Source organism: Syngnathus acus, chromosome 24 (assembly GCF_901709675.1).
Source record: "Syngnathus acus chromosome 24, fSynAcu1.2, whole genome shotgun sequence".
NCBI lineage: Eukaryota > Metazoa > Chordata > Actinopteri > Syngnathiformes > Syngnathidae > Syngnathus > Syngnathus acus.
The window spans coordinates 2,435,592-2,489,058 of record NC_051108.1 but is presented as its reverse complement, the minus strand read 5'-3'; the positions used below and the strand labels follow the sequence as shown (position 1 = coordinate 2,489,058).

At 44.0% G+C, this 53,467-nt stretch overlaps 1 protein-coding gene and 1 long non-coding RNA gene across 3 annotated transcripts; one reads left to right on the top strand and one right to left on the bottom strand.

Moving 5' to 3' along the window:
* Positions 1-11,274: 11,274 nt before the first annotated feature.
* On the bottom strand, positions 11,275-12,880 carry LOC119117870. The gene is made up of 3 exons (XR_005096618.1): positions 12,792-12,880; positions 12,260-12,453; positions 11,275-11,874 (listed from the first exon to the last, which is right to left on the bottom strand). It is a non-coding gene; the product is annotated as an uncharacterized LOC119117870 (long non-coding RNA).
* On the top strand, positions 12,452-53,017 carry LOC119117869 (glutamate receptor ionotropic, kainate 2-like). Of its 2 annotated transcripts, none has more exons than XM_037244473.1 (16): positions 12,452-12,904; positions 27,119-27,286; positions 27,377-27,634; positions 30,135-30,316; positions 31,625-31,678; positions 32,857-33,030; positions 40,763-40,906; positions 41,512-41,619; positions 41,699-41,812; positions 41,891-42,097; positions 42,170-42,393; positions 46,370-46,488; positions 47,154-47,371; positions 47,441-47,666; positions 51,306-51,556; positions 52,242-53,017. In XM_037244473.1, exons 1-16 carry the CDS (start codon positions 12,781-12,783, stop codon positions 52,404-52,406), a joined length of 2,736 nt encoding a protein of 911 aa, XP_037100368.1. In that variant the 5' UTR covers positions 12,452-12,780; the 3' UTR covers positions 52,407-53,017. The 2 variants fall into 2 exon arrangements, with proteins under 2 accessions (XP_037100368.1, XP_037100367.1); XM_037244472.1 differs by having other exon boundaries at positions 27,377-27,640.
* The last annotated feature ends 450 nt before the right edge of the window (positions 53,018-53,467 follow it).

The window sequence follows — 53,467 nt, the reverse complement described above, 5'->3', positions numbered from 1 at the left end:
AAAAGTTGTTCCTAATATTTTGGTAACCTCACATGGCCCAAAAAAAAATAGAAATAGTTTAGCATGGTGGAAATCAGGTTTAAAACACTGAAAATTACCTGAACTAATTTAATAAACAGTTCACCAGCAAAATAATTTACAGTGCACTATAGATTGATGTAATTAAGCACTTTAACCACTAGGTGTCAGTACAGGTGTACAAAATAGCTACTGCTGAAAAAACAGCTTGAAGGCTTGATACGCAAGTAATTATTTATTGCCGTGGCATCCATCATTTGTTTGCTTATGCAAATTGATATTAATGATAAATATTTGATGGAATGTACTATCATAGGTTTTGGGGACAGAATTTCAACCTTGTGCCATTGCAGAACATTAGAAAGAAAAAAAAAAAAACACACACACTTAAAAATGATTTTCATGGTGTTTATGAACAAGCATTTGGCAGCCCAGACCATCAAGTACTCTAGAATACAATAAAGCAGCAGATTGGGGCGGGCAGGGGGAAACTGCCTCATCAAAGTTATTTACAAGGATCCCAGTGCTGAATTTCATTTGGAAAACCTCATCCGTCATGATAGACAGCAAGTGGAGACAATAGTTGCGCGTTGAATGAGCAAAGCAGAGGACGAGTTGACATGAATATCAAGGAGACGCGGGAAATGATGAGGAGCGGCTTGCAAGATTACAAAATCATAGCTGATGGCGAGACAAAAGGAGTGGAGAGGATTTCAATCAGGATTCGCTGCGAACAGAAGTATCGGGACACCGCACGAATGCACCGATGCGAGTAGACCAAAACATTTGGTGTAATTCTATCGACGGACTTCTCTCGGCGTAGACTCGCGATAGTGTCCGTGCTTTTAAGCAGACGGTCAAAGGCCTAGATTGATATTAACATAACGATATTCATCAGTCTATTCTCATCTCATTTAATTAACTCTCATATATCCCTGTCGTCATTAGGTGTGCAGTCATGATCCGCATAATGAGATGTACTCTATCATGTGATTATTATTTATCCATCTCACCATCTGTCATCGCTCTTTCTATCCATCTAGATGCATTTGTAGTTTTCAGTCAGGCCTGAAGAGTGTGTGAGAGCCCATGATACCGATACCAAGTACCGATACCATTAGTAGTTTTGATGCATAAAATTTACTGCGTTGTATGAAAAAAATATTCAAAAATAATATTTTAGATCTGATGCAATTATTTTAGTTAATGATACCGATACCAAGTACCGATACCATTGATATTCCTAATGTCAACACCTTCAGTTTTGAAAAATTTTGCACAATAAAGGTAGCGGTACTTTCTGTGTTCCAATCAAGTGTACAAGAGCTCCTCCCTGACCACCCCGCTGCACCTCCCAGGGTGTCAGTACCCACTGGAGCATTTTTCGGCAAAGCGGCCGTTAAGGGAAAAGGGCTGTCAGCGTCTTCGGATGCTTCCAGAGCTCATTAAAGTGCTGTCGGAGTCCCGCCGAGCCGTGAGAGACGGAGCCGGAGATAGAACGCAGCATCGCGCCGAAATTCCATCCATCACGCTCTTCCATGACATTAATATCTATCACGCAGCTCTGACAATGCAATCCTGCATCCGTGGAGTGAGACATTCGTCCCGTCGCGATCCGGGGAAAGGTACTAAAATGTAAGCAAGCACATATGTGCTCAAACGCCCGATAAAATATCGAAGTGTGTTTGCTTTTCTGGCGTCAGCACACGAACTTGTGTGAAATTGGAGCACGACCGCGGGATGTTTAGAGTGAAGCGCCATTTGTTAGTGTGCAGTGTGAGAGCGCTGCGGCGTTATTTAGGTGAATGCGTAATACTCGGGAGTCCTTGCTGCGGGATGCACCCAAAAAAAGAACTGTCTCTAAAAATTATTGGTGAAATTAGGTTCTCCTGACACTTGATTCTCGGAGGGAGAGGTTAACTTTGGGTGACTTTGGGAAGCGAGGATGATGTTTTTTTTGCTTATTATTATTCGAGCGTAACCTCTTGTGCTGCTGCACACTTTGTATCTTGGGTCAGGCCTTCCTTCGGGGGTGGAAGTTGAACTTTTTCGTTATTATTGTTGTCTTATTGTTAAACTTGGTCGGATCACTTCCAACCTACTGCGTCATGACATCACAATTTGGCTATCCTGTGATGTCACAAACCGAACGGCTGGCTCGCACGCATTTTCACAAATCGGCGGCAAACAAAAGGATTTACTCGCTTGTTCAATTTCACACTTGATTGCCGGGCTGGCACTCTGGGGACTTTTTTTTTTTTTTTGTCAACAAATAATTTAAAAAGTCAGTTTTTCAAGATTCGCTTCCCTTTAAAGCCGAGAGCGGACACGTCCTTCCTCGTGTGATCATCGCAAAATGTATGCTCCCTGCGTGCATCCCATTTTGACTTTTTGAGTTGATTCCACCAAGTATCAAACATCAAGGTTATGTTTGATCCTTTGCACTCTCGCGCATCCTTTGAATCCCAACCGTTTTGACTTGAATAATTAACCAGCCAAGTTTAAAATCAATCTTAGCGCCAATTGCTTACGGGTCAAAACCTCGAGCGGAGCAATTTGCATGACGGCTTACTCGAGAGGTCAAAACGGACAGTTGTCACTTCTGTCTTGATTTGGGCTGCCCTCACTATTGTTTCTGAGCTGTTTCACCACAAGGCTGTCTGCCTAAAGTCCCTCTAAAGAGTCTCCTCGGATTGGTAGCGGGGAGGCGGCGTCGTTCAAGGCGAGCGAGCATCGACGCCGTCGGGGCCGCGGATGAGAAATAACAAGCCGAGCTGAGCCGCGTAAACAGCATCCTCCGGCGTAATGAATCAGTTCGTGGCACTTCCTTGACAACACAAGCCTGTTGGGTATAAATGAAAACGCATGCATAATTTTTCCTCCCCGGTTAATATTTCATCGCCTTCCTCACGTCTCGCTCAAGCGCTGCGATATGATGAACCAGCATCCGGCGGAGCGCTGACCATATGCTAGTTTGTTGCCGACGTGACGCTTAGCTTGTTTTCTCTCCTCGCCGCTAATTCATCATCATTTTGGAAAAAAAAAAAAACACCAAAGTGTTAAAAAAAAATTAATTCTCCTGAGTGATGTCTTGTTTGCAAGCTAGCGGCGGAACTCTTGCGGCGAGCCCGGTAAAGACAAATCCCGCAGCAGGATACTTAAATCGCAGCTGGTGTAAAAAGCACCATAGTGACTAATGTTTCCATAGAAAAGAATGGCGATACGCGCCGCTAATTAGACCACCGGCTATCTCAGTGGACCTCCTGTCATTGCCCATGCCCAAACGCTCCCTTTAATTACTCGCCGAGAAAAAGAGGATGTCAAAGTAAAAATAGCAAGTAGGCTCCTTCCGAGCAAGAAGCGCTGGATGATTGCTGCTGCGGGCGGGCGGGAGGGCTAGCCGACTTTCTGGAAATAATTCTACGTGCATGCAATCCATCACACAAGGCAACTTTGAGAGTATAATTACAGTATAGGCCATAGTTAAAAAAACACACACACCATTTTTTGGGGAAAACAGGCACGCCGGCATGTTTTGATATATTTGCCTCTATTTATCATCGCAGCTTAGGCTAACCTTCCACGCGGCCATGTAGGAAAACCGCCAGAAAGATTTTCCAAGCCAAACAGTGATGGCATACGAATTATAGTGTGACAAACTAACAACAAAATAACCCACAATCTTGGCGATTATATGTGTGTCCTCCAAGTTTAAAAACAAAAACAACACGGCTATCTCGGGCTTATTAGTGGGTTTTCATACCTCGCGCAGTTGCTATGGTAACAAGTGTCCCAATGGAAGGAGGGTTCCAGTTGAATCCCACGAGGCTTGGCGTTTGATTGAACTGTTGTCACCATGCGAGACAAATGATGACGTATAGCGGGACGCGCTGACAGACACACTTCACACACACAAGGTATTAAAAACAAGCTTTTAGAGCAGAGGTGTCAAACTCAAGACCCGGGGGCCATATACGGCCCTCACATCATTTTATGTGGCCCGCAAAGACGACTTGTGGATCGACTTCATATGTCAATCATAAAATTGCAATTTTCACTTTTAAAAACGACAGATATTGCTAGCAACTTCTATCACCATTCATCAAAATATAGATATTGCGAAATATAGCTCTGTCACGGTATTGTATCAACAGACCAACTTTAAATACCCGCTAATTTTACGATATTTTTACAATGTGTGTGTATCCTCCCCGTTGCATGATCAACACACACGCACATTACTACCTGTTGACAAAAAGACGCAAATACCACCGGGGAAAAGATTGCCGTCACTCCCGCAAGATGGCTTCAATTATCCCGCGGTTTCCTTCCCAACGTTTCGCTCGCTCACGCGCTCATTAATAATGCATATAAAATATATACGCAAGCGCCGTGCTCAAAAGATTTGACGCAACCTTAAGAAAAGCCAGACAGAGAGCGACTCATTTAAATGTCAGATTATGCCAAATCTGTCTCCTAAATGCTCTTTGTCCTCGCCGCCAGTTCATTTTCTTGTGATAATTAAGCCCTCACTGCATTTTCTTATACTTCTACTTTACATAATTAGCCTCAGGCCAACTCCCCACTGTATAGGGGAAGTCACACAGCAAGGTCCAGAAGACAAACCCATACTCAAAGGGAGAATAAAAGTGCACAGCGTTGGGCGATATGAATAATAATCATAAAAAAAGACTACATACATTTTGGATTTAATAACAATTTAGTCCAGTGAAAATATCAAATTAAGTCTTGATGACTTCCATGAGAATCTGCTCACGAGAGTAGAGAATAATCACAACAGTCCAATAATCATCTCAAATCAAATGTAATATCAGTAAGTGAGTGGGAGCGACACTTTGTGGAGTGATTCGCTAATGTTATTGCTTCCTTTATGAGTCCCAATGCGGAGGGCTTCATCACGCCGCGTAGAGAGTATTGCAAGGTCACCCGTGTGTTCACTATTATATTTTTTTTCTAAGGTAAGAGATTGAAAGAAAGAAAAAAAAGGGAGAATATAATGTGAAGTCACGTGCCCGTGTCCCGTCGACATGTAAATACGACAAAAAGGTCGACGGAATGACAAGAGTAAGCCCCCCCGTCCCCCGGCCCCCCCACAAGGGGATGGAGACAACACCGAGCATGTTTCTCGCTGATGATAAATGAGTCGATTGGTCTGTCGCTTGTACTTTGGCATCCAGTCAAAAGCACAATTGAGTGTAAAATATTACACCAGCCATGCTAGGTGACAAAAGTGTAATGCAGATGTATGAAGACACAAGAGGGAGCGAGCAATTTTTCTCAAAGGGCAACTAATCCTTTCAAATGAAGAATTTGCACTATTGAATAATGTATATTTTTAAAAAAAACAGTTGGTAGTAAATTGGAGGATGGATTTTTTTTCCCCCCTCAGGTGAGTATTGGAAAAAAAAACTGTTTACTTTGTGACGGTTGCCTTTGCCATCAGACAGGAAAACGTCCAGTGACTCAACCTCGCCCCCTCCCTCATCTACATGTTCCCAGCGTTATCGAACCGAACACCGAATAAAGTGCGAGCAAAGAAAAACTTTCTCGACACGCCGCTCTGGGAAGAGCTCGCGGGCTTACATCGACGTCTCGCTTTATGTGGGTGTCATATAGCCTCGACCTAAGCATGCTAACCGGGAGGCTAGTCCTTTTTAACAACTTTAAAACAAAACAATCACTACTAAGTGAAGCGACTTCATATAAAATCTTCTCCACTAAAGTCGAGCAGCTTGAGTGCATGATGGTGTTCCTCTCTCATCCATTAATCTCCCCAATATTCTACAGCAGCGACGGCCTATTTATAGGCCAGGGGATGATTAAGTAGCGACGCACAAGTGCCACAATGGGACCCAAGCTCATTTGATTCTTCCTCTCTCTTTCTTTACATACATTATGTACCACCTTTTGTTTATTTTGCCATTTTCCGCTGGAGCCTACTTAGAAACCGCCATGCAAATGCTAATTGCCCCCCCCCAGCGCCACGGCATCGACGTTAGCTTGAAGGGCACCTATTAGCGGACAAAGAGGAAGAAAATATGAGGCGCGATCCTAGTTACACTTGCGCCGCGAGTCGTCCTTGAGTGGATGTGGAGCAGGAAAAAGGGACTAAGCTCATTTCCATGCGTACGCTGATGATTAATGGCACAGGAGAGGAGTCCAATAAATGAAGCCCTCAGATATTTCTGGGTTGTTTTAAAGGACGCTTCAGTGGCTCCGTTTTCCTGGAGGACCGAGAATGCAGGATGCCGTAGAAACTAATTAAGAAGACAATAAATGTGCTTCAACGGCCGGGTTTGTCGCAAAGTGTTTATGTGGCTGATTCTTTATCGCTAATGAATGCAGGCAATAGTTTCTTCAGCTTCCAATAGGTGTATTTATTTATTTATTTTGGCGGAAACTTGTTTTTAGTAGTGGCGCTACGATGAATCAGCAGATTTCTGCGGAAAAGTATCTGATCGGCATATGATGATCATTTTCTTTGCAGTCGGCAGCCAATTAAAATGATTTAATTGACATAAATCATGATTATTATTCCACTCCTTTGAATTTAGCATTTGCTTACTGATGGGCTAAGTCCTCCACAGCAGTAGGTGGCGCTATACTGTGGCTAATATTTCATCTAATGCGCTTCTAAATTCTTCCGAAGATGAATATCACATTTAAATCAATACACACAAACGTATTGCGTCTATTTAAAACAAATGCAACGGAATATTTTCCATCCAAATGATCCCACACGCGCTCGTCTCTCCTCTTAAAGTAAGAAAATGTAAGGCCGAGGAGCTTAAAGAGCAGAACCCCTGAGATATTTCTCCTGCACCATTAAAGCGAGTGAGAACAATAGAAGACTCTTTTTCACATTGGCCTGCCTCTCCAGCTGTCTTGAATATAAGAAGTGCAGTCACAATAGCTGACCTCCTCCGTGGAAACACGCCGGCTGTAATCGCGACGGCTTGAATGTCTGGCTGGGCCCTGGCAACCATTAGAGTAACAACGGCTCTGTGAGTTGGAGCGCTGAGGTTCGAGATGAACACAAAACTTGTGTTAACCACCCTTTTGCGCTATTTTTAGGATCATGCAGGAAGAAGACTTGGCTGTCTTTTAAACTACTGGAGTAGAATTTTAGATTTTTGTGATTCGGTTTATCGTATGGGCAGTTTCATCCATCGGCGGCACATCTGTTTGGGAATGCTCTTTTGTTACTCGCAATCCTTTTAGCCGGAGTGTGATGAGCTTGGTGTTTTGTTTTAGTCGCCCGGCCCTCCCTCCTCGCCCCCCCCCCCCCCCACCCCTTGCTCGCTGTCACAATCAGCACCATTGTCAATAATCGAGCGCTCGCTAGGACTTTTGGTCTGTTGACAATTTCTGCTAGACTGTCGGCGAGTCAGACGGACGGAAAAGGCGAATTTAGCAATTAGCCACATCAGCACGATATCCAGCAACGCCATGTTTACTGCCTGTTGTCTTGCTTCCATGTGGTTATTATTCACTGTGGCTTCCCACTGTCATCAGGCTGGGGATTACTGACTATATACTTGGAGTACATGTGTGGGGTGTATGTAAAAAAAAATATATATATATAATATTTTAAAATTACATATATATTTATATATAATTTTTAATTATATTATATATATATAATATATTTTAAAATATCTAAAAAAGTATATATTTATATATATATTTTGTTATTATATTATATATATATTTTTTTATTTCAAGTAGAAAATTGCTAAATTGACAGCACTAGTTCCGCCACCAATCGTCATGGCAACAAAAGTGTGACTCGCGGATATTAAGTGATCCTTCCCCCATTGTGTACTTTGACCTTTTAATGAAACACTTTAAAAGCCTTTTTGAAGTTTGTCACCTGCATAATATTTACTTTTACGCGAATAATTGACGTGTGGTCTCGAGTTGAAGTGGCGCTTTTTTTCGAAGGACACTTTTTACAGTTAATTGAGAGCCGCGCTAAACGCATGAAGACTCTCTCAAAGTCCGACTCTCGATGAAGTGAGGTTATCTTCGGGCGTGGTAAACTCATCATCAATAGACATTGGAGCAGCGCATGTGATGTTGGATTTATGCACATCACTTGTGGTATAGGATGCATTAATATGCAAAGCCATCTGCTTGGCAAATCCTTTCTGCTCTCCCGTGCAGATTGCGCGACTTGTGGAAAGTTGAGAAAGGGTTCCCTACACAACCACCATGTGAGGACCAAAATTTATTAGCAGCTGGATGGATGTGTCTATATTCTTTGCACTTTTACGTCTGGCTCAATTTCAGACTTTTTCTATCGCCATTGCCCTTCCGCACACACATACACACACACAGATTTCCTCATTATTCACACCGAGACTTGCCTTGTAAGGACATCCTTATCCCGTCGACCAGACGGCTCCGGATGCTCTGCAATCGTCCGACACCAGCCGTCCTCCGACGAATCCAGCTAGTTTTCTGCTGAGTGTTTGTGTGTGCATGTTTACTGAAGATCACAAACCACAAGGCTGAGAAGAGATTAGTCGACAAGAACAGAGGCAAAATTTTAATATTCCGACTTCTTTTTGCAAATTAAGCCATCAAACCGATTTTTTTTTCTCCCCCTGGACTATTTGATATATTTTCACCGTAATATTTGCATCAACAGTACAGTGTCACACTTATGAAGTTCTCCTTTTTATTATCTCGGGTCTGTTTCCGTTGAAAAGGAGGGGGGGGGGGTCTGCCGATGGGTTCCAGGCATTTGTCAGCATTAACAGGAAGTGACAGTTTGCAGAAAGGTCCTAATAACTGTCTCATTTGACTAATTGTCGTTTCTGAGGAATGTATTTCCACGGAGGTCTTTGAGAGAAGGAATAGTTTGATGACCTCACCATCCGCCCCGCCCCCTCCAAAGTGCAAAGTCCTGTCGGTGTGTGTGCAACAGGCCACTGACATCTTTGTGTAAAGCTGGTCACAAAGCCGGGTTGTCTTTATTCTGAGCCCTCCCGACATGACAGGCAGGTGAGGAGGACGGTTGTTAGCTTTTTTTTTGCGGAGCTCGCCATGTTAAAATGCAATTGTGACTTCCTGAATAATGCAGCGGCCGTTAGCGCGGGGGGGGGGGGGGCAATTGAAGTGAATGAAAGTCCTCTCTGTCGGGGCTTACCATTCAAAGTGCGTCAGCTTCTCGTTTCCATGGCACCCTCCTCTCTGTCGACGTTTCGCGCCCGGGCAAGTGAGCGAGCGAGGATGGATGGATGGAGGGATCAGGGTGTGGGGGGGGGGGACGCTCGACTGAAGGCTTTTAGCAGCGGTTATCTCGCTTTTGCATAAAGTCCCCCCTTTTTGTATTCTGCAGCCCGAGAACGCTTTACGAAGACTCGTATACGGCGAGCGGTTGAGCGGCCGTGTATACGACTCGTGTGGTGGTGCGTATAAACACAACTCATTTGCAGTCTCCTTCAAAAAAACGACACGGTTTGATCAGGGATGCAAATGGGATACGGCCTCTCCAATGGCGCGGGAGAGCTTCCCTCCGAGTCACGAGAATCACAGAGCGCTAATCAATGCAACTTAGTCAATCAGCCGGACAACATCTCCGCATGAACTGCTAGCACATCAACATTTTTGGGTTATTTATTTATTTATTATAAAGTGCATATAGTGTGTTCCATATACATTTACAGCAGTGGTCTTAAACCCACGGCTCGGGGGCCGTTTGATATTTTGCGGATTTAACATCAACATTTTTTTTTTTTTAAATCACTTATGAGCTACAATAGCTTGTTGTTTTGAGTGTTAGTTCATACTGTAAATTATTGATTGCGTCCTGGTTACATAATCATTTGGTGACTATAATTGTATATCTAGATCTAGTATATTGTTTTCTGCAGCAAAATAGGCCAGGGCACTTTTCACAGTGAGCATTGTCCTATATAGCTTGAATTACTGCTACTCTGACCAACCCTGCAAACTCTGAGCATCCATATACCGACTGCGGAATAATGAGCTGAGAAATTTGGGCGCATTATGCCGTCCCCACCTGAGTACACAACACTTTGGCTCTCATCTATCATCCTTAGACTGGCGCTAGCTGAGCGGAAAGATGCGAGCCTCCATCCAGTACGCGAGGTGCTTTTGTGAAATATGCGAGTGGTCGGCGCTAAGTTTCACGGCGACGCTGGCTTCAAGCGTCCTATTTGGGATAAGTGGATCCACTCTGGTGCCAGCCGACTCCGGAAGATGCAAAGTCGCTGGAATCTGTGTATTCATAAAGCATCTCCCCTGCCATCTGTTTACTCGACAAGACAATCTGAAAGCCCGGTGTTGAGATTCACTCGAGGATATCCAAGTATTTGCTCCGGCTGTTAACGAATGTAGCTGCGCCGGTCACAACATTAGGTACCCCTGCACGATATAATCAGATCCAGAGATGCCTTTAATTAATTAATTTTTAAATTAGAGATGCAAGTAAAGTTTTCTAGTTTTTTGTAGAACATTAGGTTTCATAATAATAATAATAATATTAATGTGAAATTCAGGTTTGTAAACCACTGTAATGACAAACACATCCCTGTAGATGGCAGTGTTGCATTGCTTCAGCACAGCTTATGAGTAGAAGAAAACGATTTTTGCCTTGTCGTTAATTTGGAAGAGTGAGCGTGTTCGACTAAATATTAAAAGTAATTTGAGCAAATTTGTGTCGCCTTTGAATTAGGACTCGGGAAGCGGCTCTCAGATTCAAAACGGACGGTGACCCCTGTACTAGATGCTGCTGTGACTTTAAGAGGACAAGTTCTTCTGACGGCACGCAATGAGCATTCCTTTCATGCTTTGTGAGGCTCCGCCGACTTGTGCCTAAATCCTCAACTTCTCCGTAATTATGCAAATGGCCCAGATGGCGACACGATGGCTTCCATTCTCTTTTGATTTTTCTGACGCTGCAGATGGCCGGCGTGTAGACCCACGCATAGTGACACTCACTCAAAGTCAATGTTCACGCCGCGTTTACGATACCATTGCGAGGGAATCTCATTTCCATATGTGCCACCAGCATTACTACGACTACAATTTTATTTTTTCTTCCTGTGATTCTGCAGCCTTTCTTGTAAAAAATAGGAGTGGGCGTCAGCATGATGTCCTTATTGACACGTTTTGTCATCTCCGTGTGTTTATGATGACAGCTCAGCATTCATAACGGCTACATTTGCATTTTTCCATCTTTTATTTTGCATTGTTATTATAAAATGAGAGAAAAAAAAAATCTCATGGTGCTGATAGTTCTTAGTTTCAAAAATGTTGGTGATTCCATGATGTAGTGTGTTAAAATACATTTACAGCACTGGTCTCAAACCTGCGGCTCGGGGGCCATTTGCGGCCCACGGGATGATATTTTGCGGTCTTGACAGCAACAATATTTTTTTAAATCACTTATGGGCTACAGTAGCTTGTTGTTTTTAGTGTTAATTCATACATTGATTGAGTCCATAATGATTATTCTTACCATAATACTGAAATATCACAAGAACCCATCAACGATTGAAACGTCAGATCCAAGAGTCCAAGAGCTCCTATCATGTATTTATCGGACTGAAATACAATCCCGCTCTTTGGTAGCGGGACTGCTGCACATATCCCTGGTGGAGGTCCATCGACCCACTTGGGAGATGTTCATTGGGGGTGGAAGCTGATAAGGTGCGGGGAGTGTTAAATCAATAACATGTAGGCCCATGCTAGGACTGCAGATAGGCATCTTTAAGCGACATATCCGCTGGATACGGCCTGTTTGAAGTCGTTAATCAGAGCGATAAGCCTCCTCGCCACCTCCGCGGATCCTGCTTTTGTTTCCTGAAACGTAAACAATCATGCCTCGGATGTTAAAACAGTCCCCTTCGGCAAGGCTTTTATTTGCTTTGGTCAAATATTTTTCCTCCCTCCCTGTGGAGTGACGGAGTGGATATTTTTAACATACAGCGTCGTGGTTTGAAAAGTCAGAGAAATATTCTGTACAATTTAACTTGAGTGAATCTTTGGCGTACTTTGATTTGTTTTGGGGATGTGGGGGAGAAAATGCGAACTCCAGGAAGGAATCTGGGAACTTTGTGGCGGTCAAGGTTGCTCCAAATCGGAATTTTCCTGCTCAGCGCTGTCTATCACTCGTCATCCATCTACTGCTCTCTCTCGCTCTCTCATCTCTATCTCTCTCTCGCTCGCTCGCTCTCTCTCGACTAACCTTGGCACCACGTCACTGGCTGTGCAGCAGTGCAGTAGAACGGGAGTGCATGCAAAGCCACAGTGCCTCATAGGAGGAGAGTGGGGGCTGCTGCACATCGCTGCTGTGTCCTCTGCTTGGCGCTCGTCCTCCCCGCTCCCGCATCCTCACCTCTACAAGCCGGTGCTCGGGCTCCTTCTCCCCCGCCGCCAGCGCTACCAAAAAGCAACGCGCACCTCAGTCACACACCTCCTCTCCCCACTCGGACCCCCACCCCCCTCCCTCGACATGGATGTCCCGTCGTTCCTCGACCCGAAGGATTGTTGCGCGTTGGTGCAGTGAGCAAGACGGAGGACCATGCCGGGACTGCTAATGGATTTGGGGAGAGCGCGAGTGACCATGCCGTGATCTTCACGCGGCCATCTCCAAAATAAGAAAGCAACAGCGACCGTGACTCGGAAGGGAAATCGGGGGCTCGAACCCACGCGCCGGCGGGATTAAAAAACCACGGTGCATTTGTTTTATTACCCCCCGCAAACAACATGAAGATTACCTCCCGTCCGCTGATGATAAGCAGTGTCGTTTTCAGGTCCAAGCTCAGCGTCATTCTTCTTCTGCTGCTCTTTCTCGGTCACTCTCGCGGGATGCCGCACGTCCTAAGATTCGGTAAGATCGCACTTATTTACACGCTTTGTAAACAATGCGTGCGCCCGAGCCAGTGTGGTGGTGGTGGTCCACATTGAAATGACATTGGGAGGGGGGTGGGGGGCGATTTGTTCAGACTCTTTTTCCATCTCAGCCAGAGTTGGCAAAGCCCTGTTGCTGCTGCTTTACTTTCTATTGCAATGCTACTGTGTGTGTGTGTGTGTGTGTGTGTGTGTGTGTGTGTGTGTGTGTGTGTGTGTGTGTGTGTGTGTGTGTGTGTGTGTGTGTGTGTGTGTGTGTGTGTGTGTGTGTGTGTATTATTTTATATTTATTATTTTATATTTATATTTTATATTTATTTATATATATATATATATATATATATATATATATATATATATATGGTATGAGGAGAAGTGCTATAGCAACCAGACAAATAGACCTTTTTTTTTTTATTATAAATTAATGTCTTGCTGTTTAAACTATTAAGTCGAATCCCCACACGAAGCAACAAAGGCATCAGGGGCATATTTTGTCAAACCCTAATTGGTCATTTCCTTACTCTGAAATGCCAACACGTCTTCTGCAGTGAATGTTTGTGCGAAAACAAAGAGCCCAGGTGCGCATCTACACAATCAATTGACTTGGCACACTCTGCCCCCCCCCCCCCCCCCCCCATACACTCTACTACTTAATGTTATTGGCATCGACATCCCTTTGAAGCTAATTGGCTAAATTGGAAGGTGTTGTAAAAGTGCTACACTCAAAAGTAATCACATGGTGCATGTATATGGAAGACTTTTATAATTAATGCAGAGCAGCAGTTGTGTTGTTTGGTCTCCCGGCATCTTTGCTGTGTCTTTTCCTTGGTGGTACACACCGTTGAGTGGACAGGGCGCTTTTCAAGAGTGACAGCCTTGACAGTCGGTGTCGGCGAGTGTTGACAGCACGTCCTTGCAGGCCCCTTCACCCCGGGGGCCTTATTTGAAAGTCAGGCGACGTCTGCACGACCCGCCTCTATGACAACGAACTGGGTTTGTCTCCCTTGGCCTGTCCAGCCACTTCCGAGTTGAGGTCTGTCCAGTTGCAATTTCCTACGGCTACAGCAACTTTGACATTACAAACTTTCTAAACTTCAGATTTTTTTGTTGAAAACTTATTTGACAACTATATAGATCACATAGGTATGATGTTGACTATTTTATTTATAGCAGCAGTTCCTGCACTAAAATAAATTTATCAGGGCGTGCGGGTGTTGGTAACGCTGTGGCCGATGTGTGTAATTACAGAAGATAAGATCTAGCCTGGCTTTTGTTGTCCGGTGCATTTTGATGAGAAGCATGTGGGCCGCGCGCAGGCTACATCAGACAGGCATCACAGTCAATATTCACGGCAGATAAGGGCTGATTCGTGTCACCGGCAACATTTTGCTGCAGGATAAATCTGATAATCGTTTTCCTCCACGGCCTTCTTCTGGTGCCAGACCATAAAACCCGCTAAAAAATGTCAGTCTGACACTTGTGAGACACTTTTGTGTTTTCAGCACCATGGACAGCGACGGGCTGCTTTTTGGCCAGCAGGGCAGTAAGCTGATGTAGAACATTTGTATTTTTCCGTGAGCAATTGAAATGAACTGTCAAACTAGCCCTAAGATAAAGAGAATTACAAGATGTGTGTTTCAAGCTTTTAAGTCAGCTAGCTTAATGCTAACACATAATGTAAAACAACATCGATGGGTTAAGGAATAGCATCTGTGAGTCCGTGTGATAACACTTTCAGCAACATATATTTGAACACTAATGGTGGAGCAACATATGTAGACAGACAATGTAACAACACTTACAGGCATATATTCTTTATCCTCTGCTTGGCATCATTACACTGGATGATAACTGATCTCCAAAATGTTTTACACTTCCTAATGGAAAACAAATATTAACTGTCGTACAAGTATAAAAATAAGTTAACCATTCTTAATACTGAACCCGAGATAATGGTAAAGTAATTTCCGTGGCAGTCCCCTTTTAATTTACTAATCGTCACCCAAGTGTCAAAAGAAAATAACAGCTGTTAAATATGAGGAAAACATGGAGACAAACAAAGCAATTTCCCTTTGCCAACAAGTCCGCCTGCAGATTTCTATTGTATATTGTTCATCTCTTCTCACATTCTTCTCAACCGCCCTCATTGAGGCTGCTTCTTATTTTGGATTAAGTGTCACCTAAAGGCTGAAGCAGATTTAGGAGTAGATCCACATGGGCAGAGATGAAATTAGTTGTGACCAACTCCTACGACCTTGAACACAATAAGCACTTTAGAAAAAACGAGTAATCAAGACCCGATACGGATTCGAGGATATCCAATTACACGCATGTTCCCCTAGCTTCCATTGCCATGACCCATGTCTGAACAACATATTTTCAACCAAGATGCGACGTTTCCAAAGGCCTAGTTTCCATGTTGTTTTCATTTCATGAGAACTGACATGAAGGACAAAAACAATGTGTGTACTATTTTGCATACAGTGCTGTCTCCCGCTCAGCCAAAAATAGATGACAGCTACAGGGTGGGGCCATCACATAAGGAAAAATGTACCAAGAGCCTCTAGAGTATCGTTGGTCCTTTTCCAGTGCATGTCCTGTCCAGCGAGATGTGCTGAGTCAGCATATAATCCCAGCCGCTTCTGCAGAAAAGCCGTCCGAAACGAGGAGGTCAGCTCCCCTGGGCCTGTCTGTTTTCTTCCGGTGCCCGCTCGTGTTCTGCCAAGACAGGCGGGCCCCGCACGGCGCCCGTAGTATTGTTCCGCTGTCAGTCGTTCGTCCTCGCAAACGCGCACGGGCCCTGTTGAAACATGAAACCAAACAGTGGCCTTTTGTCTCGCTTCTTGTAGCGGCGGCCTAACCTTGTCGCGCAAAATGCTTGACGAGCTTTTATAGTCATCAGCTGAAGATACATGCATTTTTATAGGAGCTGCTGCAGCTTTTTACACGCCGTAATAAAACACACTTGTACCTTTATATCTTGCTCGCTCGTGCCTACGGAGGGCACTAAACGGGATGTTGTAGTCATGGATACGGCCAGGACGTCTCTCTGAGTCGCTCAAGTAAATATTTAGCCACTTCTTTTACGCTCGCTGCCCAAAAGGAAGAAACTGGAAAATGTCCACTTTGGATATGGTGGAAATCATTCAGATTCAAAGTTGCAGTCACGGCCGTTCGCTTATTTTGGACTCGTATGAGTCAAATGAGGCGGAATGCAGCGAGGGGTGGCAGCTACTGGTAGGCCAAAAAAAAAAACCAGCTCATTTATTCATTCACATAAGCAAATGAGTCACATAGTGGAAGATGTGATCTAATTTCTCTTTAGGGTCATGCCGACTTGTTATTCATCAAACGCCTCTGGAAGATGAGGAAAAAGACGCCAAGTCAACATTAAGACGAGATGTTTCTTTTTATTGCAATGACCAAAGAAGGTGCGGCGCTGGGAGGTAGACAGATAGCATCATCCTCAAACACTGCTCCAAGCATATTTTCCTTGCTTATTCCCTGCCTATGTTTATGTTTTCCGTCTCGTGTGCGCTATCAAAGCACAAATTGGTTATAAAATAAATGTATACAACAAACGCGGCCTTTCCACTGCTAAGTAGTGAATTTTATACTTTGAAATGCAGCAAAGGTTGCCCCAGTCTCTTTCCATATAGGCTTTAAACATATTTAAATGTATTAAAACGCGTTTGTTAACCACTTATTTGTGGTTATAGTTGGTAATAGTGGAAAAACACTGAGGCGTCCAAAGCTAACTTAGCAAAGAGGCTAATGTTAGCATCCAAGGCGGCCATAGTCTGACCAAAAGTGAGGTCCAGAGGCATAATGTGTTCCAATTGTGTCAGTGTTAACTAATAACTTAATAGTGGCTGAATGCACATCAACGAGGATTTTATGTAAAGTGCTTTTTTTATTTTTAGCATTTTGATGTGCAGTGGACTTTAGGGTGCTCATAGCTTGCTAGCTAGCTAGCTAGCATCTAGGGCTGCAATCAAAAATCTGTTTGTTGAAATCACATGTCAGAAAAATCGCAATTCAGTCGTTTTCATAAATGTTTCTCCCCGAGTCAGTAACATGTCGTGGGAAAGCGTGGCCCTCCCGTGGCCTCTGCGTGAAATTGAGGGTGTTCCGAGGACACTCAAAGGGAAAAAGAAGCAATACGAAGGGAGTAGTTGGAGTTAATTAACTCAGCTTTTTTTTTTTGCTGTGTGCCTTGCTGAATTATCACCATGGCGGAGTTTAGTTTAGGATTGCAAGAATTAGAGATAACACCCGGCGCCCCGGCCCCGGCCCGGGCCCACTGCCAGCACATTCAGCGCAAATACATTTAAAGAGGCACAAAGCTGCTTAGAATATTCATGTGTCACTTGGCCCTGCGTGGCGTAGCTTATAGAAATATGAAACCATCTCCTCTCTGCTGGCAAATGATTTCCACGGTTTAAAAATATCTACTGTGGGTTTCAAGAACAAAGAGGAGATTGCGCTGACATTAGCATGCAGCAGCACACTTGGACCTGGAGCGGCGGATATTATCTGGATGGATTTCCAAAACGTGTTTACCGTCTTTGAAGGTCTTGCCTCAAACGGCGCATTGATGACAGATTCATGCTACAGACATCCGAAGCGAAGACATTTTTATGCATTTATATTCACCATTGGCACCAAGGTTTATTTTTAAGCGTCTAATCCAATCAAACCGACCCCTAAAGACGTTTTTTTTCTTGACCTTTCACTCGAGGTGATCGCGACTCAAGTGTTTCCCCCGCAGGGTGAGGGGTTATGTATGCGATCGTCCTAAGCGAGCGCCCCCCCCCTCGAGAGAAGCCCCTGCTTGCATATCTCGCTTCCTCGCCCGTCCTGCTCAAGCGCTGACTGAAGGTCAAAAGCCCAGATCGCTCACATGGAAGGAAACGCGAGACACGTGGATCTGTCCAGCTCCGCTGTCCTAGGAAGATGAGCGTGAGGAGGGAAATTTTATGTCACGCTGGGCTGGAAGGAAAAAAGGAAGCCATAGGAGAGCGTGTTCAGTGGGAGCAGATACCAAAAAAAAAAAAAAAAAGTGAAGGTCAGTTTGCTGTTCTGCAGTCTCACAGAGTCAGAAAAATACAAAAAAAATTCAATATTAAGAATGGGTCGACTGCAATTTAAAGAAATAGCAGTAAAAACAAGCAAGGGACTCGAAACCCTCGAAATCCCACATTTATATTTTATCATCCTCCCACATGCTTCTCTATATTGAATCGTGGCACATTTGGCTGTGAGACATTAGGAATCGGAAGAAGAGAAGAAAAAAAATCAATGTTTGTATTGCTAAGCGGAATTAATAAAAAAATAAATAAAAAACTGGCAGCCGCGGCGAGTTAACGGCGCCAAGTCCCGGATGGCGCCGCTTGTGTGCTTCTATCGCAGGTTACCATCTGTGAGAACGCAAACGCGTTGAAGAAGGCACAAGCGTGAGAGATTGGATTAAAAACACTGCGCATGTTGTGGCTCGCCATGAGCCGCCGAAACTTTGGTTGCTGATCAAGACGTCACTGCTCTACATAAGACCCCCAAAACACATTTGGACCAGCTAATAACTTGTAGCTGTGACAGACTTTCTTTCTTCATGTGCCATTTTGTACGTGGGCTCGGTAAATTTCCGTAAAGTTTCTGGTAAATCATCATCGTACCTTTCTTTGGCAGTTTAGCGTCACTGTAGTTAAGCTAGGTTTGAATGTGGACTAGCTTGTAGCTTAGCTCACATAAATTTGTCATATAACATCATCGGAAGCTGTTCTGAATCAAGATTTAATATAACAAAAATATAAAACCTTGGGCAGAATACATTGACATGACACATTGTAAAGAAAAGCTAATATTTATGCAGCCGAGAGAAACGCTAGCAAATGAAGACTGGAGTGAATAAATACAATTTCATGAAGCCAATATAAAAATTCAGTGGGTAGAATATTATAAGTCAAGTTTCTGTTCCCGCCACTATTAGCATTCCGTGACTGCGATTTACAAAGAGGACACAAGGGACCCGTTGTTCCGCCGTGGTAATTAAACTTATATGACGACTGCTTGAAGAAAGCAAAACAAACACGGCTTGACAACGGTTCACCGCAAACGCAGCCAATAGCGCTAATTGGCCGCCACGCTAAAATGTTTGCCCTGCACTTCCGTTGTGATTATTACACCTAAAAAGTGACATTGATTGCCTCTCTTCCGGAGACGTCAGAGCTCGGAGGGTCGGCCCCCGCACACCGGGGCAATTATGTGACATCCAAGAAGCCAAGGAAACAAGAAACGGCAGAGTACAGTAAATGAAAGCATCGAAGGTCAACTGATTAGCACTCATGGGCGCTGTTGCTATGACGCTTGCCACAAGCAAGTTTCACCTTCCTCTTTTCCCGGCATAAGAATGAAACGCAAAGTTGACTGCGCTAGCTGGTTGAATAGCGAAGCAAGGGCGCAGGAGCAGCAACCATTCAGGCCGATTCACTTCCGTCATCTTCATTCAATCAATATCCAATGTCAAGTAGGATGTCCGCTGTTCTTCCACCGAGCATTTTAATAGGCATAATACTTACGGCATTACTCGTGAAGAAAAATTTGGGCTTCCTTTTTTGTGTGCGTGGAATTGATTGATAATTAATAATGGTATATAACAACAAAATGCGAGCAGAGGAGCTGTGATGTTAGCATTGGAAGCTAAATGCTAAATCCTACAGGCAGTGTTATTCTGCTTCTGACAAACAGCAGTTCAGAACAATAATAATAATAAAAAATAATCATCATTTTCCCACACTCAGGCACACACTCCTCCTAAAATATTTGTATTTAACAAGCGCTAACTGTTTTACCTTTACTGAGTGTGATGCTAGTCTGGCAAACTTTTTCCTTCAATCTGTTTTTGAATTCCAAGAAAACTTGAAGTGTTTAATCTACCAAACGGCTTCACCGTCTATATGCCCCCTTTTTATTTTTTTTCCTCTTTCAGACAAAAAGCTCTCCATTTCCCACTCAGCAGGGTGGTAACCAATGTGAGACACACGAGCTTAGAAAATCTTTAATTTTCCACCAATTTCACTGTTTTCGTTTATCTTCCTTTTCCTTTCCGGATCTGTTCGCCTCTGGCTTATTTCCCTCCATTAAATCAGCGCCTGTGACTCTTTCATTTCTATCAGGGCCGCCCTAGCGCAGATTGCCGCAATTGGCCTTTTGTTGTTGCAAAGAATGAGAAACGGACACACCTTTGCAGCAAAGTGCAGCTTATCGACTTGCACCCGGAGTCGCGTTTGTCAACGCAACTCACATTTTCCTGCTCTCGGGCTGAAAGAAGTGAGAAGATGTTTTTTTGTGTTTGTGTGTCCATATCTGGTCAGCTCAATCTTCCGTCTTTAATCCGCCTTTTGTGACCTCTTTGTACCTTTTTTTTGTTCTTGTCCATTTTTCTTCCTACCCCCCTCCCCTCTTCATTGAACCGTTCAATATTTATTTTCGGGGGGTAGTGGTTATTTCTTCTGACAGCTTACTTGGAGTTTAGCCATCATTCTTTGTGTGTCTTGGCATGTGAAGAAATTGACAATAAAGCAGACTTTGACTTTGACCTGCTGACACGGTGCGAAGGCGAGCTTTTTCAGACAGCGTAAATAAATACCCCAAATCACACGTCTTTGGACAGCCGTGTTGAAACCCGGGCGGTATAGAAACCTTTTTTTTTTTAAACAGGCTATTTAGACAGGAGGTTAGAGAGGTCATGGTGAACTGGGAAAGTATTTGGAAAAAGGCAAACGAGACTTTGAAAGCAATTGGATTTAAAATAGATCACCTCAGAGATTCTAAAGTTGAACACGATTTATCCTGGGAATTTGGTCGACTTTTGATTGGTTCAGGTTTTGAAACGTGAATTTGGATAGGGTTCTGATTTTTTTTCTCTATTTTTTTTTTGTCCTTCACTGTCCTTTGTTTGAGTGCCTTGTTTGTCTCGGTTCCTCGGCAGGTCCCCTCGCTTCTTTGTACTCGCTGCCATTACCTTGTTTTCTGTTCCACTGTGAGAGCTGCTTCTAATACATTCCTTCGCTTCAATATCAACCACAAAATATTTCACCTGATACTTTACCGACAGTCTATCAAGGGTGTTCCTTGAAAAGCGAATGAATAAGTCGTAGCGTCTCAATTTGAATAACAAGGTGATTTCAGAGTAAGGATGAATGCGTGTAAAATATACATGACTTCCAGCCTCCCTTTTGCCCAAACCAGCTGTGAGCATTAAAGAGCTTCCTCCTGAATTAATTTGTGACCTCTTGGCTCTGCTGCTAGATAACATCTGCCTCTCGACAAGAATGAAAGTGTAATTTTACAGCCATTTTGTTCGTTTTACAATGCGTAGGAGAGCGGAACATGGATGGCTTGATGAGCAGGGGAACAGTGAGAATTAGAATAAAGGAAAAGGAGCAACGCATTTAATTGCAGCGTGAATGGATTATTTTATTTTTTTACTTTATAGTGGAACAAGATTAAAATGATAGACATGTAGACACGCAGAGAGATGATTAAGATGTAAAATAAAATGATGTGATGATGAGCTGTAGAATAAAAAAAATATATCACCATATATTAAAATTGAACAGTGGTAATAAGTAATGTAAAGGAAATAAACTAAAAAAGTTAATCGGTCATTGTTAAATATTAAAATATTTTTTAATAATTAAATAACAATTAAATGCTAAAATATTTGCATGGGTTTATTTTTCTTTATGTATAAAATTCTGAGTTTTCTTGGTTACAGTATTTTCTAAAATTGAATAAAGTGGTATCTCATTGAAGTGAGAAATTAAATACATTTTCAGAAATGAATCCATTTACAAGTATCTCATTCACAACAAACCAAAACAGAAATTTTCACCAATTCAATAGAAAAACTTTCATGTTTACCTCAAACATTATGAGAAAAAAAAAATCTGTCTGCAAAAAAAGTCCAATTACAGCAAGTTAAAACTTTTCCCCACACATCACAAAAAGATGCTGGTCACTCACTGACTGCACAAGGTCGCAATCCCCGCAGAATCCCGCCGCCTCCCTTTTGGTTTGTTTTCAAGCTTAACAGCAAGTCACCTATGCTCTTGTTTGAGCTTTCTATCCAGGGCTCATCTCGCATGGCCGTAAATACTTCACAGTACCCCGACGGCGTCATAACGGCCGAGACCCTGACCGTTAAAATCCCGCGAAAACATCATTAAAAAGGAAATAAAAACAATGTTGTCGAGGATGGACTGACTCGCCGCTTCTCGGCATGCAGCGGATAATTAGCATATCGCTCTTGATTAAAAGCGAGTTAAACGCGAGCCGTGCTGTGAAGTCGCCATCTGTCACCTGCGGAGGCCGTCGGGGAACATACGTATGCGGCGGCCATTGGATAAGAATTACACGGGGACATGAAAAGAAATGTTCAAGTATTAGCGTCATGCTAACACCGCTTTCCATTCTGCTAACATTGGTTTCGGTTCTTCTCCGGCTTGTGTCGTGTCCTGCTTTGACATCTCACCGCTTCGAGCGTAGCATTTCTATGCGGAAACGCACTTGAACTTTGCAACCCGGAGGCTACCATATTGGCAATTCTCATTTTTATACATGGAATGTTGCACTCCACAATATCATCTCTCCCAGGTCCTTCTCTTTCTCATGCCGACTTTTCCAAAACCCACTCGCCTGCTCCATATTCAATCATTCCACTCGTCTTCTTTCATCGGCGGACGGGGTCCTGCCCGTGATCCGGGATTTCTTTTAACTTTTTTTTTTCTTATATTCTGTGCTTGCACCTGCATGAAATAAGTCAAATTTACAATTTAGGAAAAGATTCCGAACAGGCTTTCATAGCCCCCCCAATAGTCTAAACAAGGCATTCTGATTAATATTACCCTTTATGGAATATGAATGGAGTCACAAAATCCACCTTTTATGTTCATCTTGGGGAGGGCCGGCCATTTTGTTATTTATACCCCTGAAATGAAATACACCGACTTACCAGCCATAACTCCCCAAAAAAATAATAAAAAAATATTTTGGACCATCAAAGACTGTCAAATGGGTTCTCATCTGTGTCTTTGATAGCTCAGCCGCCAAGTGGTATCGATACCCTAGTATCGGGTCATTTTTGAAGTACAGATGGAGTACAAACATAACGTATTTGTACTGATATCATGTTTTTTCTGTTTCAGCGACATTCATAACCTCAGTGCAGACAAGAGCTTACATGCGGACACAAAGTCATTTGAGAGTCTGGCACGCGGGGGCCTGTAGAAGTGTACTCACAATTTGGCACAATTAGCACCAAAAGGGCTGCCTCCTTGACAAATTAGCACAGAAAACGTCAGCTGGTAGTTTAGCGCAGCCACTGCGAGGCCTTGCAAATTAGCACGTATTTAGCGGAGTTAGCTGGCACATTATTGAGAGCGGCGCCAACGCGGGCAAATGAGCACATCTGTTGCCGGCGCGCCCCATGAATACACGTTATACGATCGCCGCTGCCTCTTGTTGGAATCGCCTCAGCTTGGCAGCGCCTTTTCTAATTGAAGTGTGCACACAGTCCTAATAGGAAATTGATGAGATGGGTCGTTTGGCAAAAAAAAAAAAAGGCCAGCTCGTTAAGGACCCCCCGAGTGAGAACCTCAAAATAGGCCCTAAATATTTCTCATAAATTGCATTGTAACTACCTGAGAGTTTCAGCGAGCACCACAGGTCCGGTCTTGAAAGTCTCCCCTTTTTTCTCCCGGCCGGACTTGTGTTGTGACCGACAGCTCGGTTTAGGCTCAATGCTGCCAGTGCGTGATTGTGTGCGCTCGCATGCCTCCTCACTTCAAGTGTGTGAGTCAGCCGGAGCCTTAGCGGCCCCCCGAGTGTCAGGGGACAGTTGAGCTCGCTGTCAAAATGCTCGCGACTGACAGGAGGGATTGTGTTATTCTGCTCACTTATCATAATGCCGGACTGAGCCATGAAGGGAAAATTTGAGCACTGGTGAGTCAAGTGGAATACTATTGATCTGCGGTGCACACATTAGATTTATATAGAAGTTGTGAGATTGACTTGTGTGTTTTTTTCGACCGTTTTTCAGCAATGATCAATAAAAGACAGAAAGTAGAAGCTGCTGTCAGCCACAGCTCACACTCACGCGCCACTTAGCGGCCCCGCCTCTTAAAGAGACACGCACAGACCGACACTACTGTTTTCTAACCGATTTGTTATATGTTTGGAGTGTGTTTAAAAAAATATTTTAATACATTTAAATATGTTGGGAGTGGCTCCTCTCTCCTTTCTTCCAAGCATCGCCTCACATTTGCAGGCTAATATTCGTGTAGCGTTCCTGCTGGGAATTTACAGGGGGGGTTCCATCACTTATTGTGACCCCACTAGAAATGGGTGGCGGCGAAGGGGCTTTTACGGCGTGCTCTCACCTGGGCCATTTAGCCTAACGACGCTTTTTGCTCACCGGTTGCCATGGCAGCGCGGGCCCCGTCGCCATCCTGCAGCTACAACCGCCGGTCATTAGTCACACAGGCAAGCGGAGACAGGCCGTCCGCACTATCTTAACGTCCTTCCTCTACCAATCAGCCGCTCGCGCTCGCAAAGTGCCGCTGCCTCTCAGCCGTGGTGTACGTGCGGCAGTCGCCATGGCAACATATCTGACTCAATCTCCGTCAGCATCCTTGAGTAAAGAAAACTAATTGTACTTTCATGCATTGTGTACCGGCTAACCTTCCTCTGGCTGTCCACGCATCAAGTCAACTTCCACTTTACGAAGTAATGAATGTGACTTCGGCGTAACGATTGTGTCTTAACTATTATCACCCCCCCCCTATCTTAAAAAAAAGATAATAAGCCAATTTTCTCTGCAACACATCAAGGCGCTCAGTTTGCCATGCGCATATTAGAGGGAGTAAAGCACACATATGAAAACGCCCTCCCACGCAGCACTTTCATTTCCACTCGCCTCTCACTCTTTGCACTCACACACACACTTCCTCTCGAGAACAGGAGAGCCCATACACACATAGTGAGACACTCAAATGGGCAGGCCTGTTTTCTCGCAAGGGTGATTATCTCGCATATAACTCACGCCGAGCTTTCATTTGCACCATAATTCACACCCGTCCCTCTGATGGTGGCTCTATCGTTTATACACACACACACACGGCACTCTCCGCTGTTATTCACACACCTGCAGTCATTTGGACCAAATGTTGTGAAAGGATGGGTTGATCACGGCACACAGGCTATTTTGCCTCAATTATGAAAGTGCACTTTGTGGAAAAAAACAAACAAAAAAACAGCTCCTCGGCATAAATTAAGCACATCAAAATAATTCTGCATCTGGTTCTTTGGAAGGTGCCGCACCAACACGAAGACGTTTTTTCCGAATTGAATTAGCAAGTTATTATGTGATCATTTTGCCAAGTAATTTCATTTTCAATTCTCAGGACAGGCCTAAATGAAATTTTCCCCGTACTGGTGTGAATAACCTTAAATGATTTTGGATGAGCTAAGAATGTCTTTTTTCTTTTTTTTTCTTAAATAGTAGTGGTTCAATTTTACAAACAAAATTGCTATTCCTAATTAGAGCTTAATAGTGCTGTTGCTGAATAGGTTTCTCCAACTGTGTTACTCTGCTTATAGATAGTAGAGCATAGTTTGAAATCACAAAATAGTTGTGCCACATAAAATCTGCCTAGCAACATGTATGCGCAACTTGTGTAACTTGTCGAGAAAAATCCTCACGAGTTACAATTCAGCCTGTATGATTTTTTTTTTGTCCCTCAATATTGCCATTGATTATGATTTTTTTTTTTCAAGATCCTCATCCCACTTTTATTAAGCAAATACAAGCAATTAAGAAGGAATAATGTAAGAAAATTAAAAACAACAAACAGATTCAGTTAAAACCATTTATTACAATAAATCCAAAAATTTAAAAAAAATAAAATAAATACTTTTTCATAGCAACTTAACTGGCGACCAGTGTTTTCCACTTTTGGCCTCAAGTCAGTTGAAATAGTCGCAAACTCCCCACAACCTTAAACAGGATAAGCGGTCTACTGTCAAAATGTATTTTTATTTCTAAAATTGTCCAACTTAACCCATGAAAAAAAAAGATTTGCTGTTAATTTTCCAGCCATTTTCAATCCGACTTTCATGTCCGGGGCCGTGCAGGATGTGTCAGCCCTAATGCTCATTTGAAGTCTGCTGGAATCCACCGAGCGAGCTCTGCCGTCTCCCGAGAGGCCACGAGGCAAGAGCGTAATCATTGTCTATTAGCTGCCACTGACGTGGATCCAATCATCTCCCATTGCAACTTTCAAGTTTTTTTTTCTTTTCTATTTATTAGTTTTTTTTCTTAAATGAATGTGAGACGAGACAGGCAAAAAAAAAAAAAATCCATTACAGCAGTAATGACAGCATAACAAAAAGGCCGTACATTAGTGACTTGATGAGTTCAAATTCATCCGCTGTCACGTTTCATCTATTTAACCTCGTTGGGCTCTCTCGTCGGCCTTGAGGGGGAAATAAAAATGTACAGGTAATGTAAATCATTATTAAACGCAGCCCTGAAATGTTGGTTTGGTGCTTCTTTGTAAAAAAAAAAACTCATTGAGAAAAATCAATGCAAGCATTTGGTTTATTTAACATTGCGAACGGCACTGAGGGGACCATTTGATGCTTTAATGGCTTCGCTTCAGCTCAAAATAATAAACAAGTCCGAGGGGAGCTGTTTCGAAATTAACTACACCTCCGTGGTGATAATTTAGTCCAAAACACTCTGGATTGGTTGTTTATTGTTGCTGGATGCTCATTAACATTATAAGGAAAAATGACAAATCTCAAAATGTATGCTAAGTTTACCTCTTTTTTTTTTTTTCCTTTTCTGGTTTGATGATTGATTGAAATCAATAGCGGGAAATGGAAAAGTGAGCCCTTCTTGTCAAGGCCGAGTGAGGCTGTTAAGGAAGGTCGCCCGCCGCTGAACTCAACCTTTCATCCGCATGCTATTAATTATACTCGAAAAGCGCTCGCTGGTAACCAAATGCGCTTATGTCGCCTGTCAACGTCCCGCTCGGCACCTTCACGCGCTATTTCAAGTATCCGTCTCAATTTGTTCTCGTAGGAAATGATGGGAATTGAATTCAGCAAATGTCCGTTTGTCCGCCTGCAGGGGGAATATTCGAATCCATCGAGAGCGGCCCCTCGGGAGCCGAGGAACTCGCCTTCAAATTTGCCTTGAACACAATCAACAGGAACCGCACGTTGCTCCCCAACACCACGCTGACCTACGACATCCAGAGAATAAACATCTTTGACAGCTTCGAGGCCTCCCGTAAAGGTCAGTTGCGCAGGTGGACTCTCAGACAAAAAAAAAACATTATTGGCTCTCATTTTTTTGTTTTTCTGGCTTTCTCTCGTCCTCACCCAGCATGTGACCAGCTGTCCCTCGGGGTGGCGGCCATATTCGGGCCATCGCACAGCTCGTCGGCCAACGCGGTCCAGTCCATCTGCAATGCTCTGGGAGTCCCCCACGTCCAGACCAAATGGAAACACCAGGTGTCGGACAACAGGGATTCCTACTATGTCAGCCTCTACCCGGACTTCTCGTCCCTCAGCCGAGCCATTCTGGACCTGGTTCACTTCTTCAAATGGAGAACCGTCACCGTGGTCTACGACGACAGCACAGGTACAGGTAAACGGCCGCTGCTCCGTTTCTCCTTTTCTTTAAACCCCCAAAAAGCCATTTCCCGGTAAAAGTCACAAGAGGTAGTTGTTGTTGTTGATAATGCTTAAAAGTGCTAATCTTTTTGCCGTTAGTCGCGAGAGAGGGACCAGATGGAATCTACAAAAGAGACACTCGGTGTTGGGCGAGTGCTTTGCAACCTGTCAGGCTAATTCAAAAATCAATAGTTTACTGTTCTGGTTCGCTCCTCCGGGTGCAGCTCGTGTCAGTCTTTCCTTGCAAAGACGGCGGTAGCAGCACAGAATTTAAAAAAAAAAAAAGAACAGAGGGAGGACCACATTACCCAGAATGACCCAGTGTCTCTTTGGATTAATGCAATGGCGCACTGTGCTATGTGTGCTCTGACAGCCGCCATTAATAACACACAGACACTTGATCTCCGTGAGGGGGGTGTGTGCTATGAGCCATTTTGTTTTTCTCCGTCCGCTTTGTGAAGGGTCTCATAATGTTCCTTTTAAGCGAGCAGTTGTATTTTAGCCTCTTGATATCTTTATGGGCGAAAAGGTAATTGCCCCAGCGAAGGCATTCAAATAGTACACAATTTACGAGCTTTTGGGCCCAGATGGCAGCTTAATGCAAGAAAAATAGAGCGAGTTATGAGGAGCTTTGACGAGTGACACGGTGGAGAAATTATCACCCCCCCCCCTCACAAAAAAAATAGCTTTCTTAATATCTAAAAGCCCGTGTCGCTAAATAAAGTGAACGAAAAATACGATTATAGTCACACGTTTAATTTCGCCAGTTGGCTTGGATGAGTCACATGACCACGTTGACAGCGGTCGGTCGTCTAACGAGGGCTGCTCCAGATCCTCCTGCCGTGGCGGCACGTACGCTTTTGATCAGTGTTTCTCTGCAGAACTGCACCACAAAAAAAAAAAGAAAAAAAAAGCAATTTCCTAAATGATGGGCTGTCGTGCAAGAAGGCCTATTTTCTGTCCTTGCTATTTGGGGATGGAACCATTCCTTCCATCTCTTCTCTCCATTCCAAAACATTGAACTTGCTAAGACTTTTAAAAAAAAAAATCTTGGTCGCCAACCAGGAAGTATTTGAATACACAATTGTATTGTTGGATGACATAAGCTAACTCCTGCTGCTTGTATGTCATATCGCAGCATGCTAGCCCTTTGCGCGTTAACCTGGGATGATATGGCCGCATTCATCTGCGCCGTCCTCTTGACCTCCGCACACACTCTACCCGGGAGCTCAGCATGTTGTCCAGCAAATCGCCACAGTGTGAAAGGTGACATTTTGCCGTCCCGCTCGGAGACTCCCTCTAAAGGAGGATTTAGGCCCTGCGTTGAATACACCTGACGCTTTGAAAAGTGTGACAGCTGTGTTGCCCCGCCCCTCCCCTTTTTCCATCGCCACCACCACCTCCACCTGGCCCCGGGCTCACAAATCACACAACTTCATGCTTCAGAGCCTTTAGCTAGTGATTTGGAGCCTATCTGACGGCTGGCGGGAAAGACTATCGGAGGGGATAAAATATTCACACACAGCCGTTAGAAGATCCAGGGGGAATGTCTGAAGGCATTAGCTCCAACCCACAAATATCTACACTGACAGTGTTTCGCAAACGTTCAGCTCCCTTGACAGACTTTTTTATTTTTTTTAAGCTTAACACCTCCCAGAGTGACAGTATGAACAATACAGCAGACTTTTGTCTCGACCATCCGGGTCCAGGTAATCCAGAAAAACGGAATGGAAGGCAACCGGCCCGCATCTCGGACGATGACGCAAGAGTCGTGGATTCCCCTCGGAGAGCTTTCGGGAGCTTCGCCACCATGGTTTTATTTTTTACGACAAGACATCCATGTTGCTATTTCACACCCCCATCCAGAAATCCAGACTCACTCCCGGGGACCCCATTAAAGTGCTCACACAGCAGTTCATTTCAACATAAGAAATAGGCTCAGCTATCTTAAAGTGGTTCTATAAAGAAAAAAAAAAAGAAAAAGAAGAAAATCCTATCTCTCGCCACTTCTCAAAATACCCTGGGCCCTCCATCCATTTTTATAACCATGACAAGTAATCATCTCTCCCATCAGTCCGAGCGCTTTCATCACTGAACTCTGGAGTTCTTCTCACCGGGGGGAAACTCATTGTCATCTCATCTCAGAAAGCTTTCGACCCGAGCGTGTGGTCCGGACTGGAAAAGGTGAGGATGACAAAGGTGCCAGCTAGACAAACACGACCCGACTAATCAAACTTGCAATTTTCTTTTCTGACTCTGTGTGGAATTTTCTTGATAGGCCCATACTGGTGTTTTTGCTCTTCAAGTATGAGGAGGAGGATCAATAGTGTGGATTAAGGAATCGCGCAATCGAGCGAGGAGTATATTACGATTCTTCGCTATCGCTTCAAAATGGCGGCATATCAAACAATGCGCACACAATGGCGTCTTTTTCAACGCTCCGGCATTGTTGCGTCTCCTTTGTCCAGGACTCATTCGACTGCAGGAGCTGATCAAGGCGCCGTCACGATACAACATACGTTTGAAGATCCGACAGCTGCCCACGGAGACCAAGGACGCCAAGCCTCTTCTCAAAGAGATGAAGAAAGCAAAAGAATTCCACGTCATCTTCGATTGCGGCCACGAGATGGCTGCCTGGATATTAAAACAGGTACGAGTGCTTCATTAGGATTCAGCAGCCAGAGGGAAGAAGCGGACATTTTATCCAGCTGATTTTTGAATCCAATTAAATGTGAAATTTACATAATGGAAGAGGGGGGGGGGGGCAGTTGTCATCATGTTTTCTTTTGTAAAAAAAACTCTTCCTGGGGAAATGAGCTTTAAACTATAACTGCGGAGGCACTTTATTATTTTATGACATATTATTACCGATCGGCAGCCAAAACAAATCGTCAACAAAGGGAGAAGACGATTTGTAACCGATGTTGCCGCTCAGTTTTTCATTTTTATAAAGTCCTGACCAAAAGTTCCTGTTATGACTCTTTTAAAAAAAAAAAAATCTGATGCAAATGATTCAGATGGAGTCTCGGCCCCGTGCATGTGTAATCGCTTTATGAAATATGAGATCTTAGCAACGAAGCCGCCCGTCTTCATGGCACAATAGAGGGTTTTAATTAGAATATCTAATCTCACTCACATGCATGCTAAATTCGTTTAATAGGGGCACATTCTTTATGAGAACCGCGGGGCTTCTTAATGAATGGACCTCGTCCCGGCAGCATATTGTCGACTGAATTGCCTTTACAGCGGCGTCTCGACTGGAAACAACAAGAATGATTATTTATCGAAGAATTAAAGCAGCGGTTAGGAACATTTTTTGCTCCGGGGCTCCCCCAACAGTTGTGAATTGTAATGTTCGCTAGTAAACAATAATTGACGTCATATTTCTATGGACAAGTTGACAGACGCTGAAGGCGATTAATGAACAGACGTTGTTTATTAAAAAGCGATGACGAGCCAACACATAGTTGAAATGATTACTAAGCAATTTGTAATGAATTTATCATCAACTTTTCGAATCTTAAAAAGGAACCAGTCCTAGTAATTAAACCTGTGGGGTACTTAAGATGGCGCCTTGAGGCACTAAAATGCACCACGACTGCCACCTTAATTTCTGACACTGTGTCCAAAACAAATATGATTGATGAAATGTAAAAACAAAAAAGTCAGACTTGTTTATGAACTCACCGAAAATGTCAGTTTAAAAAATTGGCAATGAGAAAGGAGCTGCGGCTGTAAGTAAACAAAATGATAATTTTAAAGATCATATGCCTTCTCTCATTCTAATCTGTTTTTCATTCCATCCTTCTGAATGTCAGATTTAGTTAGTAATACAAAAGTGCATTATTTGACTAAAGAGACGTGATGGTATTCTGAAGTAATCCATCCCCAAGTTTTTTGGGGGGGTTGGATTTGGCGTGTAATTGCAGATTGAATAAAAAATCTTTCTGATCTGTAGGCTCTGGCCATGGGGATGATGACGGAGTACTATCATTATATTTTTACCACCTTGGTGAGTCAACTGACATTTTCTTTTATATAGCCGTGATTAAATGACGTGTTGTTGTTATTTTTGTTCTGTTCCATTAGTAGAATTGCTTGTCCAATTTCCATCTGCTTACCTGCTGCGTGCGTCTTTGGTTTCTGAGAATAACTCATCCGAGCGCCAGTTCAAAAACAACTCCCCATTATTTAAACTATCACCTGACTTTGTTGTGATTGACAAGGTTGAACTTTCCCAACGCAGGCAGCTAACTATAAATACACCCTTTTGAATTTTCCAGCACATTCAACTTCAATTGATTTTTTTTCCTCAATCCCCCTCCAACCTTTTGCACTCAAATTCGCCATCCCGGAATCTCAAGAGGAGGAAAGAAAAAAAAAAAAGCGGTTTGGAAAATATTTTAGTTCGCTTCTGACAGCGTCGTTGTTTGATCAAGCTTCTACAAAGGTAGCCGTGGATGAAACAAGGCACATCTTGGCTGAACTCGAGCGAGGGGAAGAGGTCTTGGAAACCGGGCTAATCGCCCTGACAAGATGGTACTGTCAGCTATTAGGTCCATTATGGCCCTAATAAACATGTGACACTCTTGTTACCTGGCTGCTAAAAGACGGGGGTTGAACAAGACCGACCTGGAAATGACATGTGACAGAGCACGGCCAACCTCATCAGGAGATGATTGGTGATTAGAGCGCGGCGCCAAAGGATACGGCCAAAGGTTTTGGGACGTATGATTCAGTGTGACCAATTTTTTTTTATGGTTGCGTCCCAATACTTTTGTCTATATTTTGTGTACAGTATATTGCAGCTTGTCAGGTGACTTTCTCATCATTGTGTCAGATTGGAGGCCGGTGCTGCTGTTTGTTGGTGGCTAGCCAAAATTGCGTGCTGCGTTCAGGTTCAGGCAGCAAACTGTGACACCGGCGCTCCGTTTCCGGACGCTCTGTCAATAGCGCTTGGAATGCCAGAATGCGGGACATTTGAGTCGTCCTTCTACGTGTGTGTGATAAATGGCAAGGCACCAAACGCCTACCTGTAACCTTGAAAGAATGGTGGGGAAAAAAAAAAAAGCTACTGCCTCAGCAAGAGCTAACATGATAATGGGAAAACCTTCAGCTGTACTTTTCGTGTTCTTTACTTTTTGCTGTTAAGCGCTCCGATTTTCCATCATGAAACTTTTGCCCTTCCAGGACCTTTTTGCCCTGGATATGGAGCCGTACCGTTTCAGCGGCGTGAACATGACCGGCTTTCGCATCCTCAACACTGAAAACTCTCAGGTGTCATCCATTATCGAAAAGTGGTCCATGGAGCGGCTACAAGCTCCGCCCAAACCGGACTCGGGCCTACTGGATGGATTCATGACGGTAGGCCCAAATTTTTAATTTGTATTTATTGTTTTATTTTTTTTACTTTTTATTTTTATCAGATGAGCTCCAATCCAGCTGATAACCTCACGGCCTCTGCATATTTTCACACATATTCATAAAATTTGATCTTCTGCGGTTTACGGTGTTTACGCTGCCTGACGGTTCTCAGCAGTCGAGCTTTGTGTCGGTGCCGCTGGGTTTTAAATGCTCAGTAATGAGCCGGTGTGAATGGTAATAGGCATTTATCTGCCCTCCTGCTTCTCTCATCCCTCCTCTGGGAGCCAGGCCAAAATATGACAATCTGTCAATGTTCACGCGGGAACAGAGAGAGAGAGTTGGATGGGCTTTAGCCGCATCGGATGTAAATTACGGCCTTGTTTTTTTGGGATGCTATCCAAGTCCGCGTGGGATAAGGTGGTTTGAAAGTGAAAAAGAGGATACGGAGCTCGTCGGGAACAATCAAGGTCCTTCTTTTGGCGTTTGTTGTTGGAAACAGTCGATTTAGTCGGCCAGCCTTCAAAGCGCGTGCGGCTTTCAGCGGGTCTGCCCTTCATCTTGGCATATTTAAGATCACAGCCATTGAAGACGGAACCTCGAGGAACCGAAAAGGTCAAACGTCTGATCTCACCACGACGACTCCTATTCCACTGTTGTTATTTTAGGTCGTAAACAAACATTAAAGCTGCAGGCGCTTGATTGTTGCCGGGTCAAAGTGGTTCACGAAATGACAAAAATAATCCTTTTTTTTTTTCTTTTTTTTTTTTTAACTCACATTCACTTTTTTTTTTTTTTTACAATGTTAATCAACTTGCACGTTCGTGCTAATCCATAGGCAGAGGATGCATATCCGTCATGAATATTTCATAATTCTCCCTGAATTAAATGCCAATACTGAAAGTGGAGAACGTTGAGCCGCTAAATTAGCATTTGCTTGAATCATTTGTCAGCTTCTCTGCCCCATATTGGCATATCTCTGAAGACATTGGGCTCGGTGGGGCTCTTTTAAATAATCATAAGTCCAGAGGCTCTCGATAGACTATTTCATTAGTGCCGACTATTTATAAATCCCGCCGCTCTCCGCTCACGTATTTTATTCTTTAGAGTGTTCGACCCTTTATAATGAGTGACAACAGAGATAAGAGGGTGAATATAAAAAGCTACTTTTAATGGTATAATAAATGGGGCCTGCTGAGGTGGGGCGGGGGGGCACGACATGTAATAATCACATTTTTAATTTTTTAGTTCCTCATTTGAAGACTTTGTATTATTATTTATCAAATGTACCCTGAAGCCAGCTCGGAGGGTATCGTTCAATTAAAAGCTGGGGGGGAGGGAGCTGCTGCGTGACCTTTCACCCTTGTCTCTCCTGCCCCCCCCCGCCCCCCACAAGCCTTTTATTTCCTTTCCCTCGTGCCTTGTTCGTATTCAAGGCTGGCTCCAAGAGGCAGGCAACAGTTGTATAGCGATGGTTGCCATGGCAACCAGTGTCAGTGTCACCTTGTGGTTTTCCAGGATTGATTGACTGCGAGGAGAGGGGAGTTGTTAATGGGGGGGGGGGGCATCGCTAGCATTAAAAGACACGTGTTGTGTGTTTTGCTTTTTATTTTATTTTTTTCCTCTCCCACCGTTTGGCTGACATGAATGCAGAGAGGTGTATAATCTCAGTGACACTCTGCGCCTTGGGTGAGGCCGAGTGTTGTGTCAGAGAAGGCTGCATAATGAGAAGCCCTTCTTTGCCCCTGCAGCCATGAACAAGCAAAGTCTCTTTGGACCTGAGATACTGATTAGTCCGCTTCATTTCTGGATTTTTCTTTTTTCCCAAGCATCCCCCGAGGGAGAAGCCACTCAAACGTGAATTAAACTCCATTAAAGACCCACAAGCTGCGAATGGACGTATGGACGGATCCATTCTGATAATTATTTTCTCGCTCGCCTATAATTGTTGCCTTTAGCTAATAAGATTCGGATTCTTTTTTCCATTTCTAAATCCCCCTTCACTCAGCTCAGACTATACTCGGATTTAATTGAAGGCGAGCGGAGAAAAAAAAAAAGCAGATTCCCAGATGTGTGCCTCGCCAAGGATTAAAGCCCAACCATTTTCTTCATCTGCATCATTGCACTTATGTCGGTTTCATTGAGCTATAATTACCCATCGGGCTCGGCGTTCTCCGGTGTCATCTGCACAATAGGAAATTCTGGTGTAATAGCTCGTTATAATGACTGGCTCATTAATTGAGATCAGTTATTTGAATAATAAATATGACATGATGGGGCTTGCTTCCTATGGGACGCTGTTAAACTAGAACCATGGTAGATGGATCGTGCCGATGCTTAACGTGCTCGCTAAATTAGAGTGGAAACGGCAATGTGAGCGTGCGTGGTGTCATTGTCCTTATTTTTCCTATTTTTGATATAAATATGCACTTTTATCATATTTATTTATAATTATTAATTTATGTATACATTATATGTATTATATTTATATATTTTTATTATATTTATATATTTTTTATTATATATTATATATATACACACACACACACACACACACATTTTTCCAACTGTAGCGTAAGCAGGTCTGGAACTGTCGACGTGTAAACTGTCAACTAGCTTCTCGACATGCTAAATGTGCTTGTTTCACTTCTGGCTTGCGAGGAAATGGCGCCGTTTACAGCCAAGCAGATTTGCGTAAACACGATTCCATGTCGTCATGCATCTGCCTCCCTTGGTCATTGCGTGTGCCTCCATAGGAAACAAATTGCTTCCTGCTTTCAAGGGATCCTCGGGAAATGATGCATGCACTTGTGATGTCCCATTGCACCAAGTCTGCAACATACGTTCCCCCCCCACCCTCCCTTTTTTATTGGGCACTCAATTCTTTCATGCTCGAGATGCATGTCGATTTATGCGCACTTAGCAGGGAGATTTTTTTCTCCCCATCATTATTATTTGTTAAAGACTTGGCATGGCCATCATTTGCATTCCTGCTAGCAAAATAATTTATTCGCAGACTCTTGGCTCATCTGGATACGAATCACACTCGTTTTGCTTTCGCTCGAAAGTCGGATTCCATTTTATGGTGGCACTACACCGAGCGCCCATTCGCACATTTCAAGCAAATTACGGTTATCTGCAGGTGCTTAGTCCCTTCTGGTCCTACCCCCCTGGTCAGCGGAAGACATATTCTGCAATTCTGCCTGAAATAAATCGATGCACAAATCGGATTTACTAGATATTAGATTCAGCATTTGAGGGGTGGTGGATTTATGTTATTTGTTCAAAGCTTTGCAGCCTAAATTAAGTTTTACACAGCACTGGGTGTGCTTGCGTGAAGCATCCACACCTAATATCATTTCGCCAGACATTAAGAAGCGGGGCTTGACTGACAGCTCAGCACTGTTATCAGTCGGCGTGTAAGCTTATCATATATTGCGCCCTGTCAGCAAGTCAGCAAACATTCCACGGTGAGCCTTATTCGGCAATACACAAAGTGTCACCCGAGTCAACTTTTTGGTTTCATTTGCAGCAATACAGAAAATAATGTTGCTTCAATTTGGCGAGGTTAAAATTGCCTGGGGATTTTATTCCCGAGGAGAGCGAGAAGCTTTTTAAAGACGACGACTGTGGAGAGCAGACACTCGATGCCCTGTGCCGGGCACCACCAGCTGGGCTTGGCGCAGCATCAACATCATTAGCGCCGACGCTCCATCGGCCAAAAGAAGCCTTTTTGTGGGGGAGAAGAGGCAGGAAGACGCAGTCTAAGGAAAATTGCCCGGTGTCCTGGTGTCTTATATAATAGTCGGCATCAGAAAGCCGCAATAACGGAATCATATTGAATCGTTTCGACGGTTGCGCTGGCTTGGAATGCACTATTAGTTATTCATTTTATGACAAATAATTTCCCTTATCTGCTCAGAAGACTAACAAAATCTCAAAATCGAAAATCCATATCAGTCAACAACAGTTTTTTTTGTTTGTGTATGCACAAGATATAGGTTTGTGATTTTCTGTGGCGCGTGAGTTGAGACGGGGGGGCATGTGTGTCACGGTCACACTCATGCTCAGGAATATTGCCTGGCCTTGGGAGGAGGAGGGGGAGTGGCGGCGGTCGTGACAAGCCATCATCACCGGTGGAGCCAGCCCTCCCATCCATCTCCTCATAAAAACAAGCACCCACGTCACGCTGCGCAGAATATGGAGCATTATCGCACAGAGAAGAATAAGGAAGGATGAGATAACAAGCCAAAAAAAAAACCAGCTGTCAATATTTTTGGCCTTTGGGGTTTTATTTTGAAATGTTTAATTGAAAGCACAATTAGGTAACGCTAACTAGCTGTTAAGATATTCAATAATGACAAATTTCCATTATGGCTTCAATGTATTCTGACTTTTTTGCCACTAAGAATTTCTCACATGTAACTTGCGGGGAAACATAAATATCCAAATTGGCTTCTTTTCAAGGCTAGCCACTCGTCTCTGTAGCCTTCGAGCTAAAACGGCCCGCAGGCGAGCTGACATAAAAAAAAAAAGGTCCTCGTGTCAAACCGTGTTTTGATAAGCGCTGGCGTGCTTCTAATTGGCCAAAAGTGGACAGCCAGCTGTCACTTGAAAGATCGACTTTAACGACGAGTTCAAATTAGAAAAGTTTGTTTTGGCCGGCGGGGAAAGTTACAGGGAAGTATTGAAAAGCTACGCGGGAATCAATAAAAGAAAAATGCCTGTAAAGTGGAAATGTCAGGAGGCAACTTGTGTATGTATGTATTGCCTGTCGACAAAATAATCATATTTTCTTCCTTCTATCCCCACATGAGCCTCTCCTTAGACGGAGAACTCCGCAGGATTCCGCGCTGCTTTAAACACTTTCAAGTGTGCTTACATCTCGAGTGGAACCGTGAATGCGCTCTCACATAAATTCGGCGCCATCGCTAGATATATTACCCACGGCTCCTCCGTGGCAAAAGTTTTATTTTCCTGTGACAAAAAAAAACCCCACAACAACCCGCATAAATAACTAAAAAGGCTGCCACGCTGCTTTGAATGCAAAATGTTGAAAACGAAAAACAACAAAATGTCAGTGGCGATAATGACAATGGCCCTTTGTTCACGTAATGAGAAGGATGATAGATAAAAAGAAGACCGGAAAGAGGAGAGAAGTCAAGATGGAACTGCATGATGCTGCATTACTTACCTAAATCATCTGACAAGTGCCCGCTTCGAAAGCTGAAAGAGCCCCAATATGGCTTATAAATCACTTGTTTTTCTCACATTTCAGCTTTTATTCCCACGCATTCTTTCACTGCTTTGCAACGCTTGCAAATGCAGCAACTCACTTTTATGGGCATATGTGAGTCACACACAGTACGACATTCAACGGCTGAATGGCTACATCGATAATGGAAGCCGGCCAACGAAAAAACAACAAACCATGAGGCTGGATGTTTGGAGTAATGTGAACACAACTACAAACTGTACCGGGTAGTACGTAGTTAGCTTATTTTTTCTTATTTTATTATGTTAAGACAACTGCAGACTTTTTTGTTTGATAAAGTGGAAAACAAGCCAGTGTACTTGCCGTATTTTGAATTTGAGCAACACATAGCATAACATATGCTAAATAATAAGTAAGAATGTATTATATTTTGAGCATTTTAATCACCTGTTAATTCACTCATTCGATTTGCTAAGGAGTCGAACATGTGCAGGAGTCTGATTAGCTCCACCGCGGGAGTCGGTATTCTTGCCAAATTGTGATTGTGCGCAGACATCTCTCAGCATGTAAACACCACATCCTAGCTTAACACTGTCTTGCATTCATCATTGCACTTTTTGCCACAGAAAACCCGTCTTGACAAACACCGCTTGTAAGTCATACATTTGAAAAAGCCACAGCGGCATTTGTGAATTAAATGCCTGCATCCAGCGTTCCGTGGAGCGACGCACATGCATATGAACTTGCTAATGAAATGAATAATTAGCCCACTCGTCTAGTAAATCATCAGGTCCCACGGGGCCGTCTGTGAAGCGAGGAAACAGCCAGCTTCCTTCGCGGTGGCAGACTGTGACGCTGATGCTTGCCGTTTGTGTGTGCGTGTGTGTGTGTCTTCCATGTGTGTGTTGCTGCTGCTATGTGGATGGCAGCTGCAGAGCACTGATGCATGGCGAATAACAGGTCAGGCTTCATCTCATTAAGGCTAACCAGATGTATATGATATGTAGAAACCACTGCAGATGCACTTGCCGTTCATCACTGGACCTGCTAGTGAGGTTGCACATTTGTGTGTGTGTAGAGGTGAAATGAGAAAGAGGGATGTCATTTTTCAGAGTGCGACATTATCAGAAGAATTATGGAATTATGCACAGGTGGGTGGATGGATGGCGTGAATACTGAGAGAGCAGGAAGGAATAGATTTGTGTAAATGTTCACACAGCGGCGTTTTCGCTCCTCCTGTTCCAAATGAGGAAGCCGGGATGCACCTTGGGTAAATGAAGCGTGTCTCCAGAGACTTTTGTCGCCGAGTAGATGTGTGTGTGTGCATGCGGCGTTCGCACCTCTTATTTGGTGACGATTTGTTTTGATTCTCACATATGTGCTTTTTTTTTTGTGTAGAAAATTTGATACGCTACCAACCACTGTTGTTGTTTTATGATTATTGCTTTCTATTTATTTATTGACTTGTATTTATTGTTATTTATTTATTTATTTATTTTATTATTATTTATTACAAATGAAGAAACGTGTTAATGTTTGCCGATTGTCTGATTCCGTACGTGAGCCGACACGAGAGACTGCCATCCCGTATGACCCCCCCTTGCCCCGAGTGTCCCCATTGGTTGGAGATTGGTTTCACTTAAAGCACTCAAAAGAGCACTCCGCAGCGGCGCTTGGCGCTGAAACAAATATCCAGATCACACTTGGATTGTTTTGAAATGGGAGGCAATCTGCCAGAGATGTAAGCCATCATTTCACGTTTGCTCCCTTGATCCCGTCCCTCTTTCACTTGATGCCACCAAGCCCTTGTTCCCATCACGAACCAATGCGTTGAGGAATTGCTCTTCTTCAAAGACCGTGAAGTGCGGGCGGCGAGGGGGAGGAGGTCGCTGAAACGACGGACGCGCACGTTTAAAACACGTGGGCGACGAGCAGGACTGATTTAAATAATTAACAATGGACGAAGAGACACCAGGGAGCAGTAAAGTCCCAGACTGATGAACACATTGCTGCCTTTTGTCCCTCTGAGGCGTTGACTTTAATGAGCCACATCTTTCAGAACTTGTGTGGCTTAGGCGGAACTCTGTCAATCAAATCGTGCCTTGATAGAAAAGGAAAATCATTTTTTAAGGGTCTTTCAATTCAATTATGACGAATTGTGTCGCTCTTGCACAGTATTGAGCGTACTTAACCGAGTGTCCTGAAAGTGCTCCAATCGTATCATTTGCTATTTTTGAATGCTTTCTCCCATTCCCGTAAGAGATGTGCGGAATCAATGAGGGCGATTATGTCGGGTTAGAAGCCCTGTTGCACGCCTTTGTTGGAAAAGCCAATAACGGAAGATGTGAGAGTATATATTTATTGAAATACGAGAGTAGTGGGGGGGTCATTGTCAATTTGTTTTGCTTTTTGTGAATGGATACGGTAGTTGGAGGATGACGATCAATAATCAGTGTTATTTCCCCTTTCGGAATGTACGCAACATAGCCTCACTTGTGACATGGTTGTCCTTCCCGACAGACGGACGCGGCCCTGATGTACGACGCCGTGCACGTGGTGGCGGTGGCGGTCCAGCAGTCGCCGCAGATCACCGTCAGCTCCCTGCAGTGCAATCGCCACAAGCCGTGGCGCTTCGGAGGGCGCTTCATCGGCCTCATCAAAGAGGTAGCGTAGCGCGGCGTCCACCTTTGACCCCGGCGGCCACTGAGCCGTGTTACTTTGATGAGCGCCGGGCTAGTGCGCGGAATGGCTAATTTTTCGACTCATTTTCTGCCGAGAACAACCCGTGAATTCATCTTAAACATCTCCATTATACCCTTTTCTTTCTTCGGCGCGTACATCAAAGCGTCTTCGTTCTCGCTCGGGTCAGCAGATTGCTTGCTTTGTTCTTGCGGCTCTTTCATTCCAGGGTCGGTATCATTGCAGGTAATTTTCACGATCATCAATGTGCCGTCGGTAATACCGGCAGACTCGCCCCCGCCCCTCTCCACGATCAAATCCTCTCTGTTGCTTCAAAGTGCAAGTTGAAGCACGAACGCATGATGAACTCGTCACTGTTGTCTCCCTTTTAGCAGCTCGGTCGTCTAGCGCTAAATTACTGCGGCAGACAGCGAGAGGAGGGAGCTCGGCGCCGTGCATGATTCGGAAATAAAATGAGGTGGTTAGAGGTTAGATTGATATTGTGGGCAAAGACGCCGCTTGGGCTTGATGGAGCGGCCGCGCTCCCGGGCTGAGGATTTTCATTATCATTATCAACATTATGTTTATAGGCTCACTGGGATGGCCTGACCGGCCGCGTTCTCTTCAACAAGACCAACGGACTGAGGACGGATTTCGACCTGGACGTTATCAGCCTGAAGGAGGAAGGCCTGGAAAAGGTGCGTCATTGCCGTTTAACTGGCTCGAATTATACGACGGGCGGCAGAAAGGTTCCAGGACTCGTGACTGTCTCCACAGATCGGCACGTGGGATCCTCCGAGCGGTTTGAATATGTCCGAGACTCACAAAAGCAAGACGTCCAACATCACCGACTCGCTGGCTAACAAATCTCTGCGCGTATCCACCATACTGGTAGAGCAAATCGGCTATAAATAAAAGTGAGAGCCATACAAAATGACCTTTTCTGCACTTTCACCCCGCCCTGGACAGGAAGAGCCATACGTCATGTTTAAGAAGTCGGACAAACCTCTGTACGGGAACGACCGCTTTGAAGGGTATTGCATCGACCTGCTAAGGGAGCTGTCGGGAATCTTGGGCTTCCAATACGAAGTCCGGCTGGTCGAAGACGGCAAGTACGGCGCCCTGGATGAGAGCACGGGCCAGTGGAACGGCATGGTGCGCGAGCTCATGGACCACGTGAGTCTGCTGTTTCGTCAACTCGGCATGGTTTTGTCTACTCCGGCCTCATCCGCTTTGCCCTTTCTGCAGAAGGTGGACTTGGCGGTCGCTCCCCTGGCCATCACCTACGTGCGGGAGAAGGTCATCGACTTCTCTAAGCCCTTCATGACGCTGGGGATAAGTATCCTGTACCGCAAGCCCAACGGCACCAACCCGGGGGTCTTCTCCTTCCTAAACCCGCTCTCACCTGATATCTGGATGTATATTCTGCTGGCTTGCTTGGGTGTCAGTTGCGTGCTGTTTGTCATAGCCAGGTAACATGACACGTTTCCCCCTCACTTCATGTCACTGTTAGCGGCATTAGGCAACAAATAAAAAAAATATATATATAAGACTAATGCAGTTCCACTCCAGCCCTGTAGGTGGTGGTGTTCAAAACTAGCTTTTATGGTTTTGTCCTCCTTTCTACCACTCCACAATATTTGTAATAATTATGTATTTTATGTAATCTCACAGTCACACAAACAAATAAGCACTTTAGGCTAAAAACATTTTCCAACTTGCGGCGTAAGCACAGTTTGAACGGAGACGCTTTGAAGGTAAAAATCAAGACGAATAACTGATGACTCTGATCTCGTGGCAGTAAATGGTTGAAAACAAGGAGAAAGTACTTCATCAGCGCTTGGGAAAGAGCTAAATAAATTGCTGACATTGTACAAAGTTATCCCTGCGAAAACACACAGAGAAATGTGTGTTAAGCCCCGCCCCCACCCCAGGTTTTAACGCACATTTGGCCAAATGTTACCGGCAAAATGATCACAGCAGAGGGGAAAACAGCAACTGTCACCCAAGTTAGTTCAGAATATGCAGATTTGAGCGCGTATTTAGCAACGGTAGCCGGGTAAGTGACGAGCATGCGATTCTATTGATATTCATCTTATGAAATTGCTTTGATCTAATTGTGTATGCATCATGATTTTAATTGCAAACCACAGCGGGAGAAAATATCAAATGGAGTTGCTACAATGTTTTTAAAATGGAAGGTGACGTTCTGTTCTTTCATATTTGGATCCCAACCCCACTAAAGAAACAAAACTTTTCTTTAAGCCATTGCCAGGAAAGCGCTTTGGGCTTTACTGAGAGCGGGGGGGAAAAGAAAAAAAAAAAAGAAGAAGAAAGGTGTGATTTGGGGAGAAAAATGCTGCAGAAATAATAACGACGGAATGTTAGGAGATAAAAAGTCTGAATTTTACCAAAAGAAAGATAAGAATAAAATGAATAGAAATAAATAAAATAGGACAGTTTGACTATTATTATTATTATTTTTTTTTTTTTTTAAGTCTTATCTTTCCTTTTATCATCCTCAAGTGAGGACTTTTTTCTTGTGCCATTATTTTTGCGTTGCACTTTTTTTTTTTTTACTTTACTCAGGTATATCATTTTACTCTAATACAACAATAATATTATGAATATTTTTTCCCCCTCCGGTAACATAACAAATATTTTCTCATCGTCCAAATACTCTTGTAACATTACGACTTTTTTTTTTTGGTGGCGTAAACGTACGACTTTTTTTCCTAACATCATTTATCCTCACAACATTGCCTTTTTCCGTGCGGCCTCAGTCCTCCTCCGGTCTTTGCAAATAAACTGTTTGGAGTTCATGAAATTGTGGTCTTGCACAATAAAACACAGAACACTTCTGTCTCCTGCTGGGGATTCAAATCTTTGAAGCACTTCCCACACACACAAACACACACACGCGCACCCCCCTCCCCTCCCTTTTTTTCTTGCCTGAATGCGTTATCCCATCTGAAGCGAGAGACAAACACACTTCTCCCAACGGATCCTTCCAGAGCTGTCTGCGCTTGAACGTATTTCTCTCTTTATTAACAGCAACAAATGATATTTTCTCACATCACAAGTCCCTTTCAAGGTAGAAAATGTCATCCCGCCCAAGAGAGCGGATGATTTAAATGGCATCTTTAGTTGCAACTAGTGCGTCTTTCAAGTCCACTGAGTGGCGATTTAACACCCTGAACATTAAGTCCTCACTTGGCCTGAGTGCGAGTCAACAGATCTATAAAGCCATCCGAGGTAATTGAATCCGGGGAACAGTTAAAAAGTAGTCCCGTTGTGCTATTGTGGAAGCGCCAGCGAGCGAGCGAGGAGGCGGCCGCCACCGAGAGAATCCTTTTAGCATTCTGCGCGCAATTTGACATGCGCTCGCTGCGTGGAGGTGACCTAATGTCCGCGTGTTCCTCGTGCGCTTCTTCCTAGCGAACACAGCCTGCGGGAATATAGAGCGGCTTCAGGCAAAGGTCACACAGAGGAGCCCGACACTCGGCGAATAAACATGCGGGCGTCGACCGAGCCAATCCAATCAAGAGCGTGTTGCGCACATTGACACCCACCACCTTCGTATTCACGCGTTCACAAAGCCGCAGGCTGCAGATGTGCGTTATATTTACAGCTACATAGCATCCCCTAAAGATCTGACTTTGCATTTCATTTAGCTGATTCTAGCACAGGACAAATGTACATATATGGCCACGAGGTCATTTCACTTAGCTGCGCCTCCAAGTAGACGGAGCTCATTGACATTCAAACAAATCAGCAGCTGGGATGGCGTTGACAGGAAGAATGATAGCGTGCAGAGGCGGCCGTTTCCGAAAAGATGCTTTTCAAGGGGAACGTGAAGGAAATTGTGGGACTGAAAAGCAATCTTGTCAAGGCGGAACTGTCCTGTGCCAATGGTGTTGTTCTGCTTGCTTCCTGTAGGTAGCAGAAGTCAGTGACGAAATGTGTCATTTAGAGATGTCGCAGCATAGCGGCAAAGCACTACTTTTCTGTTTGACAGTGCTCATGTCCTGAGTGTTGTTAGTCACCTATATGTTGAACAGAGGGTGTGTTTTACCGAAGTCAAATTCCTTGTTTGGCACGCTCAAACATGGCGAATAAAAACTCTTGAATCTTGAATCTTGAATCTTAAATGACATTCATTCCCCATAGTTCCTTCACACCAAAAGTCCCAGATAAAAATATATCATAAAAATAATTCTAAGAATAATATACATAATAAAAGTAATAATATAAAATTAACAATAATCATCTATATAATAAAAGTAATAATAATTATATATATTATACTTTATATATGTCATATTTTATACGTATATATGCATACACACACACACATATAGTGCTGCACTTTGCCTGAAGGGCTCCTCAACCTTGCGTAAGCCATGTATCAAGCACTTGAGCACAAACTCTACCAGCTCCTTGATGATTAACCCTCACCCATTCACCTCCCACTAATGCCACGCCACTTTTACCGAAACTAATTAATAGGAGACGTCTACGGCTGACCCCGAGACACCGACACTCAGCCAAAGCAGCCCTGCAGAAGGCTGAGCTCAAATTTAGAATCTGTGTGTGTGTGTCCGGGTGTGTGAGTAATAGCCAGCGCACTTGCTGTCCAGAAGACAACAGCTCCTGAGTCAGGGAATCCAAATGAGCTCCTAAGATCATCACGCACTCGGACATTATCACCAGTGACAGTGTTATTCCACATTATTGATCCGTTCTCACTATAAAGTGAAGCCATTTGAGAATGCCAATAAGTTGATGTCGGTGAAAGCCTGAATGATTTGGTCTCGGCGCAAGTTCTGACCCCACGGCGCTGGATGCGTGTCACGCACACACACACACTCGAGCACTTTATTTATTGCACTGCAACGTAACTAGATTAGGGTTGTAATTTTATGAGGGAAAAGTCATTATGGAAAGGTATTTTACAAGAGTTTTTTATTACAGGAATAAACTTTTAGAACTCCTGCTATGAATGATGATGTGTTTTTATAAGACAAAAGTTATCGGGAAAAAGTCTGGATTTCAACAGAATGTGTAAAGAAAAAAAATATTTGTGTTTGAGTATTTCTACAAATGTTTATTTGTCGACGCCATTCAAAGTGCCACGTAAAGTTCTTTCAACTCAAAGGTGTTACTTAATTATATCCTTAACTATGTTTATCTACTCTCCGTCTTTTACGCGCTTGTAACATGTCTTCTATTTCCCCCCCCCCCCCCCCCCCCACCTGAGCTCTCGTTAATTTCCGACTTTATTCTCATAACGTTTGGACTTTGTCTCGTTAAAAATAACGACTTAATCCTCATAAAGCGCCGACTTTTTCCTTGTAAAAATAAGACTTTATTTTCTTATTAATCTGATTTATCTCTAATTTGACTACAGCAATTTTACTGACACGTTTTTTTCTGTCCTTTTTGCAGGTTTAGCCCCTACGAGTGGTACAACCCGCACCCGTGCAACCCCGATTCGGATGTGGTGGAAAACAATTTTACGCTGCTCAATAGTTTCTGGTTTGGAGTTGGGGCTCTCATGCAGCAAGGTAGTTACCTCAGCCTGTGGAGCTCTCGATATCCCACTGTCTCTTAGGGTTGGGCTCTTTTTTTCTTGCATCTAAGCCAGCGGCGACAGAGAAAAAGACATCTGGTGTGTCCCACCAAAAAAAAAAAATATATATATATATATACCACTGTGATAGTCCTCTCTCTGTCTGTGCTCGGCCCATCAGCGCCTAGAGACCAGTGGGGTGTGGAGTCAGGACGTGAGGTTACCTTGGGTACATGACTCTCTGGCCCAAACAGCCCGTCACTTCTCCACACTCTGCTGCCGAATGCATCCAACGCATGGAAACGACCTGTCTGCAGGAATTGTGCTATTTTTATCCCCCTCCCCTCCCCACTTTGCATTATTCAAAGCACCCACTTGTGTCAGTTAGCGAGAGAGGGGGGGGGATCCAACAATTATCTTTCCGAGAGCATTTTCATTTTTTCTTTCCAAGTGATTTCATCTCAGGCGTATCGGCTGAATAGAATGAAGGGTGGAAAAACAAAACAAAAGCGAGAAAAAAAAATCTCAAGAGAGTTCTTGACTGTTTTCCGAGCGAGCGGCGTTATCTTGCGTGTCGTTATGTGAATAGCGGATGAGTGGGTGGAGGGGGGGGGGGATATATTTGGGGCAACTTAACTCCCGCCGCCTCCCTCACCTCAGGCTCCGAGCTCATGCCCAAGGCATTGTCGACGCGAATCGTGGGAGGCATCTGGTGGTTCTTCACCCTCATCATCATTTCCTCCTACACGGCCAACCTGGCCGCCTTCCTCACCGTGGAGAGGATGGAGTCGCCCATCGACTCCGCCGACGACCTCGCCAAGCAAACCAAGATCCTCTACGGCGTTGTGGAAGATGGCGCCACCATGACATTTTTCAAGGTAGAAAAGAAAAAAAAAAATTGCTCTTCTGTACCCAGATTGATTTTCCTCTCTGTCGGTCACGCGCAGAAGACAAAGATCTCCACCTACGATAAAATGTGGGAGTTCATGAACAGCAGGAGGCAGTCGGTGATGGTGAAAAACGTGGAGGAGGGCATCCTGCGCGCCCTCACCTCCGAGTACGCCTTCCTCATGGAGTCCACCACCATCGAGTTTGTCACCCAGCGTAACTGCAACCTCACGCAGATCGGCGGCCTCATCGACTCCAAAGCTTACGGTGTGGGGACGCCCATGGGTAAGGAGCGCTTGGCTCAAAAAATAATTCCATACGATTACGTGGAATTGATCTGCATCATATTTGGCGCTATTGATTCCGTCTCAACTTGTTCCTGTCGATAGAACATGACATTATGAAAAAGGCTAAAGTGACTCCAGGCAGCGTTATTTTGCTCAAAACAACATCGGCGTCAATACAGAGCAATTCAAAACATTCCGGGATGGATTCTTAATCCATTTAATTTTTTCCGCTTAGCCGGTGGGGGGGTCAGACCTGCCTTTCCCGAGCCACTTCATCCATCTTTTGGGGATAGTAAAATAGAAATATGGCTATATGGCTATTTCTTTTAAATTAGCTGTCGTTGTTTTTTTATTATTTCATTATATTTTATTATATAATTTTTTTATTATATATTTCATTCGTTTTTATTTTTTTAATTTTATGCATCAAAAGCCCTTTTATTATATATATTTTTTATTATATATTTTATTTTTTATTTTTTTATTTTATGCATCAAAAGTACTACTGGTATCGATACTTGGTATCTGTACAGGTGGCGACTAATTAACTCTCATTAAATTAACAGTGAATTGAAACAATTTTGTAGGATGATGGTTTGAACAACAATATGATTTGTCCATCTGTAGTCAAATGTGAAATTCTAAATATTTACCGAGAAAATGGAGAGCCTTCAAAAGGTTGACTTACGTCTTTCCATATTTCCTCAATGACAGAGAAGCAAAAGCTTAATGTTGGCGAAGATCCCCTAATGGTGCGATTTAGCTTATTTCTCATGTCACAAAGAGCGACGACTGTGAGGGGAAGAATTGTGGAAAGCAGCTCCAAAGTGAATTTACTGCAGACCCCCACCCCCCCGCTCACGTCTCGCTCGACGTTGCGTAAATTGTAGCTGAGCGTTAAAGCGTCTCAACAAAACACTTTGCCGGCAAACAATCAGACGCCAATCCGAGCGCTCGCTCTAATCTACGTTTGCGCCTGTCACAAAAAATGAGACACTCTCAAAGTATCTCAACTTTTTATGCGACACTCATCTTTTTGTCACGTCGTGTTGTGTTGTATGCAAAGCAGCCGGCGGGTGGCTAAATGTATCCCAAGGGTGCCGGAGTGGAAAGCCGTGGCTGATTTCTGTCCTGGTCGCAGTAAAGGTTAAAGTGGTCGCCACGAGGCCAATGGGAGGGGGGGGTAATGGCCACATTCATCACGGGCGATATGAAGGCCATCAAAATACGGATGATTAATTCCGGCCGTCCACATCTGGAGCTGCCTCGTGCCGATGAGCGCGGCGCGGTTATAGATCTGCAGAGATGCCGTGATTGTAACAAAGCCGAGGCGGCGCGGTGATGTATCGCCCCGCCGCGGCGAACGCTTTACACCGACGTCCTTGAGATGAACATCAGGCCTTCCGCCGTTGGTTTTTTTCCACCACACGGCGGCGGCGTATCAAACATAACCGGCTATATTTCAAATCCTTCATTTCCCCGATAAGTGCTACACTGATGAATGCATAAAAACGACTGATTAGGACGTCTGCTGCAGGAGTTATTACTAGCCACTAATTCATTCGGCGCTCACGTTGAGAGTGTTCGTGACTTACTGGTTCCGAATAAAGCTGATTACCCTCGCTCAAATGTTTCCTCTGTGATCAAAAAAATGTGGCTTTTAATCACTAAATGCAGCTGCTCCCCAAAAGAAAAGAAAAGAATTTTTTTTTTTTCCCTCGACTTTGAACGTCCTTGTCTGTTTAATATGTTTGGATCGAAGTCCAGTTTTGTTTCCCGCTCGGCACGGTTCGTTCGTTTAGATTTGAATCGAGTTGAATGAAAAGTAGGGAAGTGGATTTTAAATCAATATTATGGGGTGAAGCTCTAAGAATACTGCAAGCATGTGAAAATGACAGCAAAATCATCTATATGTGGGAGTAGCCAGAGCGTGTTCAAGGGTGGCCTTGACCCCCCCTTGGGCACCACTTAGCTCCGCCCCTGATTTACTATTGCCTTATCCCACTATAAAAAAAAAAACTTTCTGATGATTGCAGAACAGTATAAGCAATTTTGTGCCATGTTGTCGTTGCTTGTTGATGCCCCCTCCTCCCAAGTCCCATCCCCAAAAGCAGCGCTATCGACTCAAAGCTAACGCGTAGCAAGTCGGCTGCGTGGGAGTGATGGATGCCTGGCGCCTTTCAACATCTGTAAGGTAGTTATGAATGCACGTAGCGTCAAGCGTCGCGCTTTTCCATTTGCGGCGGCTGCGGCTCTCTATCCTTGTCTCTGAGGACTCATCCTATTAGCATTTATCCGAGGCCTCCTTTGTTAGGCCATCATTTATCATTTGAAATATGATGGAGAGGTTTGTGGCGAGGAAAGAGGGAAGGGGAGGGGCAACAATCAGGAGTCTGCGACAGTTGGGAGATTTCCCATCTTCAAATGAAGCAAATGCTTGAAGAAGAATTGATGGCCTTAAAACCCTAACCCTAGTTTGAAACCCTAACCCTATTTTTGTCTGTCAACAAAGAGCCCCTTGCTGCAGCTTTTATGAAACATAAATAAAGTTGAGTTGTATTATTTTACAAAACAAAGGTAAAGATTTGAAAACCTCAAGTCAGCGTCCAAATACTGGCGTAGGCCTAAAAAAAAAAAAAACGTCTGCGTAATTGTCTGCCGATGCCCTTTGTGCGTCCAAATAAATGGAGTCTGAGAGATGAAAGGATGATGGATGATAACAGAAAATGATGGATGACACTGAGAATAAAGTGCAAAATAAAAAAAGAGCCCATCCTGCAGTGGCGAGCCCACAACAGATGGGAGACTGTTAAGCACAGCAAGAATGCTTTTGCAAACATTCCGAACACACATCACCACCAAATGATTAATTCACTTCTTTTTTTTTTTTTTTTTTAATCGTGCTTCAGGTATTTTCTCCTTCAACCATGCGCGTTGCTGATTCTTTTCCGATACGTCTAAATGTAAATGAGCCTGCCTGTGTTTCATAAACTGATTACATGAATTATCCCTTTTTTATTTGGATTTATAAGTCAGGAATAGAAACAGATGTAACACGCTTTTCACACCGTTTAGAAATGAATGAAACAAGCTTACCCTGAGCATTAATCTCACTCTGGGATGTGTGTGTGTGTGTGTGTGTCATTATTTAGTGCAAGTGGCGGCAAGGAGGCTCTGCTCCTCTGCGACAATAACTCCTCTTTTCATCACCCCAGTAGCTCCGACTGTGTCGCTAATACCGTCACCCTGCTCCCCCCCACACACACACATCACGCCATTCAACCGAGCACAAATAACAAACCCCCACTTGGAATATACACATATAATCCCACCGCCGTGTAATATTCCACCCAGCTGGGCCCCTGTTTAGCGCGTGTGTGCAAACAGCGGCGCCTTGGATATTTTCTCGCCGACTTCCTGTGCCTTAATGGGAATGCAGAGGTTGCATGGAGTCACTGTGTGATGATGAGGATTAGTGGGAGCTAAAAGGGGGACCCCCTTGTGCGCGACCATATGCAACGAGACGGCCTTAAATGGGCTCACTCCATCACTCTTCACAAGTTTTAGGAAAGTAGTCAATGATGTGAAGTCGATTGACTTTGTATAGATGACATCACGGGCGTCTCCCCTCCCGCAGGCTCTCCGTACAGGGACAAGATCACCATTGCTATTCTGCAGCTGCAGGAAGAGGGCAAGCTGCACATGATGAAAGAGAAATGGTGGCGAGGGAACGGCTGCCCCGAGGAAGAGAGCAAAGAGGCCAGCGCCTTAGGGGTGCAGAACATCGGCGGGATCTTCATCGTGCTAGCCGCCGGGCTGGTGCTGTCGGTTTTTGTGGCCGTGGGGGAGGTCCTGTACAAGTCCAAGCAGAACGCCCAGCTGGAGAAGGTAGCTTGTCATATTGCAGCTTTGATTTTTTTTCTTTTCTCAATGTTGGCATTGCGGGATTTTGACGCATTTGTTTTTCCCGCAGCTGCTGATTAGTTTGTGTTTTCGCGTACGTTCTCGCACACATCTCGGCCATCATTAATCAAGATAGTGGCTCGCAGTGTTTGAATCATTTCAAATGCCACCGCGACCACGCCGGCGAGGTGCTTGTTCATTTACTTGCCTCCCTCCCACCTGCTCTCTTCGCTCTACCTGTCACATGAAACCAATGCCTTCTTTCTTTTTATTTTTTTAAATCCGCCTCTTCTTTCCTCTCTTCCTTCCACTGGCTTTTCTTCTTCTATAATCACCCTCTTCCGTGAAATGTCATTCATGCAGCAGTCAAATTGTGTGTATAAGTGAAAGAAAAATTACCTGTTGTCCAAGCCGCCTCCGTGTCACACTCCTACATCCAAATTGGATTGGGCATCATCTAAAAGCGATTTTGAAGGCGTTTAACGGCTTGGCAGGGCCGGTCGAGCAGACATAACGTTTTTATAGAAAGGATTTCTTGTCATCAAATAACCTGTGGCATCTAGTTTTAGCCTTTAAGATGGCGGATTTGTTGGTGTTGAAGCCATCTAGTGGTGAACATTGTTATTGCGACTTAAAACTTTGACATCTAAGCATTGGTTTTTCCGCGCAGAGATCCTTCTGCAGCGCCATGATGGACGAGCTGCGAGTGTCTCTCAAGTGCCAGCGTCGTCTCAAGCAGAAGCCGCAGCCGCCCGTCATCGTGAAGACGGAGGAAGTCATCAACATGCACACCTTCAACGACAGGAGACTCCCCGGAAAGGAAACCATGGCGTGAAAAGACAACAACAAAACTGGAGCTGGGTGACATCATGGCTGACCTCATTGGCGGTCTTTTAATTTTTTTGGAGGGGACCCCATTGATTTGTTATGTAGAGAGATGTTTCCTGTGGAAATCAAGCTAGCTGAGTGGGAAGTGTCACCTCACTGCGATGGTCACTTTGTGAAGGCAGCTGGACCGGACCGGACGTGAAAAGGACTGTATATGCTCAAAGTGGACTCACACACACACACTCAGTCACTCTCTTACACATTATCTCACACAAACACACACACACACACAGTGACACAGGATGTAGTTTTTTTGTTGACGTCCAACCTCTGTGTGAGCCCCATATGCCCCTTCCCCGTTAGTTTCTTTAGGATTATTTGGAGAATAAAAAAAATATCATATCAAGAAGATGATGAGTAGACATCACCAAACACTTTTACTATGAACTGGTGTGTATATTTCGGATTCATCTTTGCTGACTCATCGTACCGTCTTTTTCCTCGTGCCAAAGCTTTTGGTTCAAAAGCCTCAATGTAATTCGCTTCTAACGTCTAAGCTGTTGTTTTAACGCAGGATTTCTACCAAAAAAAAAGAAAATAATAATAATGTTTGTTTTTGTACAAGATCATTTTATAGGACTTTGTATCATGGTAGCCCCCCTTCCGAGGACTCGACATGTAGCGGACAGCGGACCCAAACGAAGACCACGCACTACTCTGTAGTTTTTCCATCCCGCTTACTTATGCCGCATTTCCGCTTTCACTCTTTTCATTCTTTGTGTGTTTGCGTGTCTGGAGAAATTATGGCTATGTAATAAAGCTATGCTTGAAGTCACAAAGGTGCTGCTTTTTAAAACTAATTCTCTGGTTTCTAATTATTGTTTTGTTTTTTTTGAGCCGCCGGCAGCATAGTAATGGCCGCCCTCCACGGTGACACGGAAGGTCACAGCGGGCGTTAGACGATCGTTATGTCTGTCACACTTGTTTCCATCATATTAAGTCCTCTTCCTGCTTTTCCTAAGTGCTGCTCGCAATACAAGCCACGGATGCCGTCTTCTTCAATTCGGG

Excerpts from the sequence above, each read along its gene's own strand:
- LOC119117869 (XM_037244472.1), top strand. The coding sequence starts at position 12,781 with ATGAAGATTACCTCCCGTCCGCTGATGATAAGCAGTGTCGTTTTCAGG. Across the intron at positions 41,813-41,890 it reads TGCGCGTATCCACCATACTG|GAAGAGCCATACGTCATGTT; the intron begins GTAGAGCAAATC and ends CGCCCTGGACAG. Across the intron at positions 47,667-51,305 it reads CGGTGTGGGGACGCCCATGG|GCTCTCCGTACAGGGACAAG; the intron begins GTAAGGAGCGCT and ends CCCCTCCCGCAG.